This window comes from Mercenaria mercenaria, chromosome 8 (assembly GCF_021730395.1).
Source record: "Mercenaria mercenaria strain notata chromosome 8, MADL_Memer_1, whole genome shotgun sequence".
NCBI lineage: Eukaryota > Metazoa > Mollusca > Bivalvia > Venerida > Veneridae > Mercenaria > Mercenaria mercenaria.
This window is the reverse complement of record NC_069368.1, coordinates 29,197,722-29,269,810: the sequence shown is the minus strand read 5'-3', so window position 1 is coordinate 29,269,810 and position 72,089 is coordinate 29,197,722. Positions and strand designations below refer to the sequence as shown.

Genomic DNA, 72,089 nt, shown 5'->3' with positions numbered 1-72,089 from the left:
AGCATTTGCGAATAAAATTGCTACCTTTGTCTGTAAAACAGGCTGTCTTTAAGTGTTGGCTAGGCTGTGAAAATGTGATGTAACAATTACCAAATATATTGAATTAATTATATAAATATTTGAAACTTTATAGACGAGTCTGTTTAAAACATTTTGACGTTATGTGGTACACTTGTAGGGTGCCCCATTAAGTCTGTAGTTATTTTGACTCGATCGCTCTTTACACTGCTTACTCTGCAGTATCTAGTCCTATTTCAATATCTACAACGTCCGCTTCAGCAGTTTCAAGGTCTGCCATTTCGGAAAAATTTTCTTTATCCTGGCCTTGACCTTCATCATTTCCTGCCTCCATCATTTCATTATCTCCCTTGTTTTGGGACTTTGATTTTTCAAGGATCAGTTTCTTAGCTGCTGCAAGTTCATCTTCAAAATTAAACGGTTTTGACCAGTTTGATTTTTGTCTATCATCATCATAGTCATCGCTACTCTCATCACTCGATTCATCTTTTCTACTTTTTCTGTCACGGGTTTTTGCACTATTTTTGTTATCATGTTCTTTTACTGCTGCATCATTATTCTTTTGATCAGTTTCTTCTTTTACTTCCCCATCCTCCATAGCTTCTTCAGCGTTGGCTCCTTTGTGTGGTGTTGACTTTGAACTGGAATTTGAATTTGACCTTGACCTGGAGTGTGAATTTGACCTTGACCTGGATTCACTGCCCTTTTGATCATTGCCCTGCTTCTTAGCTTGCTGCCTTCTCCTTTTTGCTCTGTAAACAGTAATGTATTCTTTACAGACATATAAATATTAAGATCGTAAAATGTACCAACAATACAAATTTAGAATAAATGTACTGTTGTCTGTAGAATTTGATGAGAGATATATCTTTTACGCAAGTGGCATATTGCAGGAAGTATTAAACACATTTGTGTACAGGTTCCATGTACAATACATAAAAACATGGTCTTAAAAAATTTATGCATCTGACACACTTTTGAAAATTGTTGTTCTACACTTAGCATTGCTTAGTCTGGCCATTTTTGCATTTAACAATTATTTGCTTCTTCTGGGTTTTTTTCTCAGGCATATGCCCACTACCATCAACTGTATAAACCAAAAATAGTCAACTATTTTACTCCACTGCAAGTGACTAGCATTAACTTAACTTGGATCCATATCATATGATAATATATATAAACAAAACTATAAATATACTAAATGAACTGCCTGCATTGTAGCAACTTCAACGTTATTAGAGTCAAGTCCGTAAGAAATCAATTTCATCCTCTTTTAAGCATGTACATAACACTCCTTCATAGCAAAAAGAAACAACATGCAATATATGAACCCTATATCATTTGCAGTACTTTTGTCAATATCATATAATATTTTTGAAAGGACAGGGCACAGGTGTTATACAGAAATTTATTGATTCCAATCTGTATAAACTGCAAACCAATTAGATTGAAATAAACATGGAATGAACATGTAGCATATACTGAGAAACTGTTCAATTTCGTAGGCATGAAATTTCGTGTTTTTTGCCAACAAGTCTATTTCCTTGGGAAATGAATGGTGTACATTGTACTTAACCCTTTACCCGCTAATGAACTTGACTGTCTTTCAGTTTGGACAGTACCATAAACTGTTAAAAGGGGTGCATACCTAAAAGATTCTGACTAAATGGCGAACAGAGCAGATCATGATCAGACTGCACAAAATTTTAAAAAGTTTTTAATGAAATAAAGGGGGATTTCAAAATGTGGCTTTTTAATTAGTAATGCCGTATCTTTTTCAATAGTGGTCCGATCTTGAAAATTCTTTCAGCATTTTGAAAGGCTTGAGGATGGCTTTCATAAGAAAAGCATTCCTTGTCCTGTAAGAGCACAATATTTAAAGATGTATTTATATACTTTTAGCTGGAAAATATACTTAAATAAAAACTAATTCAGGTAAAGTAGAAATGTGTCCATGGGACACAGATGCCCCCACTACATGACAAAGGACACAAATTTTTTCCTAGGTCAGGGGCCATAACTCCTACACGACTGAATGAATCCAGACATGAAACCCCAGGTGCACAACTGCACATGCTGACCAACATTCCTGTAAATTTTGGTGACTCTAGGTCAAATACTTTTGGAGCTACGCGCCACACAACATTAAAATGACCAATTTTTAACTAAGTCAGGGGCCATAACTCCTACATGACTGAATGTATCCGGACGTGAAACCCTAGGTGCACAACTGCACATGCTGACCAACATTCCTGTAAACTTTGGTGACTCTAGGTCAAATACTTTTGGAGCTACCTGCGGCACAACATTAAAATGACCAATTCTTTACTAAGTCAGGGGCCATAACTCCTACATGACTGAATGAATCCAGACGTAAAACCCCAGGTGCATAACTGCACATGCTAACCAACATTCCTGTGAAGTTTTGTGACTCTAGGTCAAATACTTTTGGAGCTAGGCACGACACAACACTAAAATGACCAATTTTTACAAAGTCAGGGGCCATAACTCCTACAGGACTGAATGAATCCGGACGCGAAACCCCAGGTGCACAACTACACATGCTGCCCAACATTCCTGTAAAGTTTTGTGACTCTAGGTCCAATACTTTTGGAGCTAGGCACAACACACGGACAGACAAGGGCAAATCAATATGCCCCCCCCCCCCCTCCAAAAAAAACCAAATTTTTTGGAAGAGCAGAATGGGGCCAAAGTTTACCCTCCAAAAACATTAGAAGAGGGCTATGCTTGGTGCTTTTTCTTGTCTAGCTAAATCACCATTAACCCTTATCATGCTGAACATGATTGATTCTGCCTTTGCGACCAGTGTAGATAATGATCAGCCTGCACATCCGTGCAGTCAGATCAATATCTGCACTGTTTGCTATTCAGTCAGAATCCTTTTCTGGAAGCACCCCTTTTAATGGTGACTTGTAGTTACTGTCCAAATTGGAAGATGGACAAATTCATTATAGAAAATTAGCAAGGTAAGGGTTAAGACTTTAAAGTTTCGCTGTAGAGGTCAATTTACTTAGCAGAAAGAAACTGCATGGTGTTCTCAGGTGTGCCTTCTTTAGTTATTTCTTAATCACAGGATATACTGTATCACATCTGAAATAACATCAAGACTCAACAGATTTCAAAATACCTGATAGCTTTTTCAATGTTACCTGTAGACAGCTGAATACGATATTAAAGCTAGCTTTCAAGTAAATTCTTGGGCACCTGTGACTGAACAAGCTTTAATTCCATTACAGCCTCTTTAAATGCTCTATTCAAATGCCAAAGTAGGTTAATCGTATGACACTGCATTGTAAAAGAACATTCACAATACTGTAAAATCATTAAATTTCGTGGGCATGAAATTTCGTGGTTTTGGTCAAAACGGCAATTTCGTGGGGATATGAATTCGTGGATATCAACTTTTGAACATAAAAGGAATTTTGGGAATTTTACTTGTTCATTGGGATTAAATTTCGTGGATTAACTCAACCATGAAATCCACGAAAATTAGTCCCCCATGAATATTAATGATTTCACAGTTTGCCACTTACATGATGCAACATCATCGGGAAAATCAGACGTAATTTGTTTGTCACAGGTGTCTGTTTTCAGAGATTAATTTATTAAGAAAATATTACAGCCAGAAAGAAAACATCTGTCACAATATTGCATTACTTGTTCTTTAAATGTAGTTACAGATGTTAAACTGTACAATCCATTTCAAAACAATGAAGTCAAACATTACTTTTTTCGTTTTTCTTTTCTATGTTTCTGCATTTCCTCCACATCTTCAACAAAAATTAGTTTCCTCACATCTTTATTGAACTCTGGCTGTTGTTTCATCAGCGTGAGGTACACTCCTCCTGGAGTACGCCGTCTGCTCCCATCCTGAAACATTCAATATGATAAACTGATAAACATTTACTTATGTATCACCTTTGACAGAGCCCACCAGATCCCGACTGTAAATGCGACTACAGTTAAGCATGTATCGAGCAGCCAGCTGCTTAAGGCAGGTGCAGGGCTTCCATTAGGATTCAATTTCATGGAGTCAGGACTGCCTAACATTCAGATTTTGGAGTCCCTCTTAAATTTTCTTGGAGTCCTACGTAGTATCACTTTGTACAATGACCTTCAATATCATCATCATTACTATCATCATCATATCTAATTGGTTCAGAACAATGTGTAAAGTAATAGAATAAAAGGACCACTAGAATGATTAGAAAACATTTTATTTAACAAAAAATATTTTATTGTTTTATTATACGTATAGCAACAGTCAGCATTTTATTAAAATCAACAGACTTACTGTTGTTCAGCTACATAACGAAAATCCACTTTAAAAAACCTAAAGCACATTTTACTTGGAGTAGAATTATGTCAAATTACGTCATTCACCTGGCAATACTCAACCAGTTAACTTTCATCTCACATCAAAGAAAATCAATAAAGGAAAATTTTGCCGACACCTCCCTTTGAAGCCACGTGCTAGTGTCATCAAAATGTGTCAAAGATAGGAGAAAAAATTGAATGTTTTGTTGTTTTTTTCTCTAAAAAATACTGTAAAAATAGGATTTATCATTCACGAAAATCCAAAGTAAGTAGCAAATTTATTACCGATCGTCAAAAATGTTTTAATTTAAACTGGATGTGAAATGTCAATTGCTAGAAGAAAATAGTTACTTGCTGAGGTTTTTTCTGCTGAAATTATCGATATATTTTCCACAATTAGTTACTTTGTCTTCTGACTTCGGAGCTTGTTTCACCAACTTTATCCGAGCCGAATGCATGTAATGTTTTATTGTCGGCAATTAGCGCCTTCTAAACATGTCAACTGATCTGGATAACGGTTTACATTTACAGACAGTCTCTGTCAAACACGATGCTTTCACACTAGTCTCACACTTCAAACGCTGCAGGCAGTTTTTACGAGGCTGACAATCAAGAGCTATTAAACCGCTTTGATTAGTTTCGGGGCAGAGCTAATCACGTCATTCACGTGAAGTTACGTCACGGTGTATTGATTTTGTCGTCCTTTGAACATATCGGCAGTCCTTGGTACGCCTCTGACTTTGTGTATTGGCGTACGGATCATAATTTTTGGCGTATTTTACGCCGGGACGCCGCTTAATGGAAGCCCTGCAGGTGGCTGCTTAAAACAGTTTGAAATTAGGAAAATATGAGTAACCCGCTGCATATGAAACTAGAGCTATCACTAAAGGTGATGAATGTACCCCCTGCATGCACTGACACAGTACATTGCAATTTGACGCACACAAGATTGTATAATTATGTGGACTGTATGTATATAGACTGTATGTATACAGTATAGTAACAAAAAACAAAGTCCCATAACTATGCAGAATATTTATCTAAAAGAACGTAACATGCACCATGCACAACTACGGTTGGTACTGATCAATTGTGTGAAGTTTCATTAAATTGTGTGCAAGGGTTCGGAAGATTAGGCGCGCACAAGACTGCATATGCAGATTGTATGTACGTAGTATGTTAACAACAAACAAAGTCCCATAACTCTGCAATTTTTGTCGTTAAAATAACCTAACATGCGCCATGCACAATTACTGTTGTTACTGATCACTTGTGTGAAGTTTCATTAAATTGTGTCAAGGGGATGAGGAGAGATGGTGCGCACAAGATTGTGTCTATGTATATAGTTTAGTAACAAAAAACAAGTAACAAAAAACAAAGTCCCGTAACTCTGCAATTTTTTTTCCTGAAAGAACCTAACATGCCCCATGCACAACTACTGTTGTTACTGATCACTTGTGTGAAGTTTCATTAAATTGTGTCAAGTGGATGAGGAGAGATGGTGCGCACAAGATTGTGTCTATGTATATAGTATAGTAACAAAAAACAAAGTCCCATAACTCTGCAAGTTTTTTTTCTAAAAGAACCTAACAAGCCCCATGCACAACTACTGTTGTTACTGATCACTTGTGTGAAGTTTCATTAAATTGTGTCAAAGGGATGAGGAGAGATGGTGCGCACAAGATTGTGTCTACGGACGGACAGACAGATGGACGGACAACTTGTATACCCCCTTGACAACTTTGTTGTCAGGGGGAACAATAAAGGTAGCAGCCATATCTAGATCAAGTGGTCTCATTTTAAATTTGTAAACCTTAACATATGAAGAAATACTACCTACAATTAAACCACTTAATGGCTCTCCAAACACAATTTAGGTCATATGGCAACTTTTCATTCCACTGACCTTCAATAAGCCAGCTTGATGGCATCCTCACATGAAATAATTAATTCTCCAACAAGGTTTTGAACCCACAGCGGTCAGTGGCAAGTGATTCTAAGTCAATGACCTTAACCACTTAGCCATCTTCTTCAATTTTCAAAAGCTTTAGTGGTACATTACAACTAGGGTTAATCATTTGGTAATGCACTTTTCCTGGTAAACAAAATTGCTGAAGTTTCCATATATAAATGAGCCGCGCCATGAGAAAACCAACATAGTGGGTTTGCAACCAGCATGGATCCAGACCAGCCTGCGCATGTGCGCAGTCTGGTCAGGATCCATGCTGTTCGCTTTTAAAGCCTACTGAAATTGGAGAAACTGTTAGCGAACAGCATGGATCCTGACCAGACTGCACGGATGCACAGGCTGGTCTGGATCCATGCTGGTCGCAAACCCATTATGTTGGTTTTCTCATGGCGCGGCTCAAATGTATGTTGTGCTTTTATATGAAGCGGAAAGTATAAATCCTGGCATAATAGGCAAAGTATTAGTGCATCTTCAATTAGGTTTGTAGCCTCTGATTCTATTGCAACATAAAACTTTACAATATTCTTAACATTCAGTCTTTATAATAAGATTCTAATATGCTCGTCATTGTTAAAACTCTCTTACGCTACAATAACGTCACGTTAACGGGCGGTGACGTCAAAGTTTTTGTTGCGACCAAGAAAGAGCGCTTCTGTTTTAGATTAAGGACATGTTAGAATCGAAATAATTTATGGCAAAAGAGTGTGTTAACACTATTTAAGCACGATGGGCGGTTATATGTCGGGCGTAATAATTTCATGAGGGCACAGCCCTAGTAAAATTATTTGTACAATGTATAACGGCCGTAGTGTATATAAACGATTATTTCTTAAACAAAACCTTTTATGCAACATGTTTGAAATTCAGTTTCCCTGTTGTTATTTTTTTCATAATGCATTCTTGTTTAACTTACCAGCGTATACATGCCCCCTGATTCCTCTACATCTTTTGTGGCTTGCACAATTCTAATAGCAACCTCTTTCCCAAGATGAGTAACTACCCGTTCTGTAAAACAACATACAACAATAGAAAAATACTGTGAAGCAAATCAATTTTAATGTGTTTGCTACTGCACTTTGTTTTATGTGATTTTCTTGACTTATCCTCTATTTATATGAAACTGACAGGAACTTAAAAGTATTCAATATAAATGTGTGTTGGGGTTTGATATCATTTTCAACATTTTTTTCTGTTTTGCTAACGATGGTGTCTACTTGTAGCAGTGAGCACAACTTAATAGTGCTGCTTCACTGGAGTATCAAACCATAGACACCTGACCTGATATCCCACCAAGTCACATTTATATTGACACCCGTCCTGGAACTACACTCTTAACAGAGCACTAAGCAAGGAAGTTAAAGATATTTCTCATGTCTTTAGTAAAACGCCACTAGGTAGAACCCTGGAAAAGGTTGCTTTACCACAAGACTACCAAAGCAGTCAACATCAAAAAGAGATGCAGGCCAAATTGCAGCGGATATATTAAGCAATATCATTTGTCAAACTCGCACTCAGAAAAATCTTATTTGCTTTTGGATCAGACTCATTACCAGTTGTCTTCTGATCTGCCAACAGATGGACAACTGAACAGGACCAAAAGAATATATAATATGTGCCTGCTCTGACTGCCCTAAACCTTAGCAACTTACCTATAAGTTCTACTTTTGGTTCATGAAGAAATTCTGCTATTTTTTTTATTAGTTCTGAATCTTCCATATCTACAGACATATCAATTTCTCCTAGCCTAGTTGTTGTAACTTTCTTTACCCCCAATCTATCATGAACACCACTTCTTTGTTGTCTGTCATTACCACTATCAGCCTTCCGTTTTCTATTATTCGGTCGTCTTAAATTATGCCTTAAATCTCTACTGTCTTTAGATTTATCTAACGTATCTTCATAGCCAATTATACTCCGACTCGCTACAGGTCTGGATTCAGTAATCATTCTAGATTCAAGAATTTCAGTTTTATTGTCTGCACTGTGAGCCTCTGAATCATCCAAATCCCAACCTCGTCTTTTGTCCTGATACTTCTTTGTGAAGTCATAACTCTCTACATTTCTCTCATTATATAGAATTTCATCTGGTTTATCAACGGCAGCACTTTTGGAGAGCGTTTGAGTGAGATCCTGTTCTGTAAGTACAGAGCCCCATATGTTGTTACTTTTCTTCTTTTGTGCAGCTTGAGAATTTACAGAATCTGTTCTCACCTCTGGTAGGCTGGAAGACAGAACCATTGGACTACCTTTTTGTTTCCTGTTGAAAGAAATCATTACTGGTTTAAACAAGGGCTGTCCGTAAGACAGCCAATGATCGACCATTCAAACTGTTGTCCCAGAAACAGGAATATTACCCCAAATGTTAAAATGAGCCGTGCCATGGGAAAACCAGTATAGTGGCTTTGTGACCAGCGTAGATCCAGACCAGTCTGCGCACATGCGCAGTCTGGTCAGGATCCATGCTGTTCGCTAACGGTTTCTCAAATTGTAATAGGCTTTGAAAGCGAACAGCATGGATTCTGACCAGACTGCGCAGATGTGCAGGCTGGTCTGGATCCATGCTAGTCGCAAAGCCACAATGTTGGTTATCCCATGGCGCGGCTCAAATATAGTTATGACATTCATATCATTCCATAGGCAAAGTATATTTAGTATATTTATACTTCTTGGTTGAGCAACTAAGATAGAAAAGTCAAATTTCAAAAGTACTTCAAGTAAAAATCTAACCTGTTTGAAGCACTCACTTCAAACATAAACAGGAGCACTCACTTCAAACATGCATAAGTGTAATGAACAGCTGTTAAACTTTGGAACAAATCTGTTACTTGATCAAACTCTGATTAACCACATTTAAAAGTCCAGAAACTATTTTCAGTCACCAGGTCAATGTGACCTTGACCTTTGACCTCCTGAATCCTGTAAAGTTTGAGAGATATTGCTACAAGACTGTTACTTAATAATCCAGAAACAAAAATCTTGATGGACAGGTGGACAAACAATGCCATTCCATAATTCTTCCCAAGTTTTCAAAACAGGCATACAAAAAGACTAACAGTATAAATTTACAGTCTACAATTACCAGGCTATCAATCAATGGCCACCTGCATTCCAAGTCTTAAACTTAAATTTATGTGGCTTATGTGACCAGCAATAACAATATAAACAGAAACTTCAACATAACATATATCATCCTGTAAAAGATAAATGAGATTTTCTTATTTATTTTTGCAGATGACAAGTTTACCTGAAGTATTTTTCCTGTTTTTGTCTCCACAGAGGCGTGTCCTCTTCCCCTTCATCACTGTTTTCTGAACTGCTCTGTGTACCAGCTCTGTTAGATCTGTAGGATGGTCTATCACCACTCATCTTGTAGTCCTCAGAAGCAGACATTGTCACTTGTTTTACTGTTTTCTTCTGCACTAACAATACTGAAACAGTGCAAATAAAACTTTGCAATAGGTACGAGTTGGCCAGTTTAGAAAATGAATTACTGGTAAGGTAAGTTCTGGTTACCACAGCTTAATATTGTGCATGATTAATGTTAGTTTCATTTTTTGACAAAATGATAACTTTATGCACAGTTGTGAGCATATGGATAAAATCATAATGTGAATACCAACATTTTCAATATTTATGAATAGTTTAAATCCACAAAAGCCATAATACTGCATCTTTATTTACAAATTTACAGAAGACAGCGCGCTCAACTTTTTCAATGCTGGATAGTGAAACTGGGCGCACATCTGAGGAAGCTGGAGCTATCACTGGAGTGTTTAATGACTCCAATAAGAATGATGATATTGGACAATAGCTTGCATCTGACACTCTGTGTCAAAAGTATTAAGTAATAAGAGAGATAAAGAACATTACATAAGTATAACTCTAAGCAAAAAGGGGGATAAGTCCTGAAATATTGGTGCAAGAGTGATTTTTTTTTTGTGTCATATGATGTGGGTGATGATGTGGAATAACAACTTAAAGTTTGAATTAAATCTATTTAGAAATAACTTAGATATAGTGTAAATGCATCAAAATTAATCTCAAAGCCTAAGTAAAAGGGGGCATAATTCATGAAATTTTGATACCAGAGTTATGGCCCTTGTGTCATATGATGTGGGTGATAAGATGGAACAATAGTTTAAGTTTGAATCAAATCCATTTAGTAATAACTGAGATAGAGTGAAGGTGCATCAAAACTTTTAACTTGAAATTCTAAGTAAAAACGGGAAGGATAATTCATTAAATATTGGTGTGAGAGTTATGGATCTTGTGCCATATGATGCAGGTGATGATGAGGAATAACTATTTTAAGTTTGAAACAAATCCATCAAGTAATTACAGAGATAAAGTGAAAGTGCATCAAAACTTTAACTGAAGTGCGGACGCAGAGGATGCCAACACAGGGTCGAGTAGGACAGCTCTCCATACTTTGTATAGTCAAGCTAAAATTTATAATGTACTTTTGATGACTTGTATAGTGGGCTGAATACTTCAGACAGCAATACCCATATGAAATTTCTACATCTAAATTATCTCGAGCAACAGTTTGATTATGACTGGTAGGTGTCAGTGTATAATTTGTGCTACACAAGGCTCAGATCAATCACTGTCAATTGTCATACTCCTATGAACATGAAACCATGTTTAAAAGTAATCAAACTTTATCTCAGGTCTAGGAAAGCTATATATTTACAGAACATCTGTAAACTAGACGACGCTTTTGTAGAAAAGCTCATGTCTCCCCCAATGAATAGTCATATAGGCAAGAAGTCAATAGGGGACAGGAGCAAAAGTCAAAGAGACACTGATGGTTGGCTGCAATAAGGATCATCTACTTGGCATGTCCAATCATCGCACTAAGTTTCAACATTCTGGGCCTAGTGGTTCTGAATTGGAAATGGTTTTCCATGTTCAGGCCCCTGTGACCTTGAAATCAATAGGGGTCATCTATTCTGCATGTCCAGTCATCATATGAAATTTCAACATTCTGGGTCATGTGGTTCTCAAGTTATTGACTGGAAGTGGTTTTCAATGTTCAGGCCCCTGTGACCTTGACCTTTACCAGAGTGACCCTAAAATCAATAGGGGTCATCCACTCTGCATGACCAGTCGCCCTATTAAGTTTCAACATTCTGAGTCAAGTGGCTCTCAAGTTATTGATTGGAAATGGTTTTGCATGTTCAGGCCCCTGCAGCCTTGACCTTTATCAGAGTGACCATACCCCACACCCCCCCCCACAACCCAAATCAATAGTGGTCTTCTACTCTGCATGATCGATCATTCTATGAAGTTTCAACATTCTGGGTCAAGTGGTTCTAAGCTATTGATCGGAAATGGTTTTCCATGTTCAGGCCCCTGTGACCTTCAAATGATGGAGTGACACCAAAAACAATAGGGGTCGGCTTCTCCATAAGCCCTACCACCCTATGAAGTTTGAAGGTTCTAGGTCAAAAGATTCTCCAGTTTATATTGATCTGAAATGAAGTGTGACGGAGGGACGGACAGGGAAAAAACAATATGTCTCGCCCAGCGGGGGGAAACATAATTTACAGATAATCTATAAATTTACAGATTTTTCTACCTGTAAATTTACAGAATGATGAAATTACATTTATTCTCAAAACAACAGCTTGAAATTAATTGGTTTATTTACAGTATGCATAAATTAAGGTCATCTGCAAGTTTCAGCCATTTTTGTTGACTTTGAGTTTTTGGCATTTTCAGAAAAATCAAAGGCAAGAGAAATGACTGAAAGTTACATTTGACCTTTACTTACGCATACCATAAGTAAATCAATTAATTTCAAGCTGCGATTTTGAGTCTGCGACACTCATGAAAATATTACGTTATAGTATTAACTCTGTGAATTCCGGTGAAACATATTTTGATCTTACATTAAAACAAACAAATTTTCTGCATTTTATCCATTTTTAAATGTTTTTAACCAACTTATATCCAGTTTGTCCATGCAACGTCACATGCACCGCATCATGCCGTCAGGATATCTTTGTAGAAAAACTGTAAACAGTTCTATTACGTTTCCCGATTTCTTTTACATTTTATTATGATAATATGTAAATATGTATGATCCTGTTATCATTTTTATACATCTATACTTTTACTGAAGTACATTTTGCAAGGAATTTTCTATCATCTTTAATTCATATCCTTTTGTATTCAAGTGTAGTTCTACCAGTGAAAAATATTTTCACTTTTTGAAACAGTTTATTTCTCTGATAAATTTCAGCATTTCACTGTCTGAAAAGCATAAAAAAACACTTTCCAAGACCTGTTTATTGCAGGGATCACTTTTGGCAGATACTATTATGAGATTAATTCCCATTTGCCTTGAATCAATGAGATTTTTGACAAAATGAATGGGATTTTTTCTTTTTATAATGGGATTTTACATTGGCGGACAGCTTTTATTACACTGAAAAGCAAACATCTGTTTATTTGTTAGAACAATTATCTTGTAAATAAACAAAACAGTTCCTTTCAGAGACACCTTTAACAACTCTAAAATTCAGTGTCAGGAATTGCTGAATAGGTTGATGAAAGTTGTAACCAAGTCTTGGGTCCACATGCATTTTTCCCCTAATGATTTTACTTCAAAGCTGCTTTGTCAAAGTTGAAGTTCAGTTATGTTTTAATCTTTCTGGACTTTATACACTTCCATTAGGTCAAAACAATTTTAAAGTAAAACTTATTTATAACCCTACCCTCAACCATTTTGTTTGGAAATTCGGGCGTTCAGCGTTTTTTATGAAGGGATTTCACCGGGGGTTTCTCCACCATCTTGTTATTCTCATCGCTATTCATCCGCGCGAATGGAGGCAGAAAGTTTGGCCGTCCAAATGCTTAAATTTCTGTTTCAGTGGTATTTTGAAACATCGCGAAAACAGAATATTTTTGTCTGGTAGTCATAATCATCGGACGCTCTATGGAGATAAAAGCGAAATTCAAGCGCCTAAATGAACGTCATACGAAAATTAAGTAACGGCAAGACCGCATTGCAGCGAAAAGTTGCAATTTCGGCAAAAGATCTACGGCCACGCGGATGCGATTTTTAAGCGCATTTGAGCAAAATTTATGCGATTTTCACCAAAATAATGCGAGAATATCGCGAAATCGCGGCCAAAAATGATCCCTGTTATTGCACTGGTTGTAAGTGGGAAAATTCTGAAACATGTTGAAATTATAACAAAGCATGTTTCATGATAAAGAAATGTAATCAGTATTCTTAAAGGAAGTGGCTACTAACGAAGCGGTCCGGTAAACGGACCTCTAGACCATGAGTCTAAAGGTCCGGTTATCAATATACATGTACTAGTATTATATACTGTGTTACCAGTGTATTTATTTATCGGTAAAGTTTTGATAAGTTTTCATAAAGTTGCCCTTATTACATTTTTTGTAAACATTTTATATAATTAGCTCTAACTCGGGTTCAGGGCATATTGAATATGACATTTTAACATCCAATTTTAACAGCAATTTCCGGTAGTCACTGTTATTTACTCAAGCAATTAACCAAAGTCAAGAAATCATGAGCATAATCAATGTCTTAAATACTAAAGAAAACATTAAGTTTATTATCTTAATTCATCAGTCAAGAATCTGATTACTGCGTACAAATTGCTATTTATGTTTTGTATCGAATTTGCAATAGTATTTTTCCCGGAATAAAAGAATTATAAATACTTCTGTTTCCTGCCACTTACAACGTATTTAAAACAACAAGAACAAAATCGGGAGCAAACTTTTGAAGTACAGGGCTCACACTAGCCTCAAAAAAATAATAGCCAACTTTTTAACCTATGAAAAATTAATAGCCAAAATTGATGCGGATCTTTGCGTGCAATTTTTATAAAATCAAGAGGACCATGATGGTCCTTAATCGCTCACCTGTCCCCACACGACCCAGTTTTGAACTGAGTATGACGTCGTTTTTTCTATTATTTGACATAGTGACCTAGTTTTTGAGCTCATGTGACCCAGTTTTGAACCTGACCTAGATATCATCAAGATAAAAATTCTGACAAATTTTCATGAAGGATTTTTATTATTTGACCTACTGACCTAGTTATTGATGGCACGTGACCCAGTTTCGAATCTGACCTAGATATCATCAAGGTGAATATTCTGACCAATTTTCATGAAGATCCATTCAAAAGTATGGCCTCTAGAGAGGTCACAAGGTTTTTCTATTTTTAGACCTACTGACCTAGTTTTTGATCGCAGTTGACCCAGTTTTGAACCTGACCTAGATATCATCAAGATGAACATTCAGACCACCTTTCATACAGATCCCATGAAAAATATGGCCTCTAGAGAGGTCACAAGGTTTTTTTATTATTTGACCTACTGACCTAGTTATTGAAGGCATGTGACCCAGTTTCAAACTTGACCTAGATATCATCAAGGTGAACATTCTGACCAATTTTCATGAAGCTCCATTCGAAAGTATGGCCTCTAGAGAGGTCACAAGGTTTTTCTATTTTTAGACCTACTGACCTAGTTTTTGACCACAGTTGACCCAGTTTCGAACTTGACCTAGATATCATCAAGATGAACATTCAGACCAACTTTCATACAGATCCCTGAAAAATATGGCCTCTAGAGAGGTCACAAGGTTTTTTTATTATTTGACCTACTGACCTAGTTATTGAAGTCACGTGACCCAGTTTCGAACTTGACCTAGATATCATCAAGGTGAACATGCTGCTCGATCACAAAAGCTCACCTTGTCACTTTGTGACAGGTGAGCTAATAAAAATGATAAATTTTAACACATATATTTTCTTAATTGCTTTAAAAAGCAGTAGGTCCCTACAGTGGGTGTGGGAATCGGGGATTTAGGGAAGTTACCTCCAAATATTGGTGGTGGGGTCCCATTATAAATCAGGGTTTCCGCTGCTATTCACCAATTCCTTTTTTGGCGAAAATAAAATTAAATTGGTGAAAATAAATTTTCAGTTAACAATTTTAAATTTGCGTAAAAACATCTGTTTTATTACCGGATATCGTACCAAACAACACCGTTATAGTACAATAGAAACGTGCCGACTATCACCGATCAAGAATTATACACAGCCTGTCACGGATAATCTGATATTTAGCAATATACGATACACCAACGAAGACAATACACCATGTAGATACCGAATTACACCTCTGGGCATAATTTTAAACTTCGCTGAGTCACGAGAGTGTTCTTCTACGCAAGAACGATTATCAGTCAATCTGATTTGCCAAATTCAGACCCACCTACTATTACGAAAGCAAATGAAACGAAATATTTGCCGAGCGCCTCGTCTAAAGCCCCACCAATTTTCTTGATACTAAAGCGCAAGTTATTTTTAATATCAAGCCAATTCGCCGAAGTAATCGATAATAATGAAAGGTTGAAGATATTATAGATAAATTTGTGTGATAGTAAAATATTTCTGTTAAATAAATCTACGCGCTCGTAAATTTCAGTCTCGTATTTCAGCGCGTTCGTATAATTTCAGTCGAAGAATTGAGATACAAATGAACTAAAGCAGTTCATTTAGTTCTTTTACGTGCCCAACGTATAGCATTGATACACAGCCCCATCCAAGGGCATCAAAATAAAGAGCTACTTGTACCCTTAGGTGGTATTTTCGCGATACATTTTATGTAAGGAACGTTAAAGAAATTTAGATATATATATAACGAAATTTAAGCCTTTTTAAAAAGCTTTTCAGAAGTCATAAAATAAAATAAAACACACTGTTTTGAATAAATGACCTTAATATATAAATTTTGAAATAGAAAGTTAGAAATTAAAGAGCTAAATGTTCATGTTTTAGAAACATCTTAGTAGTGAAAAATGACCATTAAAGGGAGATAATTCAAAATTGGCAAACTATATATAGGGATAGTTTTATAGATTTGTTTTGAAAATGGTTGAGAAGATTAAAACCTATTTTTGATTCAATGTGATATTAGGATAGACTGGTTCAAGAGCAAATTGCATAGTTAAAGTATGAAATGAAAAAGAGATTGAAAAAAAAGGGTATATAATTTTGAACTGACTACTTATCTTTACATGATAAATCAATGTTGATGTGTATGCATCTGCTTGTTGAGTTATTTGTGGAATGTAGAAAATAAATTTAAACAAGAGGACCATGATGGTCCTGAATCGCTCACCTCTTCCCACATGACCCAGTTTTGAGTATGACGTCATTTTTCCTATTATTTGACATAGTGACCTAGTTTTTGAGCTCATACGACCCAGTTTTGAACTTGATCTAGATATTATCAAGATAAAAATTCTGACCAATTTTCATGAAGATCCATTGAAAAATATGGCCTCTAGAGAGGTCACAAGGTTTTTCAATTATTTGACCTATTGACCTAGTTTTCGAAGGTACGTGACCCTGTTTTGAATTTTACCTAGATATCATCAAGGTGAACATTCTCACTAATTTTCATGAAGATCTCATGAAAAATATGGCCTCTAGAGAGGTCACAAGGTTTTTCTATTTTTATACCTACTGGCCTAGTTTTTGACCGCACGTGACCCAGTTTCGAAACTGACCTAGATATCATCAAGGTGAACATTCAGATCAATTTTCATGAAGATCCATTGAAATATATGGCCTCTAGAGAGGTGAGAAGATTTTAATAATTTTAGACCTACTGACCTAGTTTTTGACCGCAGTTGACCCAGTTTCAAACTTGATCTAGATATCATCAAGATGAACATTCAGACCAACTTTCATACAGATCCCATGAAAAGTATGGCCTCTAGAGAGGTCACAAGGTTTTTTTATTATTTGACCTACTGACCTAGTTTTTGATGGCACATGACCCAGTTTCAAACTTGACCTAGATATCATCAAGGTGAACATTCTGACCAATTTTCATGAAGATCCTTTCAAGGGTATGGCCTCTAGAGAGGTCACAAGGTTTTTCTATTTCAAGACCTACTGACCTAGTTTTTGATCGCAGTTGACCCAGTTTCAAACTTGACATATATATCATCAAGATAAACATTCAGACCAACTTTCATACAGATCCCATGAAAAATATGGCCTCAAGAGAGGTCACGTTTTTTCATTATTTGACCTACTGACCTACTTTTTGAAGGCACTTGACCCACTTTCGAACTTGACTTAGATATCATCAAGATGAACATTCTGACGAATTTTTATGGAGATCCATTCACAAGAATGGTCTCTAGAGAGGTCACAAGGTTTTTCTATTTTTAGACCTACTGACCTAGTTTTTGACTGCTCATGACCGTGTTTCGAACTTGACCTAGATATCATCAAGATGAACATTCAGACCAACTTTCATACAGATCCCAAGAAAAATATGGCCTTTAGAGAGGTCACAAGGTTTTTCTATTATTTGACCTACTGACCTAGTTTTTGATGGCACGTGACCCACTTTCGAACTTGACCTAGATATCATCAAGATGAACATTCAGACCAACTTTCATACAGATCCCAAGAAAAATATGGCCTCTAGAGAGGTCACAAGGTTTTTCTATTATTAGACCTACTGACCTAGTTTTTGAAGGGAAGTTACCCAGTTTAGAATCTGACCTAGATATCATCAAGGTGAACGTTCTGACCAATTTTCATGAAGATCTCATGAAATATATGGCCTCTAGAGAGGTCACAAGGTTTTTCTATTTTTAGACTTACTGACCTAGTTTTTGACCGCACGTGACCCAGTTTCGAACTTGACCTAGATATCATCAAGATGAACATTCAGACCAACTTTCATACAGATCCCATGAAAAATATGGCCTTTAGAGAGGTCACAAGGTTTTTCTATTATCTGACCTACTGACCTAGTTTTTGAAGGGAAGTTACCCAGTTTAGAACCTGACCTAGATATCATCAAGGTGAACGTTCTGACCAATTTTCATGAAGATCTTGTGAAATATATGGCCTCTAGAGAGGTCACAAGGTTTTTCTATTTTTAGACCTACTGACCTAGTTTTTGACGGCACGTGACCCAGTTTCGAACTTGACTTTGCTATCATCAAGGTGAACATTCTGACCAATTTTCATGAAGATCTTGTGAAATATATGGCCTCTAGAGAGGTCACAAGGTTTTTCTATTTTTAGACCTACTGACCTAGTTTTTGATGGCACGTGACCCAGTTTCGAACTTGACCTAGATATCATCAAGATGAACATTCTGACCAACTTTCATAAAGATCCCACAAAAAATGTGACCTCTAGAGTGGTCACAAGCAAAAGTTTACGGACGGACGCACGCACGCAAGCACGGACGGACGACGGACACTGCGTGATCAAAAAAGCTCACCTTGTCACTATGTGACAGGTGAGCTAAAAACTGAACTAACTGAGTGATATTATATTCATTCTAATTTTTTCGATTGATCCTCTGCCACATGCTTTTTCTTTAAAAAATTTAAGTGGCGGAAAAAAAATTGTGCCCAGTGGAAACCCTGTAAATGTTTAAAATGCTATATTCTGATGGATTTTGAAGGCATTTACAGGACACATATTTAGTTTGTGTAAGGCAGCTGAAATGGCTGATACTGACTGGCATTATGGACTGGGCAATGGCTCAATTAACCCCAATGCACACACAATATGAACACAGTTGCACACAATGGAAAGTTTACCAAGTCTTTGAGCATGTCATTCATGTTTAGACTTTTTCTTTATACATATCAAGCGTTTTGATGATTCTTTTGACCATAACTGCACTTAAATTGCTCAAAAAGTACAAAACAATCAGGTCGCGAAAATACGTGAAATTTGGCATCTATGCACACTATCGAGTTACAGCTTTTTGTCAACAAGTTTTTGATGCTTTATTGAATAAATATGCAAATTTTTAAGTGTTTTAGAATGTTTTTACTTACACTAGTCTAATTACAGTATGCAAGCAAATTTATTTGTTGACTTTTTTTAATTTGCCCGTATCGCCAGCCATGTTTCTAAAAATAGAAACAGGACTGGGTTTCTCAATAGTTTTTTAATTAATGTGCAAAACAAACATTTATCAATTTATGCCAGAACTGCCTTGGTAATAAAAAAGACTATTAAAAATATTCTGTCCTGTAATATTTCAACAAATGCATGTTCTTTATAGATTCTGAAATTCGAAAAAAATATTCTTTTTTTTTTTGCTTCCAACAATTTCATTTCAGATTAAAAACACGTATAGTAACCTAGATCCTGATTAAAGATATTTTTTAAATCGTCGACAGTTAGGTCAGTTTATAATATGTTTTTAAAGATAATTAAATTAGCGGTAACTATAGATGGCAATTTAATTTTTCATCAGGAAACTGCCCATACAAATTGGTTTAATTGTCTTCTGCCGAGTTGAGGAAAATTTGCGTTGGTGTTTTAAAATGTTCCAAAAAAGTAGCCTGCCAGTTCAATCTGACTGATAGCTAAACATGCTAGATAAGTAAGATTAACTTCCGGTTATAACCGGTTTAATTGTCGTCTGCATCCTACCGCCTTAGGCAATGTTATAGGCAAAGCTGGCACGTGTTTGAAATACATGAGGTAATAAACAGTCCGCTCCATTGATTTTCTACACTAGCAGACCGCGGCATACTGTCTCACTTGGCATGATTATTTATACATGTGCAGCTATTAAATAAAACTAGAAAATGCTTTTGTAAAAAAGCGCATGTCTCCCCCAATGCAAAGTCCTATAGGCAAGAAGTCAATAGGGGTCAGGAGCAAAAGTCAAAGAGACACTGATGGTTGGCTGCAATAGGGATCATCTACTTGGCATGTCCAGTCATCCCACTAAATTTCAACACTCTTGGCCTAGTGGTTCTCAAGTCACTGTTCAGGCTCCTGTGACCTTGACCTTTGATCAAGTGACCTCAAAATAAATAGGGGTCATCTACTCTGCATGTCCAATCATCCTATTAAGTTTCAACATTGTAGGTCAAGTGGTTCTCAAGTTATTTCCAAAAACTGATTTTACATGAATAGGCCACTGTGACCTTGACCTTTGATAGACTGACCCCATAATCAATAGGGGTCATCTACTCTGCATGTTCAATCATCCTATTAAGTTTCAATATTCTGGGTCAAGTGGTTCTCAAGTTATTGATCAGAACTGGTTATCAATGTTCAGGCCTCTGTGACCTTGACCTTTAATGGAGTGACCCCAAAAACATTAGGGGTCATTTACTCTGCATGAACAATCATCCTATGAAGTTCAACATTCTGGGTCGAGAGGTTTTCAAGTTATTGATTGGAAATGGTTTTCCATGTTCAGGCCCCTGTGGCCTTGACTTTTAACAGAGTGACCCTAAAATCGTTAGGGGTCATCTACTCTGCATGACCAATCATCCTATGAAGTTTCAACATTCTGTGTCAAGTGCCACTGTGGTTCTCTAGTTATTGATCGGAAATGGTTTTCAATGTTCAGGCCCCTGTGACCTTGACCTTTGATGGAGTGACCCCAAAATCGATAGGGGTCATCTACTTTGCATGTACAATCATCCTATGAAGTTTCAACATTCTGGGTCAAGTGGTTCTCTAGTTATTGAACGGAAATGGTTTTCCATGTTCAGGCCCCTGTGACCTTGACCTTTGATGGAGTGACCCCAAAATCACTAGGCGTCATCTACTCTTCATGACCAATCATCCTATGAAGTTTCAACATTCTGTGTCAAGTGGTTCTCTAGTTATTGACCGGAAATGGTTTTCAATGTTCAGGCCCCTGTGACCTTGACCTTTGACGGAGTGACCCAAAATTAATAGGGGTCATCTACTATTCATGACCATTCAGCCTATGAAGTTTCAACATTCTGGGTCAAGTGGTTCTCTAGTTACTGATCGGAAATGGTTTTCAATGTTCAGGCCCCTGTGACCTTGACCTTTAATGGAGTGATCCCAAAATCATTAGGGGTCATCTACTCTTCATGGCCAATCATCCTATGAAGTTTCAACATTCTGGGTCAAATGGTTCTCTAGTTATTGATCGGAAATGGTTTTCAATGTTCAGGCCCCTGTGACCTTGACCTTTGACGGAGTGACCCCAAAAACAATAGGGGTCGTCTACTCCAGCAGCCCTACAACCCTATGAAGTTCGAAGGTTTTAGGTCAAATGGTTCTCCAGTTATTGCTCGGAAATGAAGTGTGACGTACGGATGGCCGGACGGACGGACGGACAGGGCAAAAACAATATGTCTCCTGGGGGAGACATAATAATCGTCAGTTCCTGTCGCCAAAATGAAAAAATATATGCCATTTAAAAAAAATAATCGCGAATTGGGATAATGGCAACTGACAGCGTGAGCCCTGAAATATATTCATATCCCGTTTCTAAAGATAAAATATATATAGTTTCCTCTTTGTAAATACCATGCTGTATTCATATTGATTACCAGACCTCTTGCCAGCTCTATACGGGTTGTCTAAAGGTCTGGTAACCGTATCTCTAGACTCCAGGTCTAGAGGTCCGGTTACCGGACCCCTAGCCACTGCCTTTCTTGGCTTTTGAAAAGATATTGGCCGACTGTTGACATGTGCATCTGAAGTTGAAAAGCTTTGCTAAACAAGCAGACAGAGCATTTGAGCTTTTTGGTCAGCAATTCAATATTCGTAAAAACGAACTGATTAACGGATATCTAACGTTTATAATTATTTACAGAGTCGCGAATTATCATTTCAAATGACTGAACTGTTATAACCAGCCCTTCAGAGACCCTTACTATATGAAATAAATATAAAATAAATTTGCACAAAAGAATTGAAAATGAATTTAAGGACTAATTCGCTGCTTTTTTTAAGGATAAATGCATTTATCCACTTGCAAATTCTTCTCAGCACGAGCTAGGGTGCTTGAATACTCTATCTACTATTCAGATAATATGTTCTGTAGTTAAAAAAGGAAACAGGCTGATTCGATGCTTGTGTTTCATGTAGTTCATGTAGAGTAGAAGCCCGGAACATCATTAGATGTTAAGCGTTGACGCTTCTTAGGCCCATTTGTATTTGTTTTCCCAATTTGGTACTAAATTATTTTAATTATAAATTATCTTTATATTTATTCTATTCCATTTAATTGTCATAATATTGGTATGTACATTCTGACATATATTATATTGCTACTATTTACAGTTAAAATTCCTTATAATGGTGTGTTCTTAAAAGGATAAAAAATCACAGTTAATTAGCACAGTCTATTCAATATATACTTGTGTATGTTCTATCAATTGCGTGTTTTGGCACAGTATCCATTGCTTGAATTAGACTGGCGTTACATTTATATAGTAGAAACAAGTTATTTTGGTGTTTGTTTTTGTTCATTTTTTTTTTTTTTTTTAAAAGAACATAATTTATCTTAACTGTCATAGAGTCTAGATTTTACAAATTAAGACCATAGCACCTATGCTTGGGTTCAGACTGGCCTGACATTTAAAAATATCAATCCATAAAATTTCTAAAAAGGAACATTGTTCCCTAGCACAGTCTTATCACCCTTTATGTCAATATACAAAATTTTTACTGATAGGGGCTGTAGCACTTAGCTATGAATTTTGACCGCCCAGACCAGTGCTTATTTAGTCTTGATTTGAAACTGTTGAGAGTTGGAGCTTCAATTGTACTGGAGGGGAGTGCATTCCATGTGTCAATTACTCTGTGACTGAAAGTATTTTTTCTTGTGTTAGAATTGGCTCTAGGTTTGAATAATTTCTGTGTGTTCCCCCTTGTATTAGTATTTGTTAGTTTATACATAATTTAATTTATTTTTTAGGTCGATTGTGAAGGAAGTTCTACAACTTATATTAATCACTCTCGACACCTCATTCCTGATGGAATCCATCGCCACGAGGGTATGAGAGAAGAGGCCAGTTTCTGCCCTTTTAATGCTGAGCGCCAAGCAAGGGAGCCACTGGTACCATTTTTTACGTCTTTGGTATGACGCGGCCGGGGATCGAACCCACGACCTCCCGCACTCGAAGCGGACGCTCTACCACTAGGCTATCGAGGCGGTTCTAACAGTTAACAAGTTTGTGGAAGTTTTATCTAATTCATTTCTAAGTTTGTACACTTCAATGACATCTGCTCTAGTTCTCCTATACTCTAGAGTTGGCATCCCTAGTTGGATTAACCTATCGCTGTACTCTAATCCTTGTAATTCATGAAGCATCCTTGTGGCTCTCCTCTGCACATTTTCTATGGCGACTGCATCTTTCTTGTATTTTGGGGTCCATATGACAGAAGCATACTCCAAATGTGGACGTACTAGTGATTTGTATAACTGTAAAAACATTTCTTTGTTCATATATGTAAAGTTTTTAATTATTAGTCCAAGATTTCTATTTGCGATGTTAACTTTGGTACTTATATGTTTACTAAAAGTGAGTTTATCATCAAATATAACCCCAAGGTCTTTTTCTTCAGTAATCTGGTTTATCTTGTTTATTTTGTTTTCATTATCTTTCATGTAGTATTCTGTCCTAGGTTTATTTCCTATGTGCATTGTTTTGCATTTTTTGATATTAAATATCATTTGCCACTTGTTTGCCCATTCACAGGCATCGAAAATATTATCTTGTAGCCTAACTTCATCATCATGTCCTCTTATGACCGAGTACAGTTTGGTATCATCAGCAAAGAGTTTTGATGCGCAACTTAGAGCATCTGGTAAGTCATTGATAAAGATTAGAAACAAAACTGGTCCTAATACACTACCCTGTGGGACTCCACTGGTGACATTTTGCCATGTTGAGGTGGCCCCATTGATTTTAACCCTCTGTAACCTATTGTTCAAGAAGTCCTCAATCCATTTGTAAATGCTACCCCTTATTCCTATACTCCAGATTTTCTTTAACAGTCTTTTATGTGGAACTTTATCAAAAGCAGCCTTGAAATCTAAGTAAATGATATCTATGTCATGGTTTTCATCAATTGCCGTAGTCCATTCTTCAATGCATTCGAGCAATTGTGTAGTACACGATCTGCCTTTTCTAAATCCATGTTGATAGTTTGAAATTATTTCATTATTTTCTAGATGTGTTACTATGGCATTTCTTATAATTTTCTCCATTATCCTACAGCATATAGATGTCACACTAATTGGTCTATAATTTTCAACATTATTTTTATTTCCACTCTTATGAATTGCTGTCACGTTTGCTTTTTTCCAGTCATTTGGAAGTTTGCCTTCATCAAGAGATTTTCTATACATTTTAGTCAGGATTTTACAGACTTCATCTTTGCATTCATATATGATTTTGGGGTGTATTTCATCTGGCCCTTGGGATTTTGTTGGGTTAATTTCTTGAATAGCTTTAAATGTGATTCTATCATTGATTTCTGTGTCATATATAACAACTTTTGATATTCTTTCTGTATCTGGTATAGGTTCTGTTTCAGTGGTGAACACTGTTGTGAAATGCCTATTGAATTCTTCTGCGATTTCTATGTCGTTATTAGTTTTGGTTCCATTAACTAGTATTCCATTTATTCCAGACATTGTTTTAGAGTTTGATCTTACATATTTCCAGAATCTTTTAGGATCTTTCTTAACATTGTCTGCTATGTTCTGTTCATATTTGTATTTTGACCTCCTAAGATGATATCCTACCCTATTCCTTGCTATTTTATAACTGTTGTATGTTAGATGATTTTTCCTGTATTTGTATTTCAGCCACTTACTTCTTTTTTCTCTGATGGCCTTTGCAGTTTCATTGTCAATATAAGGAATCCGGTGTCCTCGATTATTTGTCTTTTTTGGAACATGATTTTCGATACAATTGGTAAGTTTGTTTTCAAACAATTCCCAAGACATCTGAATCCCCACACTGTCAATAACTGTCCAATCTGTCGTTTTGATGTCCTCTTTTATGGCGGAGATGTTAGCTTTATTATAGTCAAATCTAGGTGTATTATTGGTCTTTATCTCCTTAAAGCAGATAAATTCAAAGATCAATGTCAAATGATCACTTTTCCCTACCCCTGGGTTATATATGATTTCTGTAACCATGTCTTCCTCATTTGTGAAGATCAAGTCTAAAATGGACGGTTCATTTCCTGAACGGTATCTAGTTGGCTCTTTCACGTGCTGATATAAAAACAAATCCTTAACCTTCTCTACAAATTCAGTTTCAGGATGATGTTCACTTGTACTTGTTGCAAGTAGATCCCAGTCAATGTTTTTGAAGTTAAAATCACCCATCACTAAGAGGTGGGAATAATTCAACGCACACATATGGTTTAGCATTTCATACATTTTGTCATGATTTATTCTGTCGCTATTTGGACTTTTATATATACAGCCAATCAAGAGCTTATCATTTCTATCAAGATCAATTTCTACCCATACAGATTCATTAAAAGTGTTAGATTTCTCAATCCTAATGGCACGAAGTTCTTGTTTTACATATATCACTGTTCCCCTTTTACCATTATCACCAAAAAATGCATCATATCCATTTATTTTGTATAATTCTTCCTGGGTACAGTCAATAATAGAGTTTTTTGGATATACCTCAGTTATTGCCAAAATATCACATCTCTTTTCAGACAAAATTGTTGTTAATTCTAGCTGTTTTTCTTTTGTGAGACAATCTGCATTAGTATAAAGGACACTTAACTTGCTCTTTACATAAAATTCCAATTCAATTTTTGAAGTGCGTTTATTCCCTTCATTACAATCAAATAAAACATTTTCATTCCTATTCACAGTTAAAACATTACTCAGTTTGACTGCAGTTTATGCACGGTACTGCTGTCAGTCACACATGCTTCAACTGGAGCTCCTAAGTTATACTGACCACTGGCATGGATCCCCCCTTGAATAGTTACATCATTGCTCTCAGGGTTATGACTTGTATTCATTATAGTTTCATCACTGAAAACATCTCGTACTTGTTGGCTGAATATGTTGGAAGATAACTCCATGGGACTATTACCTCCAGTAGGTGGTACTAACAGAAGGTTTGTTTCTACATTGTTTTCATTCCCTTCTAAGTTTCTCTCTCTTCGTTTTTTGCGGTCACTTCGTTGCTCCATTGTAAGGTCTTTAAAGATGACTACTTTTACGTATTTGCCCTCTGCTTTACTTGCGATGTTTGAAGAGTTATCTAGGAGTGCCTTTCTTTGCTTCCTGTCCTTTAAGATGACCTTAAGTACACGGGTTTTTTTGTTATCTTTTTTTCCAAGTCTGTATGACGTTTCTATCAGTAAATTGGATACACCTATTGCTTCAGCTATTTCTTTGAGGTTTTCTTCGTCATATTCCTTGTTTTCTTTCCCTAATTTTTTAGTACCTTCTACTAGGTTGAACACCACTATATTTAGTTCCCGCCTTCTTCTTTCATCTAGTTCCTTAGTTCTGGTGTCGACAATTTTATTTATTTTTTCCTCAATGTCATCCATTATTTCAGATTTCACTCCTTTCATCTCATCTCTGATTGTATCTTTAGCACCAAGCTCTATTCTTTTGACCTTTTCTTCTAGCATTGTTAATCTTGACTCCTGTTTTTCTCCTATGTATGTGAGTTTTTTATCTATATTTTCTAGTGTTGGCAAGGTCTGTTTGCAACTTTTACAATGAAAGTGATAGTCATCAAGCCCACCTCCATTAATGAGTTGTAATGCAGTCATACTCAATCCGGAGCATCTTGCGCAAAAATACAATTTACACCCATTACAGTCAATTTTGTTCTCATCCATAACTATGTCATTATCACACCTGGCACATGTTGTTTGTAATTTTTCTGGACTGGATAGGAATTTTCTCTTGGCATCATTTTCAAGTCTGTATTTCCATGATTCTCGTCCACTACTACTAAAGCCATGGCCCCTTATTGGTGTTGAGTGCGAATGTTGAGACTGGTTGTAATTTGCTGCCATAATTAAGGACTAAACTTTAATTGGAAGGCTAATTGAATTAAAAAATGTTTAAGGTTGATAGTTTTACTATTAGTATGTTAAACAGTATACAACCAATGGTACTGCAGTCAGTCACTCAATGGTTGTATCTATTTACATGCAGTATCTACAATTTTCATAAGCCACTTCAAAGCTACTATCCCCAATGGGTGTACACCGTCTTTTAAGAGGACAGGGCTTGGTGTATCAATGGTTTTCGTCACCCCGCTACCACGTTTCCTGTTTCTACGTCGCTGTTGAAAATCACAAACAAATCTTGGTGACTTTGTAATCTCCTTCTATGTGAGAGTCGGTAAAAAAAAACTCAGTCAGAGCATATGTTTTATATATTGAAGAATTCCAATAAAAGTTATGTTAGCTTATCTTAACAGGGGTTTTCTTGGCTTTTGATATACAAATACGCCCTAATACGGCGGCACGAAATACCCAAATCTACCCAAATCTTACCCAAATCTTCACTTCAACTTCAACTTTGTACTGCCATAAAATCAATACTGATTACGCTTGGCAGGCGCTTGTCAGGAGCAGTTATTAGTTTAAAGATATATTATGTGCATGGGGGTTAAAAGTATATATAGCATATACCTATATTGCAAAGATAAGAGATCTACAGATCTAAGGTTAAAAACAGTATACAACGGTCTACAGAGAGCATGAGTCGAGTCTACCAACAAAAATTGGTAGGCTCGAACTTGACTGGACATATATTGGAAGACTGTTCCATAGCCTGATGGTCCTTGGGAAGAAGGCTGTAGCATGGTAGTTGGTCTTGGAATGTGGGATTAGATAATTAAGATTTCTAGTAGGGAGCATGTGATGGTTATCGACTACTACAAGATTGGATCTTATTTTATAGAACATGATCAGGGAAGCATGGTTTCTACGTTGTTCGAGTGTTTTCCATTTGAGGGTATTGATCATGTCTGTGACACTATTGGTGTAACTGTAGTCATTTTTTACATAACGGGCAGCTGACCTTTGGACCATTTCTACTTTATTTATTAAATATTTCTGCCAAGGACACCAGACTGTAGAACAGTACTCAACCTGGGGGCGGACGTATGTTTTGTAAGCAGTTTCTTTGACCTGTGTGTTATTGGTTTTGACATTTCTTTTAATGAAGCGGAGGGTATTATTGGCCTTGGAGGTGATATTGTTAATGTGGGGGCCCAGTTAAGATCCTTGCTTATCGTAACACCTAAGTATTTGGACTGGTCTGCTGATTTAAGTAGGGTATTGTGTAACCTGTAAGGGAAAAGGATAGGTTTTCTCTTCCTATGTATCCTAAGGATCTCACACTTATCAGGATTGAACTCCATGGCCCAATCCTGTTCCCATAACTCTAACAATTGCAAGTCATGCTGTAAGCTTTCTGCTGAAGACTGAGATGAAATGGTAAGGTAGACGATAGTGTCATCAGCGAAAAGGCGGACCCTACTTTGGACACTATCGGGCAGGTCGTTTATGTATGCAAGAAAGAGGCAGGGGCCTAGGACTGAACCCTGGGGAACCCCTGAGAGGACGGGAAGCCTATCTGAGGACTTGCCTTCGACAAGAACTTGTTGTGACCTATTACTTAGAAATGATTTAATCCATGATGTGACCTTGTTATCTATACCTAAACGTTTAAGTTTGTGGACTAGCTTATGGTGGTCCACTTTATCGAAGGCTTTGCTGAAATCCATAACAATGACATCAGATTGCTGGCCTAGGTCTAGGGAATCAGCAATTTCTTGTGTGAAACCTATGAGTTGGGTCTCGCAGCTGTGTTTTGACCTGAAACCATGCTGCTTTGGGCTAAGGATGTTATAGGAGTCAAAGTAGGACATGATATTAGAGACTATGACATGTTCGAGGAGTTTGGACGCTATGCATGTAAGTGAGATTGGACGATAATTACTAGCCTTGGACTTTTCACCTTTTTTGTAGACGGGGGAGATAACCGCATGTCTCCATTCATCAGGGACACTGCCTGTGTCCAGAGACAGTTGAAATATGTAGGTGAGCATAGGGGCAACCTCACTGTGCAGTTCCTTCATTAACCTAGGGGAGATTTCGTCCGGGCCTGATGCCTTATTTGGGTTAAGACCAGCTAACAGTTTATCAACGCCCTGGACTGTGATATATATTGGTGTCATGGGTGGATGTAAAAGTTTAGATACTGCACTCTTTGCTATTTGTTTAAGGCTAAGGGGCTGGGGTTTTGAGAAGACAGACTCAAACTGTTTGTTCAGTATATTGGCCTTAGTAACTGGGTCAAAATGGATGACGCCATTACTAGTCAGAGGGGCGACACCATTATTTTCAGTTTTGTTATGTTTGATGAATGAATAAATTTTTTTCTTTTGACCTGTGTTTGAGCTGTCATTGAATATGACTGAAATCTACCCAAATCTTTCCCAAATCTACCCAAATCCTGATATGAATGATCAAATCTCCGTAGATTATGAATATTTATAATATATTTCAACATAAATATATCATTTTGATGTATTATAACGATAATTAACTAGAAAAATCGGCGTTGAATTGAAATCGCTCAATATTTGTAAATATCACAGTCAAGTATTCTTACATAGGTGCTGTACGTAGGAATAATTGACTGTGATATTTACAAATTTCCCCATTTGGAGATATGAATCTCTTAATTTCATTTACTTCAAAACTATGGAAAAAATGAAAATAAAATATATCTTTATCATGATTGATGAATTATATTAACGTTTTTTTTTTTTACAATCATTGTTTTGGATGATAAGCCCGACGAGAGGCAACATTCATTTTCAGGAGTTCAGGATTTAAATTTTCTGTAATTCAAGTCGTGAAACGTGATATTCTAAGCTATTTTAATACAAAACATACCATATATTGATGAACTTTGTGCGGTTACGTCGAATAAAAATGGCGGCATCCATCACGTTTTCGGTTGCAGCGCCTACGAGTTTAATCGGGAAAGGTGTTTTTGAATGAAGAGCAGTATTATTCTAAGGCCAAGAAATGGACAGGAAATATTAGTTTCCGCTTTTGTTTACATGGACCACAAAAGGGTCTGGAGTAGCCCTTCCGCAGACACAATATCCATCATGGAATGCACGTGATTCTTTCCCGCCAAAATGATATTTCATTAGAACGGACAGCAATAAACAGCAGACAACTATGTGCATATGAATAGTTTCTTGTTGTGTACGACGCTTTCTATAAGATAAGAAAACCGAAGGTAGGATTGGGTAGGGGGTCTGTAGGCATGCCCCACAGAAAAATAATGAAAATGCATGTATATTCGTGCAATCTTATGCATTCCGGATGTATTAACATGTCTTTTTTTTCTTTTTGGAGGAGGAGGGGTGGGGGTTGGTTGAAGGCACGGGCCAACAAAGCCTATATAGGGTACCACGCGAAAGTATATTATCAGATATGTATCGGTTATATTCTTGGTATTTAAAATGTGGTCGGAAAAAACATCAGCGACAAAGGATTTGTCAAGAAATATTGTTTAGTGTTTTGAAGCATTGCACAAATTTTAGTTAAATCTAGCACTTCTTTTATGAAATTCAACCTTCAACCGTATGTGATTCATTCAAAACAAACAATCTGAGAATGTGTTTATTTCTGTTACAGGGTTTGCTCTAACGAGTAACTTTATCTTGCATTTTAATTCCTTTTGCTGTGTGTTCTAGTATATATAGTACTATGGAACTACACTCTTGCTCGACAGACATGTATAACAAGAATTTCCATAAAATAAGTATAAGATTGATAGCAAAATGCCAAAATCTTACTCCACTAGAACATCTTTAATAGGGGTGTGTTGTCTCGGATAAAGAATGGGGAAAAAAAAGACTTATGTATATTGAATACATAGTCGATACAAAGCTAGTCGGAAAACCAAATCAACGTTCCCGAAAATATATTGACTTTCAAATAAAATATTTCGTCAGTATAGTGTTAATATATTTTGAGAAAAAAAGAAACACTGCTTTTTCAGTAAAAATAATGTTTCGCATAATTACACGAAATACAGCTAAATCATTTTCTCGTGCATAGTGGCATATATTAAATTTATGTCGGACATCCAATGAAATATGTGTATCTTTAGTTAGTTGGTATAGTGTTAATATATTTTGCGGAAAAATTAAACTTGTATCACTTGCAAGACGGTATTATTCTTATTAAAATGTGTTTTCTCTGTAGAGGTTGATGTGCAATTTTAAAACAGGCACGTGCAATTTCAGTTCCCTAATATTTAAACATGTCAGTTTCATATATGTATTAATCCTAACTTCACGTTTTAACTCGCAAAGAATCTTCAATTGCAAGAAATATATATTTAATTGTAATGAAAATGAACTCTCCCAGCTAACACACTACACATTTGTAAATATATTTCAGTTTTTCATAGTCTTAACATTCAATTATTTTCTAGGGTTTGCACTGACGGGTATAATAGAGTCAATAACATTAAAAATGCACCAAATTTTACCAATTTATACTATAATTATTTAATATTTAAAACAAAATAAAAATGATTTTAGAATAAAAACATAAATGCTTCGAACTTTTCAAAGAATCTGCCTTGAATCGGTCTTGTAGCTAATATCAATACATGACAAAGTTTATTATTTAACTGAAAAGCATGTGACATGTATTTTTTTCTTCAAAATAAACCCGAATGGACAAGATGATGACTCTTATTTTGGTCATTCACGTAAGCGAAGAATATTTCAGACATTGTTTCACCTTAGCTCTAGGATTCCAAGGCTAGTCACCACACTCACGGAACCAATGTAATAGGAGCGGAAAAATGTGCAGCCCGATGCACTAATCAATAGCATTAGTCCGTTTTAAATGTTTTATTTTCTTCCTAATGTTGTTTAATAAATATGCATGTGCAGCCCGATGCAGGACTCGAACCTGAGACCTTCTGCTTGCAAGTCAGATGCTCTACCAACTGAGCTAACCGGACAACCGACAGCATATACTAATTATATACATTGTATACACACTGCTACATTTTTAACTGTTCATGTAGTGACACTTAATTTAAGTATCAAGATGACTGTCTTTAAGATTTTAAAATCCTAAGACAGCTCTGCTTTACTTTTATATAAACTGAATATAATTTTTTAGTACCATCATTTATTTGTTGCTACAAAATCAATAGCATTAGTCCGTTTTAAATGTTTTATTTTCTTCCTAATGTTGTTTAATAAATATGCATGTGCAGTCATTATTTTATAAGAACCCTGGCCAATAAAAGATATCTTTAAAACATTTTATACACATATACAGATATGCAATATAAAAAGCGCTCAACCTAGGACTGGAAAATGAATTGGACATGTTAGTGTTAGATCCACAAGTAGCATGTTTGATTGGCATACTAATTTTGTGTAAATTGGCAAAGGAAAGAAGATTCAGTTATATATATTTTTTTCCTTTAGATAGATAGATAGATAGATAGATAGATAGAACATAGATAGAGTACATCTTGATCCCTAAACAACTACATCAGTAGCTACCAATATTACAGAACTTGTTAAATATATCAATAAGAAATAAGACCCAGTCAATTCAAGAACGGCCATATGTTTGTTGGCAATAACTATAAGCTCGAAGAAAACAAAACGAACAAGTGTATATACAGTTGAATAAAATTTAAGTTCATATGCTCGATTAAGAAATCACAACACATTTAAATTTGATTTTTTAAAAACCAAACGCAGAAATGGCTGACAATTTGGACGTTTTCGAGAATAGGCTAGAACTGTTAGAGACCAGGGTTTTTGGTGGTTCAAACAAAGATGCACACTATCCAAAGGTATCGTTTTTATATTCATTAAAGTGTAATCATTGTGTCTTACATAATAGCATCATATTTCAACATGTGAAAGTATGTATTCATTCGGACAAGTAATATTCGGACATTCTGAAGGAAAAAGTCATTTGGAACAACAAAATACGTGTATAATAACAGTACATGAACTAGTTTTTTTAATTAGAAATAATATAAAATAAGGCAAAGCCTCACAGGGACCTCAATGATAAGATTAATGTAGTTAATATATCTACTGGTTGGCGACCCAGATTTGAACAATTTTACAACCTTTTCAGCTGTCATATTTTCATTTTTAATGCAAGATCCATGAAATGTTACCTGAATCAAGTTCAGTTCTTCAGTATCACAAAATGTGATTTCTTTTTATCTAAAAAATTAACTGAACACGTAACTGCATTCATAAGGCCTGAAAGAGAGTCAGTGATTTTTTTGCACTTTTGGGAAAAGGTCCGGTACCGGATAAATTGGGAAAAATAGCGGGGTTTTTACTCAGATTGGGAATTTTTATAGTTAAATAATAACATCATTTAGAATGCTTCTTCCTTTAATTCCATGTAAATAGCATCAAACAAACTGTTTAAATGGTTAAATCATGGTGGATGTCAATGTAACTAAGTTTTCCTTCTGCAGTCATCAAAATGCAAACTTAATTTGGTCATTTGGGGAATTTTTGGATGATAATTGGGAAAAAAGATTGCATTTTTCATTTGGGAAAAGGTCCTTTTAGGGGTACTTTCAGGGTTCTCGGAAACGCCGAAATCGGCGTCCCTGTACGCATAATTGGTCCCGGTATACGCGTGTTTATTGCAGCTTGGGAGTCCCCGGACGCACGTTTCTGCAGTAAGACGCAATGAAAATTAATTGATTACGTAAACCTGCGAATACACAAGGTTTGACTCGAAAACAAAATATGTGGGCGGAGTTACTCGCTTGTCACCGATAGCCGCGTATAGCCAATCAGCGTTGCCAGTTTCCACTACACCGCGAGATAGCATGTGTATGATCAACTCGAATATACATGTGATTGTCGGCATGATTGCATAGGTGACAATTTCTAATTGTTTACGACGGATTACGTAGTATTTGAAGTAACTTCGATTGTTTTCTCACGTACTAATTACCAAGCAGTTTTCAAGATGTTTTTTTTTTTAGAAAATGTGATAATTACGCTTAATTATGAATGTCCAAGTAATTTTAAGATGCTGTCGATGTCGGTCTTAGTAACGTGATTATTTTTTTGCAAAATCGCTGATGTTACTGAAGTAGCATTTATCAATATGTTGATCATAGACATACTGTGCATTCTTAATGTATTTTAGACCGAATGTTTTAACGTTATGCTCTTAATAAGCATTAAAATATAAGAATAATTGTTCATATATTTTCTTTTCACTGTATGTTTATATACGTTTCCATTCTGAAATAAAAAGGTTAAGAAAAAGTTATCACGAGGCATTTTGTCCAACTTGATATTTTCACAAGGGGGATTTTGTCCATCTTGATAATTTCACAGGAGGATTTCGTCCAGGAAGACCAAAAACATCAGGGATGGGGGGGGGGGGGGGGGGGGGGTGTCCAACATTAATTTTTGACTACATTTTACTTATTTTACCTTTACCTTTTTATCTCATCTTAACAATATTTCGGTGAAGAATTGTGATTACAAAATGTCTGTCGGTCTACATTTAATCTGACAGTACAAATTAGAGGCCTGTGTTTTGACGAAAAGTCTAGTCAGTAGTTGGGACTGCAACTTTTTCAGCTTTGGGAGTCCCAGGACTGCAACTTGAAATTGCTAGTGAAAACCCTGTACTTTATAAAGAAGGAAAAAAATCTCTGAGTACATAAAATGAATGTTTTTAGCGTGTTGCAGGACCCAGAAATCGGACAGTAGGAAAGTCAATTCAAATTCTGCAGAAACCCTTTTCAAAAGTATTTCAACCAATATGGGAGGCTACCTCAGTGTAGTTTTAGCTTAAAACTGTGCGGGTTTACTCCCTTTGACCCTGCTTATTGAATTCATCTTTTCCATTTTTTTTTAAAAAACTTAAGAAATAAATAATGGTCATTATCTTCTGGAAAATTTTGTTTAAGCCTGGCACTATCTACCCATTTTGATCATTTCAAAACACTCGATTTTGTCTGCATTTAGCAGATTGTAGATGAGTACCCCTTGAATAATGCTAAGGCCGAGTGCCGAAATAAGCCTATACGCCACTATCCGGTTTCTGGGTCATCCGAAATAATGGGTCGCCAACCAGTACTGGTAAGGAACCAGTTTTCAGACAAAATTCTGTGTTTTTTGTTCATTATTTTCTTAGAGGTGACTATCTGCTATTGCACAGATGAAAATATCAACACTCAACCAAATGTCACATAATTTACTTTTCAATGGGGCTCCATTTAGGGGCGGCAGTAGGGGTGCAGGCATACCTTGATCTGTTGTCTTGTTGATGTTGAAGCCTATTACCTGTCTAGTTTATATGTTGTACTTGATATGATTGTGTTATGACATGAGTTATTGTGCATGCTGTGTTATGATTTTATCCTTTGTCATGTTTAAATATAGGAATCCAAACCCTCCAAGGTAAGTGTGCAGTGTAGCAAACTTAACTCCTTACATCTAGGTCTATAAAGTGCTTGTGTGGTGTCTTGGGAAATACTTTAACATTTATTTTAGTTGAAAGAAACCCCAATGTTGATTGACCTGAATTATTTTTTAGCATGGGCAAGGTGTATGCGATAGAAAACACCATGTTCAGATTACTGAGGCAAACATTTGTTTTATGCTAATAGACTGATTAATATATTAACTGTTTTTATTAATGTGATATATGTATAATAGTATCACTCATGGCATATCACAAGCTGTTAGTGTTATCGTTTTTTGTGTATCAATTTTCTCAAAACCCCAAAAAAAAATCATGATGAAAATTTTTTTTGTTGTACCGATGCTTCATTCCTTGTAGAATTTTTCTCAGTTCAGAGAATGTCATTTGACAAGAATTTTATGACATTATGCTCTTAGTAATAAAATGAAATAGAGCTCCTTTTTTTGTAAAGTCACAATATGTCTGATGTAATTGTCATTCACACGTGTATGTTTCTTGCAGTGCACTGAAATTAAAATCTGTTGCAATATGTGTATTTCAACTTAAATTGTCAGACACTGGTGCTTTTTTTTAAATTTTGTCTCCGTTTTGTGAAATATTATTCTGCATTCACTGCAAATGTCCTCTATATAATGTATATTAAATGTTTTTTCAATGTGTTGCTTTTTTCTGGCAATTTACATGTTTACATTAAATGTTCACAGGCTTGTACTTGATGATACTTTTAGACATTAAGGCAATATACATACAAAGTGTATTTCGACTTCTTGAGTCACCAACATTACCCAGTATATATAGTGGTGGTTATAGAAAAGTCATGTCTACTGCAGATGAAAACAGACACCCATACAGGCATTTTTAGGCCTAAAACTAATAATCACAATTAAGTTCAGACAGCCATTTTCAAGTAGGTATTAAACATTAACCATTTCAACCTAAAAAACGATTGAGTAATGTCCCATTATTTTGTGACAATTGATAGATACTGGTATTATTACTTTTTTTAGCCACCTGATTTTGAGACACATTTATAATGTTTAGATTACCTATTACCTAATATTAGATAATATTTATTCATCACTCCTTTTCATCATGTTCCATCATTTTTCTTTCATGATATTTTCAATATATATTGCTAAGTTGTGAAGCTTATCCAGCAAATGAGAGAAAAAATTAGTGTGATTATTAATGCTAAGCAAAAAGTTTCTTTTTCTTGACAAGGAAGAATTAGGTTTCTGGCTGTTCTGAAAACTTAATTACACATTCTGCATAAACTTGTTTGTAATCCCATGTCAGCTGGTATTCATAATCTTTATGGCATTCAGTTATGTTTGAGTGAGTTAAAAATATACACTGTAAAATGAATCCTAGGAGAAACTTTTCAAACTGTTCTGTATTTAGGGCAAATTTTAGACAAATCAGCTGACATTGGAACACAAAATCATTTTATACTTAATCCCTGGCTTGTCTTTTATTTCACTATTACCGTAACCTAGAAATTATGTAATTGTTTAGTCCTACACTAGATTGCTACCATCATGTACTAATATTTTCACTGTTGCTTATGTCTTGATCCATATTTCACATAAATTTGCCTCATATCAGGACATAGTTTACTCCGATGAATGTTGTTGAGAAAAGGAATAGTTCAAGAGGCAAAGTTTAGAATTGACAGAGTACAGGGCAAGCTTTTGTGAGTGACCTATGTCCGTCATACTCTGTTATTTCATCTAGAATGTTATGAATAACATTTTAATCATTAATAACAAATTATCTGTTATTAATGATTAAACTGTTAACATTCTAGACCTAATTCAAATGATTAGTATACTGGTGTGAAACTATGTATTCTGGTTCGTTCAGGTAAGTGATACAGGGCCTTTATGGCCCTCTTGTTAGGGCAAAGATTGTGAAATGTGGACCTGATCAGTACATTCCAAGGGAGATAATAATAGGAGATTTTCATTGTCGCGAAGTGAGGTCAGGAAATCAAAAAGTTTCGTGTACATTAAATTATAACTTTTGTCTAGGCAGTAAAAAATATTGTTCAGGAAATAGTACATGTATGATTCAGTTAATTCAGTCAATAGTAAATGCCTGTTTGTTTTATTCAGGCTCATTTAATAAAGTCAATTTATACTGTCAAATGGTTTTCTTCGGTTAATATTACATAATAGTAATTTTAGGATTTGCAGAACTTTTAAACAGTATCATGTATGTTATAAGATAAATTTAAATTTTAATAGCACTAATTTCAGAGTTAGGATTGTCTCAGTGTATGAATAAATAAATTAATTAATTAATTAAATTTAAATGTTATGCATATATTTTGCATTTATCTCCCTATATTAATGAAATGTACCATGATAGAAATCCTCTACCTTGCTTTATATACATTAAATACCTCTTGACATGCATTAAAAGTATATTCATTCACTGGCATTATTATATATCTTGCATTTTCAAAATGACATATATATATTACATTCAATACTTTAAGTTTAAGTATAATGCAGTAACTACTGTGAAATCATTTAATTTCATGGGCATTAAGTTCTGTGGTGGTGGGGATATGAATTCGCAGATTTTAACTATGAAAGGAAAACAGAATGTGCGGTAATTTTTTTTTATTTCTTCCTAGGGTTCAACAATACCTTGAAAATCATGAAAACTAGTCCCCAGAAATATTAACGATTTCACGGTATGAAGTTAATAGCTTAATAAGTTATAATCTATATTACCAATGAGTTACAGTCAAACTTTGTTCACATAAACTCTGATAATTAGAACACCACCCTTTGCAGGAAGTCAGCCTCAAATTACTGATTACTCAAACAAATTTTGCCAGTCCTGTTGGGTTCAAGCGGACAAGTTTGACTGTATGTCTAAACATTAATTATTAGTTTTGATACTGACTGGCGAAACTAAGCATGAAAAATGCTGGAGATGGGGATGGGTGTGGGGGAAGATGCATTAACCAAGTCCTTATATTATTTATAAGGATTAGTATATCCAACTTAATTATTGATTAGTATCACTTACTTTTAGTTTAATGTAACATGAACAGTTGAGAGTGTAAGGAGAATCATAAACAATGGGTGCAATCTTGTGTGTTTTAATTGTTTTTAATTTAAATCATTTATTATTAAAAATATTCCTTAGTTTTTGCTTTAGATTTTGTTATCTAGATAGGTAAAAGGATTATTTTGTAAGTAAAGGTCTTTATATAGTGATGTCCTGGGTTTATTTAAACTTTTATATTATTTTTTTTATATTTATTTTGGAAAATGAGGCCATTTTAAAGGTGGAGGCACTTAATTTTCACTAAAACTAACTTTTTTAGTGTGGAGTGGAAATGTTTTTAATATCACAAAACATGTTAGTTTCATGTTGAACATGTTGAACAACCGTATTAATATTATACTGTTACTGTTTATATCCTATGTCAGAGATACAGTTGAATGAAAGCATTGAAGAAGGCAGGCAAGCAAAATATCTACCTCTTGTTTAATTGTGTCTTGCTATTTCTCCATGTCAGATTTAATTTTTGAATCATGCTTTGTGTAAATGACAATGTCTGAATTTTTTTTCTCAATTTTTAACAAAAAAACCCGTAGATATTTGTTTTTGAAGTCTGCATGAGTTCTAGTTATCTAAATTTTAAATAGTTTTATCATATAGACCGTACAGTGAGAGTGAAGTCTATTTCAGTGTACCGACGTCCTGGCCAATGTACAGACAAACCTGACAAAGGCGGTTGCAGGGAAGAAGAAGATCAACAGAATATTTGATAGATGTAAGTATTCCATACTTGTTCTGTGGTGAAAATACGCTCACTCTGGTATTAGCTGTTCGAACACCCAGGCTCACTCCAGCAGTTCAATGTGGTTCGCAAACATTGTTCTTTTATTTGCCATGTTTGAATTGCTATTAGAATTCTTGAGCAATCTTTGTTTTCTGTATCAATACTTGCATTAGCAGCTAATGCCATATTATGACTGCAACCTTCCCAGAGCCAGTTGGATGAGTCAGGAAGAAGTTGATTCTAGATTTATGTCACATCACTTGAAAATTTCAAATCAGAAATATAAATTCTTTGTATTTCTTACTATTAGTAAAATTAACATTTACCTTGGTGGCAGTAAGTGGCTTTTGCCTTTGTAACCATTGTAGACCAAGATCAGCCTGCACATCTGTACAGGTTGATCATGTCTTCAGTTGGTAATTTTTCAGTGAACATCCCTTTGAATAATAAGTGGTACTGCCCAAATTGAATGACGGACTAGTCCATTTCAGAAATTTAGCAGGATAAAGGTTAAGTAAAATCTCCAAAAGCATTGAGCATAGTAAACACAGCCAGACCCACACATAGCAATGCAGACCACCCATGAACAGAATCTTGCCATGAAAAGATATTACAGACAGAATAAACTATTTCACTCGAAAGTACGTTGTCATGCTGTAACTGGTATACTAGTAATCTTCATTGTGAAATTACCAGATATCTTTCACAGAAAGTCATAAATGTGTATATTTTAGTGCCAGAGCTGAAGGAATGCTTGGATCCAGCTAGAGCAGATGAGATGACTTTGTCAGAAGCTGCCAAAACTGAAATTATACTTGCAGGTGAGGTAGCATAAGCATTAGGGAAAGTTATTAGTGTCAGTGCAAGAACAGGTTATTGCTTCACTGCAACATCATTTATTACTGTCAGTTCAAGAACAGGTTATATCCATCAGCGCAAAAACTGGTTATTTCTATCAGTGCAAGAACAGCTTATATCCGTCAGCGCAAGAACTGGTTATTTCTGTCAGTGCAAGAACAGGTTATATCCGTCAGCGCAAGTACTGGTTATTTCTGTCAGTGCAAGAACAGGTTATATCCATCAGCGCAAGAACTGGTTGTTTCCATCAGTGCAAGAACAGGTTATATCCCTCAGCGCAAGAACTGGTTATTTCTGTCAGTGCAAGAACAGGTTATATCAGTCGGCGCAAGAAAGAACTGTTCTGTTAAAGTATGACTGATTTCAGCTTGTTCAGTCACAATTTAACTAATTGTTCTGATAAAAATAACTGATTGTTCTATTACAGTGAATCTGGGTATTGTGTTTTACTTTGTCAATGTAGCTGCTTTTTTTAGCCCACCATCATCAGATGGTGGGCTATTAAAATCACTCTGCGTCCGTGGTCCGTCCGTCCGTCATTCCGTCCGTCCGTCAGTCCGTCCGTCCGTCCGTTAACAATTTCTCGTTATCGCATCTCCTCAGAAACTACTGGGGGGATTTTGACCAAACTTTGTCAGAATGATGTATTGGTACCCTAGTTGTGTCCCCCTGAAAATCAGACTGGTTCAACAATTTATGAGTGAGTTATGGCCCTTTGTTTATTTCTATAATTTATATAGATTTATATAGGGAAAAACTTTGAAAACCTTCTTGTCCAAAACCACAGAGCCTAGGGCTTTGATATTTGGTATGAAGCATCATCTAGTGGTCCTCTACCAAGATGATTCAAATTATTTCTCTGGGGTCAAATATGGCCCCGCCCTGGGGGTCACATGGTTTATAATGACTTATATACGGAAAAACTTTGAATAACCTCTTGTCCAAAACCACAGGGCCTAGGGCTTTGATATTTTGTATGTGACATCATCTAGTGGTCTTCAACTAAGATTATTCAAATTATACCCCTAGGGTCAACTATGGCCCCGCCCTGGGGGTCATATGGTTTACATAGACTTATATAGGGAAAAACTTCTTGTCCAAACCACAAAGCCTAGGGCTTTGATACTTGTAATGTAGCATCATCTAGTGGTTCTCTACCAAGTTTGTTCAAATTATCCTCCTAGGGTTAAATATGGCCCCGCCCCGGGGGTCACATGGTTCATATAGACTTATACAGGGAAAAGCTTTTAAAATGTTCTTGTCAGTAACTACAACATTCAAACTTGGACCACATGTATATTTTTGAGTGGCAAGATGAACCTTGACATGAGATGACCTTGATTTTGACCTAGTGACCTACTTTCACATTTCTGTAGCTACAGCCTTCAAATTTGGACCACATGCATAATTTTGTGCACTGGAAAAAACTTTGACCTTTATTTTGACCTAGTGACCTACTTTCACATTTTTGAAGGTACAGGCATCAAATTTTGACCATATGCATAGTTTCGTGTTTCAAAATGAAATTTGACATTGATTTTGACCTAGTGACCTACTTTCACATTTCTCAAGCTACAGCCTTCAGATTTGGACTACGTGCATAGTTTTGTGTACCGAAAAAAACTTTGACCTTGACATTGACCTAGTGACCTACTTCCACATTTTTGAATGTACAGGCTTCAGATTTGAACCACATGCATAGTTTTGTATTCTGAAATAAGATTTGACCTTGATTTTGACCTAGTGACCTACTTTTACATTTCTCAAGCTACATCCTTCAAATTTGGACCACTTGCATAGTTTTGTGTACTGAAATGACCTTTGACCTTTACATTGACCTAGTGACCTACTTTCACATTTTTAAGGTACAGGCTTCAAATTTGGACCACATGCATAGTTTTGTATTCCGAAATAAAATTTGACCTTGATTTTGACCTAGTGACCTACTTTTACATTTCTCAAGCTACAGCCTTCAAATTTGGACCACATGCATAGTTTTATGTACCGAAACAAACTTTGACCTTTACATTGACCTAGTGACCTACTTTCACATTTTTAAAGGTACAGGCTTCAAATTTGGACCACATGCATAGTTTTGTATTCCGAAGTAAAATTTGACCTGGATTTTGACCTAGTGACCTACTTTTACATTTCTCAAGCTACAGTCTTCAAATTTGGACCACTTGCATAGTTTTATGTACCGAAATGAACTTTGACCTTAAGATTGACCTAGTGACCTACTTCCACTTTTCTGTAGCTACAGGCTTCAAATTTTAACCACATGCATAGTTTTGTGTACTGAAACAAACTTTGACCTTGACATTGACCTAGTGACCTACTTTCACATTTTTGAATGTACAGGCTTCAAATTTGGACCACATGCATAGATTTGTGTTGTGTACGGAAATGAAATTTGACCTTGAGCTAGTCAATAAGTCTTGAAATTTGGAACACTCAAAAATGGCACATTGGTGGGCGCCAAGATCACTCTGTGATCTCTTGTTTACACAAAGTAACAGCTTGATCTGTCACTATGTCAGTGTTGTTGTTTGATAATATAACTGCTCTGTTACCTGGTATCCAATTGTAACCACATGTAAGGTTATTCTATTATAATGTCATGTTCTGTAACAATGCAACCAGTTGTAACAGCTTGTTCTGTTACCATGTAAGTGTCATTCTGTTATAATGTAATGCGCTGTAACAATGCAACCAGTTGTAACAGCTTGTTCTGTTACCATGTAAGTGTTATTCTATTATAATGTAATGCTCTGTAACAATGCAACCAGTTGTATCAGCTTGTTCTGTTACCATGTAAGTGTTATTCTATTAAAATGTAATGCTCTGTAACAATGCAACCAGTTGTATCAGCTTGTTCTGTTACCATGTAAGTGTTATAATGTATTACGCTCTGTAACAATGTAACCAGTTGTAACAGCTTGTTCTGTTACCATGTAAGTGTTATTCTGTTATAATGTATTACGCTCTGTAACAATGCAACCAGTTGTAACAGCTTGTTCTTTTACCATGTAAGTGTTATTCTGTTATAATGTTATGCGCTGTAACAATGCAACCAGTTGTAACAGTGCAACCAGTTGTAACAGCTTGTTCTGTTACCATGTAAGTGTTATTCTATTAAAATGTAATGCGCTGTAACAATGCAACCAGTTATAACAGCTTGTTCTGTTACCATGTAAGTGTTATTCTATTAAAATGTATTGCGCTGTAACAATGCAACCAGTTGTAACAGCTTGTTCTGTTACCATGTAAGTGTTATTCTGTTAAAATGTAATGCTCTGTAACAATGCAACCAGTTGTAACAGCTTGTTCTGTTACCATGTTAGTGTTATTCTGTTAAAATGTAATGCTCTGTAACAATGCAACCAGTTGTAACAGCTTGTTCTGTTACCATGTTAGTGTTATTCTATTACAATGTAATGTGCTGTAACAATGCAACCAGTTGTAACAGCTTGTTCTGTTACCATGTAAGTGTTATTCTATTAAAATGTAATGCGCTGTAACAATGCAACCAGTTATAACAGCTTGTTCTGTTACCATGTAAGTGTTATTCTATTAAAATGTATTGCGCTGTAACAATGCAACCAGTTGTAACAGCTTGTTCTGTTACCATGTAAGTGTTATTCTGTTAAAATGTAATGCTCTGTAACAATGCAACCAGTTGTAACAGCTTGTTCTGTTACCATGTTAGTGTTATTCTATTATAATGTAATGCACTGTAACAATGCAACCAGTTGTAACAGCTTGATCTGTTACCATGTAAGTGTTATTCTGTTATAATGTAATGCTCTGTATCAATGCAACCAGTTGTATCAGCCTATTTTGTTGCTATCTGAGTTTTATTAGCTCGACTTTTCGAAGAAAATGTAGAGCTATTGTACTCGCCCTGGTGTCGGCATCACCCTCGCCGTTGGTTTAAGTTTTTAATAAAGTCAAATATCTCTGTTACTGTTAAAGCTTTTGACTTGAAACTCTAAGTAGTTATTTACTATCAAAATCTACACCAGGAGACACAATTCCCATAACTCTTATTTGAATTTTGACAGAATTATGCCCCTTGTTAACTTAGAATTTTTGGTTAAAGTTTTTGATAAAGTCAAATGTCTCTGTTACTATCAAAGCTTTTGACTTGAAACTTTAAATACTTGTTTACATTCAAAGTCTACACCAGGAGAAACAATCCCCATAACTCTGATTTGAATTTTGACAGAATTATGTCCCTTTTTAACTTAATTTTTTGTTAAAATTTTTGATAAAGTCAAATATCTCTTTTACTATTAAAGCTTTTGACTTGAAACTCAATATGGTTATTTACAATCAAAGTCTACACCAAGAGACACAATTCGCATAATTCTGATTTGAATTTTGACAGAGTTATTTCCCTTTTTAACTTGGATTTTATTTTACTGGCAAAGCTTTAATTCAGAGTCAAGCACTGAGAAGAGTCGAGTGCGCTGTCTCATGGACAGCTCTTGTTGTGTTATAATGTAACTGCTCTGTTACCAAGTAGCCCATAGTAACAGCTTGTTCTGTTGCCATGTAAGTGTTATTCTGTTATAATGTAACTGCTTGGTTACCATGTATTTAAATGTTCAGGTATTTTCTGTTGTCATGCTAGCGTTATTCTGTTAAGATGTAACTTCTTGTGTTACCATATAACCCATTATAATGGCTTGTTCTGTTACAGAGGAAGATTTCCTGTTACAGCAGTCAGCACGACTAGAGACATTGCAACAACTACAGGATACACTGGATAGTGAACACATTAAAGGTTTGCTATATGTGATCAAAGATCGTAAATTAATATGTTAGTTTATTTGCGAAAAATGGCATGTAGGTAGCTAATCCTTGCTTGGCACTCTGCATTAAGAGGATAGTTCTATGACTGGCCAGACCAGTGTTCGTATATTGTTACTTGATGGGTATCATGTGAAAGGGATTTTTTTATCAAGAGGGGAAGGGGCCCAGGCCTGTGGTTTGGGAGAAATAGTGGCTCAGTACCTGGGCAAAGAGGAATAAAAAACGTGATGTAAAGTCAGTTTTTAGGAAAATTTTCTGAGGGGAAGGGGTCTGTTAATGGCCCCTATTACAGAAGGGGAAAAAACCCTGTTTTAAGTGTCTATGGTGTGATACTCCAGAGAGGAAGTACTATATAAAGTTTGGCATTGTGATCACTGCTACAAATAGACACCATCATTTATATTACTGGAAAATTGTTGAAAAAGATGCTTAACAGGAACGTGCATACTTTGTGTTAGTGTGCAAAAGTAGACATGCAATTTTGCTGGTTACATTCCAAAGTGAACACGCGATTTTACTGTATCATGGCAGAATATGAAAAACAGAGTTGTATAGGTTATTACATCTGTATAGAGTAATATGCATGAGTTCTTCTTTTAGTTCTGCTTTAATGTTAAGGGACTATGTCACCTTTAAGAACTGTATACATGTATATGGAATATTTTGTCCTGTTTACTGAAGTTCCTATAGACAGAGGTTTTAAAAGAAACTGCCGTTAAATTGAAAGCTTGTTGTGAAGTTGTAAATATTTATTCATAAAATGAGCCACACCATGAGAAAACCAATATAGTGCATTTGCAACCAGCATGGATCCAGACCAACCTGCACATCCACACAGCCAGATGCTCAGGCTGGTCTGGATCCATGCTGGTCACAAATGCACTATGTTGGTTTTCTCATGGTGCGGCTCAAATGGAGAATAGAATGATACAAAAAAATCTGTATTTTCTGTAATTTGTTTCATAATCCATTTCAGCTGTTCCAAGCCTGACAGGTAAACTTCAAGATCTGAGCCAGTTAACGATTAAACAACAAGACGAGGCTGGCAAACTGTCTGAGGAAATAGAGAGCCTGCTATCCACTTATAATGCTATTGTATCCTTTCTAGCTAATCCTTTCATATTTGGTTAGATTGTAAATTGTCAGAGGTGCTTGCTTTTGCCTGAAACAATGCCTTACTGGTGACGTGCACTAAACAGTCAGTTTCTTCAAGTGGCCAGTAAGCTACATTCTCAAATTGACATCTTGTTCTAATGTTGACTTGTCTGAAACAGCATCCTGCCGTAAGCAACCAGAATTTGTAACTTTCTTGACTAGCTGTTTAATACAGGTTTAACTGTACATAAATATTGTTCCTTGACCTGCACTTACAGATAACACTTTTGTCAAAGCAGTTCGTAAAATGGGATGAAACTGTCACAAAAATTGAACAGGCAAAGAGTTCACAGAAAGTTTTGGACTGATAAAGAAATTGATGACATTATTTATTATGTAGAAAAGGAAATGGTAATTAATTTATTTTGGAAATTGGTAGGCTTGTATCAAGTGAAGTGACGGAGTTACTTTTCCAGGCTGACAGACAGAGTTACTTTTCAAGGCTGGCATAAACAATATCCTTTAGACCATATATATGGAGGTGATACTTTTGCTTTTCTTCTGAATTCCCTTTTTGTTGAAAACAAAAATTGAAATGCAAGTTGGCAGATTATGTCAGCTATGTGCAAATTGCAAATTTTGTTAAAAGGTGTTGGGGTGTATCCTCTGATTTCCTCATTTTTAGTCAATGAGCAATCACGTCCATGACATCATTCAATGAAACAACTGTAATTTTGGGCAATTACAGAACATTTTGGGGACCAGTTATAAGTTACAATGTTCCAGTTTTTACCAACATGCATTTTCCTGTAATACAAATTCTCGGTGTATTAAAGGAGCCAACCTCAGTATTAATGTAAGATCTTATTACAAAATGTATGAATAATTTTGGATGACTAGATCATTACTTTTGAGTAGGGATGTCAATATTTCTATAATTGAGCCGTGCCATGAGAAAACCAACGTAGTGCATTTTCTACCAGGATGGGTCCAGACTAGCCTGCGCATCTGCCCAGTCCAGTCAGGATCCCTGCTGTTTGCTTTCAAAGCCTATGGTAATTAGAGAAACCATTAGCGAACAGCATGGATCCTGGCTGGTCCAACTAATTTGGAAATATTGAGATAATTTTTTCATATGGGCAATATCCCCACTCGCGTCAAACACTCGAAAGACCAAAATAGTTGAAGCAATTTCGGATGAAATTTTCATCGCTGCCGACCCTTTACATGCTACAGCTTTAAATGCCGATTATTTCACGAATTGGCCATAAATTAGAAAAATACTTAATGTATCGAAATGGGATTCAAGTCCTCATTAATTGTGTAAAAATTATCAAATAATATCCAGAATTACAAATTTTCTGGTGATTAAACCTGTGTATGTACTACACATGATTAACGTTTACCACGTGTCTACACACCAATATGCGCAAGCGGTAAAACCAATAAGTTTATATGACTGTGTATTGTGATTTATCCTCCATTATTTTGGTCCTTCAAAGTTTTGACGTTTAGTTTGCCCGTCACAAATATAAAACAATCTGAACGTCGGATCATTTTGATTAGGATCCTGGCCAGACTGCGCGGATGCGCAGGCTGGTCTGGATCCATGCTGGTCGCAAATGCACTATGTTGGTTTTCTCATGGCGTGGCTCAGTTATCTATTAAGTTTATTGAATAAAATATTTTTGTAGATTGGTGGTGGTCACAGTATACAATCTGAAATTATAAATTTTTCTAAAATTTTAAAGAAAAATTTGATAGATATTTTAGTGATTTTACTTACTGATAATCAAACATTTTAATGGTTACCCGTTGGCATCCCAAGTTTTGAAAAAAAACTAAAAGAAAGGAGTTCTTCTGGATTTTTTATATGGCTGTTTTAAAATTGTCCATGGTTAAAGAACTATTTGCCCTTTGTACTTTTTTTTTCAAGGAAACTTTGAAGCTTATACAGTCATGTTTTATTTTAAGAAGTATAATTTAAGTTGGTACAATAATCAATAATGTTGAATTTTTACCAAGAAGTATTTAGATTCAATTTTGTCTGAACCACAGTCATTTTTGAAGTTCGTGATTACGAGCCTGGATTACAAAAAAAAATTACTCTCTTCCCGTGTTTTAATTTTTTAAAAGAATTATGTTTCATCTGTTTGGATTAAAGAATAAAGTGCTTATGTAAAATTTGTTCTAATTTGATTTATATTAAAAGTACCTGAATGACATATTGGATTAATCTTGTATGTGTTGTTTTTTGAGTATATATAGGTATTTACTTTTAAATGTGCAATAAACTTTACAGCTGATTTGCTATATTTGTTTTTTTTCCTTAAGGTAGTGGACCTGTAGTAATACTGTGATTGCCGTGCTATTATGTATTGTTTGTATCCCGATGTTCTACTAGGGCATTCTTAGGTGGTCACATGCACATGGATTTTCATACCCTGCAGAAAACACATAGAAAATATGTAATCAAACAGAAATTGCCAGTTGTCATTACAGGTCCACTACCTTAATATGAATTTTACCAGTCAATACCCTCTCTTAGATGTGTATGAAATATTCAGATTACAGAAGCTTTACCTTTAAATTTTCCTTGAACTACCTGATGGAATTCAAACAAAATTTGGCAGGAGCATGATCTTGTCATAGAAATTCAAAGTTATATAACTGATGGCATGCCCAGGACCTCTTGCCTCAGTAGGTAAATCGTCAATTAAAGGCACATCTGGTAGTTTCTTTTTAATGGGCAGAGTTTCATGAATACTGAAACTACAAAAAGTGCCAGATATCAACAATTAAAATGATAATTTTGATATCTTAACAGAAAAGGGAGATGACTCACTTGAAAAGTTTGAAAAATATGATATTAAAATTAAGAATTGTTCATATTGTGGTTGTTAGTAGCAATTCAAAATTTGAACAAATTTTGACATGTATCATCATTGCATAAAGGAATTGTATTTTGATATTAGAAATATACCTTGGTTTACATGCAAAATTGAGAAAAAACAGATTTTTTTTTCGGAAAACCTTATTATCTCCCTTTTACAAAAATACTGGTATTCATGAATTTTTCCACTTGAAGGTTCAAGCAAATTGGTTTCTAGTTGTTATTTTCTCTGAAAATGCCTAGTCTCGCATATTTATGGTAGTGCTTTATGATATGGACAGAAAATTGAACACATTGTCAATAAATATTTTCATTTTTGATTATAGCATTTTTTTTGCCCGAATATTTGAAATTTTTCAAATAAAAATGCTTTTGTAATCACCCTTTTGCATGTAAGAAGGTTTCTCAGGAACTACAAGGCCAAATGCTTTCAAACTTCACACATGCCTGAGGCATCATGAGATGACCTCCGAGGACAAGTTGCATAACTCTAGCTTTTGCTTCTAAAAATCATGTCCCTTTTTAATTCAGAAGCATGTTTCTCAGAAATTACATGACCAAAATTAATGTTTTCTGATTCTCCACATGTCTTAAATGGCATCATGATATGATTTCATGTGGACAGTTTCATAACTCAGACAATGCTTATATTTTGGCAAAGTTGAGCCCCTTTTTCAGCTTAAAAAAATTTGGCTGAATCTTTTGCAGGTGAGCTTATATCACCACGTATTTAATGCTGAGTACATGTACACATTTCATACAGTTTTATGAGCATTCCAAGCCTTGAGAATTATTTTTGAAAATCCTACAAGAGAGTTAAAAGACCAGTCTTGGATTGATAATGAAATGGGCAGAAAAGATAGCGTGCATGGTGATTATAGACCTTGTTGAACCAGAGCCTTGTTTGATGTGGCCATCTCCCTGACAAAAACAAAATGTTTGTTAGAAAAAAGGTTGCAGAAAGAGGAAATATTTGTAAATAATGAATTGTATGCACATAAGAGAACTACTGTATTTAATAATTATGTATGCAATTGTTATGGTTTAAACATACTGCATTTTTAGCCCACCTTCTAATCACTCTGCGTCGTGGTCCGTCGTCCTTCTGTCCATCTGTCCGTTAACAACTTCCCGTTATCGCATCTCCTCAGAAACTACTGGGGGGATTTTGACCAAACTTTGTCAGAATGATGTATTGGCAGCCTAGTCGTGTCCCTCCGAAAATCAGACTGGTTCAACAATTTTTAGCTCGACTATACGAAGTATAAGGAGAGCTATCCTACTCAACCCAGCGTTGGCGTCGGCGTCTTTCCGCGTCCCCACCTTGGTTAAAGTTTTGGTGCACTTTCTCTTTTTTAGCTCATCTGATTTTTTGAAAAAAAATGATGAGTTATTGTCATCACTTGAGCGGTTGTCGGCGTCGGCGTCGGCGTTGCCTGGTTAAGTTTTATGTTTAGGTCACCTTTTCTCCTAAACTATCAAAGCTATTGCTTTGAAACTTGGAATAGTTGTTCACCATCATAAGCTGACCCTGTATAGCAAGAAACATAACTCCATCTTGCTTTTTGCAAGATTTATGGCCCCTTTTGTACTTAGAAAATATCAGATTTCTTGGTTAAGTTTTATGTTTAGGTCAACTTTTCTCCTAAACTATCAAAGCTATTGCTTTGAAACTTGGAATACTTGTTCACCATCATAAGCAGACCCTGTACATCAAGAAACATAACTCCATCTTGCTTTTTGCAAGATTTATGGCCCCTTTTGGACTTAGAAAATCAGTTTTCTTGGTTAAGTTTTATGTTTAGGTCAGCTTTTATCCTAAACTATCAAAGCTATTGCTTTAAAACTTGCAACACTTGTTCACCATCATAAGTTGACCCTGTACAGCAAGAAACATAACTCCATCCTGCTTTTTGCAAGATTTATGGCCCCTTTTGGACTTAGAAAATATCAGATTTCTTGGTTAAGTTTTATGTTTATGTCAACTTTTTCTCTTAAACTATCAAAGCTATTGCTTTGAAACTTGCAACACTTGTTGACCATCATAAGCTGACCCTGTACAGCAAGCAACATAACTCCATCCTGCTTTTTGCAATAATTATTGCCCTTTTTGGACTTAGAAAATAATTTTCTTGGTTGAGTATTATGTTTAAGTCAACTTTTCTCATAAACTATCAAAGCTATTGCTTTAAAACTTGCAACAGTTTTTCACCATCATAAGTGGACACTGAACATCAAGAAACATAACTCTAACCTGCTTTTGGCAAGAATGATGGCCCTTTTTAGACTTAGAAAATCATGGGTAGGACAATATTTCTATTACACAAAAAAAATCAGATGAGCGTCAGCACCCGCAAGGCGGTGCTCTTGTTCAACTTATCTCTGTAATTACTTGATGGATTTAATTCAAACTTGAAATACTTATTCCTCATCATCATCCACATCATCTGACATAAGGGCCATAACTCTGGCACCAATATTTCATGAATTATCCCCCCTTTTCACTTAGATTTTCAGGTTAAAGTTTTGATGCACTTTCACTCTATCTCTGTTATTACTGAATGGATTTGATTCAAACTTAAAACAGTTGTTCATCATCATCACCCACATCATATTACACAAGGTGCATAAATCTGGCACCATTTTTTTATGAATTATTCCCCCTTTTTACTTAGAATTTCAGGTTAATGTTTTGGTGCACTTTCCCTCTACCTCTGTTATTACTGAATGGATTTGATTCAAACTTAAAATAGTTGTTCAGCATCATCACCCACATCATATGACACAAGATGCCTAACTCTGGCACAGTTTTTCATGAACTATTTCCCTTTTTACTTTAATAGAATTTCAGGTTAAAGTTTTGATGCACTTTCACTCTATCTCTGTTATTACTGAATGGATCTGATTCAAACTTAAACAGTTGTTCAACATCATTACTCTTATCATATGACACAAGGTGCATAACTCTGGGACCAATTTTTCATGAATTATTTCCCCTTTTTACTTAGAATTTTAGGTTAAAGTTTTGATGCACTTTCACTCTGTCTCTGTTATTACTGAATGGATTTGATTCAAACTTAAAACAGTTGTTCAACATCATCACCCACACCATATGATGCAAGGTGCATAACTCTGGCACCAATTTTTCATTAATTATTCCCCCTTTTTACATAGAATTTTAGGTTAAAGTTTTGATGCACTTTCACTCTGTCTCTGTTATTACTGAATGGATTTGATTCAAACTTAAAATAGTTGTTCATCATCATCACCCACACTATATGACACAAGCTGCATAACTTTGGCACCAATATTTAATGAATTATGCCCCTTTTTGCTTAGGATATACAGTCGAATATCGTTACCTCGATATCGGTTAGCTCGATACTCCGGTTAGCACGATGTGTTTTAGTCGGTCCCGATTTTTCTCTATATATCTTAATGTTATTATTTATCATTACCTCGATATTATTAGCTCGATATTTTGTTTAGCTCGATGAGATTTCTCAGTCCCTTCAACTTACCTGTACTGTTTTTACACCTGGTTTTGTCGATATCACAGCTTGTCAAAAGATATCCATGTTTTTTGTAAGGTGTGAAAATCAACCTATTGTCCGGCGATGTATTAATTATAATAAGGTTAGTTTGAGTGTTTTTTGTTTGTTATTTAATGTTAAATCTAATTAATAGCAATTAATTTGGATGAACTATTTTTCTGTTTGACGGAGTAAAAATCTGCCATTTACGATTGAGTAACAAGATGCGCATATAAGTGGAAAATTGTTGTAATTGATGCATAGTCGATATGACTACTCAACCAGAAACATTACCGCTGCATTCAGACTTGTTTAGGGAAGGACCCGGCAACCAACCCGGGGGATACCTAGCAACTCTATCGACCATGTTGTTAATTGGGAAGGACCGCGTAACCAACCGAATTAAGATGTTTTATTAGTAAATAAATTTAAGATCGTATTTTCGTTTTATATTATTTTTCTCCCCTTTTTCAAACCCACTGAAAGAAGCATGGGATAGAATGACAATATAGACATCCCACACAGAATTCCAGATAGCCGATATCGTTACGTTGAACTTCCGATACGTCGATGCAATTTTTGAAGTCCCTTGAATATCGAGGTAACGGTATTTGACTGTAGTTATATAGTGTTTTGATACATTTTATCGTTACTTCTCTTATTACTTTAAGTTGATATTTTTGACACAGACTCGAGTATAATTGGGCAATATCTTCATCCACAATTGGAGTCATTATAAACACTCCAGTGACAGCTCTAGTTTCCTCAGATGTGCCCAGTTCCACTATCCAGCATCGAAATAGTCGAGCGCGCTGTCTCCTGTGACAGCTCTTGTTTAGTGAGTTATGGCCCTTTGTTTATTTTTCATAATTTACATAGATTTATATAGGGAAAAACTTTGAAAATCTTCTTTTCCAAAACCACAGAGCCTAGGGCTTTAATATTTGGTATGTAGCATCATCTACAAAGATTGTTCAAACTTTTTCCCTGGGGTCAAATATGGCCCTGCCCCAGGGGTCACATGGTTATATAGACTTATATAGGGAAAAACTTTGAAAAACTTATTGTCCAAAACAACAGGGCCTAGGGCTTTGATATTTTGTATGTTACATCATCTAATGGTCTTCTACTAAGATTGTTCAAATTATTCCCCTATGGTCAAGTATGGCCCCGCCCTGGGGGTCACATGGTTTACATAGACTTGTATAGTGAAAACTTTGAAAATGTTCTTGTCCAAACTATTAGGCCTACGGCTTTGATATTTGTAATGTAGCATCATCTAGTGGTTCTCTACCAAGTTTGTTCAAATTATCTCCCTAGGGTCAAATACGGCCCCGCCCGGGGTCACATGGTTCATATAGACTTATATTGGGAAAAACTTTTACAACCTTCTTGTCCATATGTAACCTACAACATTCAAATTTAGATCACATGTATAGTTTTGAGTGGCAAGATGAATCTTGACATGAGTTGACCTTGATCTTTACCTAGTGACCTACTTTCACATTTTTGTAGCTACAGCCTTCATATTTGGACCACATGCATAGGTTTGTGTACTGAATTGAACTTTGGCCTTAAGATTGACCTAGTGACCTACTTTCACATTTTTGAAGGTACAGGCTTCAGATTTGGACCAAATGCATAGGTTTGTGTCCTGAAATGAAATTTGACCTAGTGACCTACTTTCACATTTTTGAAGGTGCAGGCTTCAAATTTTGACCACATACAAAGTTTTGTGTTCTGAAATGAAATTTGACATTGAGATTGACCTAGTGACCTACTTTCACATTTCTAATGCTACAAGCTTCAAATTTGGACCACATGCATAGTTTTGTGTTCTGAATTGATATTTGACATTGATTTTACCTAGTACCTACTTTCAACTCAATTTAAGCTATAGCCTTCAAATTTGAAGCTCATGCATGCATAGTTTTGTTTACCGAAATGGATTTTGACCTTGAATTTGATCTAGTGACCTACTTTCACATTTCTGAAGCTACAGCTTTCAAATTTTGGACCACATGTACAGTGTTGTGTACTGAAATGAAATTTTACCTTGATTTTGACTTTGAGCTAGTCTTGAAATTTGGTACGTTCAAGAATGGCTCAATGGTGGGCGCCAAGATGTTAAAGGGAGATCATTAAAAAGTAAGATGTGAAGAGTACACTGCACTTTCACTCAATGACATCTGTCATCATGTTAAATTTTGACAAACTCCTTTAAAATAGTTTTGAAATTATGGCCTGATCAAAAGCTTTGTAGCCAGATCCCAAAAAGCGGGATAATTAAAAAAGTAAGCAAGGTAGAGTTATGGTTATCATAGTTGTGATAGCATCCCCAGTATAGAATGAACATATTTCAATTCATTCTGTAATGATTGGGAACAATTATAGGTTTATGCCTTGTGGATTTTGTACACTGAACTTCCTCCCGATAGGTCTCTGTCATATTTGTGTAGCTTGTAATAATTCTGGAATTATGCACTGGAAAAACATATTACAAACAGAAAGATGAATGGACAGATGGAGGAACTATGATTAAAATTGATAATATAAATCTAAGTGTTGATAACAATCAGAAATTGGTGTTAGTCACTTTTACAGCAATTTGATGGTGAATGATGGCCTGATCCCTAGAGTTTGAGGAAACAAATACTGTCTAATTATGTCTAAAACTGTGTTTTATTATAACCTGCAGAGACCTCTGCTTTAAGCGTTATTAGACATAGTGATATCATGGATATGATTTCATTTTGTAAAGCCTATAGACCATGTCGTCATGCCTCTTAGATAGGACAACAGAAACGACATAACGTCGAATGTTAAACATTGATCACATGATCAGAAAATGGCGGCGCCCTTGGGTTCAGCACTGACGAAAATCGGGACAAGATTTTGCTGCCGACTGCGACGATTTAAGACACTTAGCAGCATTCAATGTATCCCAAGTTCGAGTATTTCACATTTATGCATCGATAGGCATTACTGTCTGCAACATTCAACACCAGATTTTATCAAAAACCAGAGAAATTTCTCATCATTACACAAGGATAGAAAATGCTGGAAATGTGGTAGTCCTACCGACGAAGAAAAAGAACTGTTCTTTTGTAACTGTGGTGTTGTACAGAGTGTTCCAGAAGATCTTACATATTTTAAAGTAATGAACTGTGAAGAGAAGTTTGATATAGACACAAACAGTCTTTCTAGGTTGTACAAAGATCTTCAAAGAAAGCTTCACCCTGATAAATACAGCCAACGTTCTAAAGTAAGTATAATAATATTGAGTGAAATAAAGATCAAGGGTTATAAAACATAGAACATGTTAATCCATTACAGTTGAACTTTTATGTACCAGACATTCCAAATACTGGAAAATTCTGAAAAACAAATGGTTTTCTTGGTCCTATTTTTTGCCTTCTTTTTCCTATCAAACATCATAATAATATGAATTTAGGTGCTACCTAGAAGGCAGAGCTCCCTTAAAAAATCACCAATACCCCTTGAAAATTAAAGGAGTGCTGCTGGAATTATCTGGAATTATGGATCTGTTTTAGGAAGTTTATGTTAATTCTTTTAGATCTATTAAAATTTGAAGAATTGATGATAATTCATGATTTCTGAATGAATGTCTTAGAATGCATTAAGATTAAACCTTGACATGCGAAAACTCTACAAATATGCTATATACGAACTAAAGAAAGTTGCGGTTCTTTTTAGAAGGAAGAATGTTTCCAACTTTAAGGCAAAATACTGCTATGATAGACATCTGGTATGGGGGAATGAAAATCATTTACATGTACAAAGCTTGTTTAAAACCCAAAAGACTAGCCATCTTTAAAAGTTAGTGATGAGAATTTTACCCAGAGAAAATCACTGTTTGTCGAAATTCTCGAAAACTCCGGTTTTATTTACTGAACTGCTAAGTTAACAGTCTACGATATTTTTATTGTTAATTTTTTAGCACTACTAGTATAGAATAGGAATGGTAGTAGGGGCCTTTTTGATGTTTATTGATAATTCATAGCCAATAGTTTTTTCCTAGTAATAAACTCTGGTCAGTGATTTTTAAGCTTGTGGATGAAACACATGTGAACGGGGAGAAGAGCATTTTGTGCTTTTCACAGTTCAATGCCTGTAAATTTTGTTCCAAAAACCATTTTTTTTTTTTTTAGAAAGAAAGTTTTATCTAGATCTACTCTACTGACTACTGTACAGACAGTACATTAGAACCTGACATCACTAACAAAACACTTGTTAAATTTCACATGAATGACTTTATTTTTTACAATACTTCCAAAACCCATAATAAATAAAAAAAAGAAAAAAAACTGAAATAAAAAAGAAATTAAAAAAAAAACGCTTCTGGTGAGGATCGGACACCCGACCTTTGGTCTACAACGCGACCTCGCTAACCACTACACCACTGTGAAAATATGACGCCATTAACACAAATATAAGTATATATAATAATTTACAATTATAGCTCTTTGATTAAATGCAGTGACCATTTGTTTGATACCGTGATCAGACATAGCCTTTTGAAATAAACCATCCGTCGGATTCTAAATAAAAGAAGTGGATCCCCGTCGAAATGATTTGGATCCAGTCAGAAACGTTTGGAAACCAGTCGAAAATGTTTAATACACTGCAGTCGGCTGTCTGCAAACATTAAAGGATGTGCCGCGCGAGCTCTGATTGCGTCACGCGCTAATTACGGACCGATTATCAAAGTGACAATCAGAGCGATTGACATGTTTATTGATTATCTGAAGGTGCGACCAACAATTTCCTGCTTGGCAGGTGATCGTGTCTTGAGATATCAGACCGAAATTTATACTTTTCTCCATTTTTACGGGACCAATTTTTTTCGTTTTTTCACTTCACGAATCAGTCTGAAAAGTCAAAAATAGGTCCAAAACCGACAAACCGGCAAATTTCCGAAGCCCTGATAATAAATTTCAGTTATGGCAGCGTGACGAAAATCGTTTCGCATTGAAAATATTGTATTTTACCATTTTTTCTTCGTAGAAAATGTATTTAGCACTAAATTATTATTATCAGGTGCTCATTTACATTTTTATCCAACGTTTAAAGCAGTAAGCCAAACGCTTTTGTCAACCGTAAACAGCAAGCGTCTATTGACGTCTTACTGATTAATTACTATGAGCATTGCGTACTGGAAGAAACCCGAAGGTGAACAACACCGATTCCAAAAAACTTACCACGAATTTTCAACTCGATAGTATTTATTCTATACACATTTTTATTCATTTTCTTTTTCACACGTCTAAACGTAATGTGACGCTGTCGGCGCCGCTTTGTGGTGCCGGTAGCTCTGCTGTTATTTCATATTGTAGTTCATTAGAAGTACATGTTTTGTTTTGAAATTACTTTGCCAGTCTTAATTTAAGTTTGGAGAAGGTTTGATTTTGCAATAGGTCAAAAAGTTCCACAAAAGGTATGACCACAAACCCATTAAATGATGACATTTTACAAAAGTCCATCATTGTCATCATTAACAGACACCCTGGAAATGTAGAATTGAACTATTGCTGGAGGTAAAAATTATATGAGCCGTGCCATGAGAAAACCAACATAGTGGCTATGCGACCAGCATGGATCCATGCTGTTCGCTTTCAAAGCCTATTGGAATTAGAGAAACTGTTTGCGAACAGCATGGATCCTGACCAGACTGTGCGGATGCGCAGGCTGGTCTGGATCCATTCTGGTCGCAAACCCTCTATGTTGGTTTTCTCATGGCATGGCTCATATGCATTTTGTTCTTGTACAAATGCTTCTCTGCACTTCCAAACACCTGACACTTCTAAAAACAAGACTTTTCTTCTGTATCTGTGGGTATGTGGTCTTTGAAAGTTATCCTATATCTTATAAACTTAGACTGCCTATTAATAGCTTTTAAAAGGTAAAAATTGACTGTCAAACAGAGAATTTTTTAACTTTTTGAACTTTTAACAAAATGACTTTCAAAAAAGATGTGTAACTTAAAGTACATTTTGCAACATGCCAACATGAGTTGTCTCTCTTGAATAGGGTTTTTACTTGGTATTTCTTTAACATTGTGATTGTTGATTTAACAACATATGACTAGTGTAACATCTGAAACTTGTGTTTGCAATGACTGTTTGGGTTAAACAGAAAGATTCTGATCCTGTTTCGGATTTGCACTGTTGTACATATTGTGAGAACCTGGAACAAAATAAATCCCAGATGGAGTTTGAAATCAGGTGCCACTGTACAACAGATTACAGAGTATAGACAGGATACAACAGAGTGCAAAGTACTGATAAGATCTCTTTATGGACATGTACATAAAAATATAATACAGAACTATTTTCATGAAATTAAAACTTAAAAAAAAAAATAAAACTTGAATTTGCTACAGAATTGAAGGTTAATTACTGGTGAAGCATACTCATCTGCTCTTGCCCTGTTGCAGTTTAGTAGTTTCTGTTTCTGAAAAGATTTATCTGGGCTTTTTTTTTTTTCACACACTTAACTGTAATGCGAGACTGTCAACTATTTTCATTCTAAGTTTAGTCCATCCATAACATTAAAACACGAGTAAAATACCTATTTGTGTTATGTTATAAAGTTGAAAACCGAAAATACATGTCTCCGCAGAAAAAGCTGTTTTAGCCAAAACAATAAAATTTCATGCCCACAAAATTAAAATTTTTGAGTGCATTAATTGGTTCAGAAAAGTATTTGGCTATGAACGAAGAGGTCACATGATTGAACCAGAAAACAGGACAATGAAATGTTCTCTGTGGCAATTTGAACAAAGAAAATACATCTGATTGTTCTCTGCCCTCTATTTCTTGTATGGAAAGTTGTCAGTACAGACATTAACAAATCCAGAAATGTTAATTTATTTAAGCTTGATTGTGATGAAAGCTTAAAGTTTATTTGAACCACTTTCGAGGCCATTTTCTGGTAAAAACAATATTAGTGTCATGGGAAGGCGTGGTTGTGAACCCAGTGGGGCTCAGACCAGGTAAATGCTGGGGCTGAGCGGCCGACAACTTAACAATTAGCCCATATGCTAATTACTAGTGTAACAGCAAACAAACAAAACAAAATATTTGAGTTACTGTTATGCTTTATTTTTCAATTTCAGGAGGAGCTAGCATTAGCCGAGCAACAGTCTGCCTTTGTCAACAGAGCATATAATACACTACTCAAACCCCTAACTAGGGGTCAGTACCTGCTGGAAATTCATGGTGACCCAATTGACGAGTCCACTAGTGCAGTAAATCCCAATTTCCTCATGGAGATTATGGAGTTTAATGAAGACATTGCTGAAGCTGTTGGAAATAAAGACGCTGTGGGACAACTTGATAATATAAATAGTTCAAGAATGGAAAAATGTGTAGAAGAGGTTTCAAAGGCATTTGCAGCTGATGATGTGCCCAAGGCTAAAGAATGTTTGATTAAGTTGAAATATTTTACCAACATTGATGACAAAATTAAGGATATATTTAGAAAACATATGGATCAATAAGTTGTAATCTCAGTATTATATTTTATATCAAAATCCTTACTTCTCTATCATATTTTGTTTACAGTAACTGTGAAATCATTAGCATAAGTGTGGCACCAATTTTCATGGATTTTGCAGTTGTGTCAACCCACAAGTTTAACCCTTTCCATGCTAAATGTCTATTTATAATGAACTTGTCCATCTTTCGGTTTTGGAAAGTACCATTAACTGTTAAAAAGGGTGCTTACCAAAAAGATAATGACTGAATGGCAAATAGTGCAGATCTTGATCAGACTGCATGGTGGTACAGGCCAATCATGATCTACACTGGTTGCAAACTTTTTTAAGACAGAATCAATCCTGTCCGGCATGATAAGGGTTAAATCTCAATAAACAAGTAAAACTCCCATTCACTTCATGTTAAAAAGTTGATATCCACAAAGGCAAATTCCAGCAAAACATTCGTTTTGGCCTGAAACCATGAAATTGTATGCCCACAATATTCAAATGATTTCACAGTATATTATACCTCCTACCTCGGTTTTGTTTGAGATTCCGGTGAGTTTAGTTTAAGTGCTTATTAGATTAAAAAAGTTGCAAATCTTACGTTGCAGAAGTTTTATGTTTTTTTCTGGGTTGTGATTTGTTGAATTCAATTCTTATTGTTACCTGATAATGTTCTAGTTTTGTTGAAAGTAACACATGTGTAAACTTAGTTCCTTTCGAAAGAGAATGATAGACCAAACTACAGACCTTTAATTAAGGACTTCCATGTTAAGCAGGGATTTCATTAATCATTGAGGTAAAAGATGGAAGTTGTAAAGTAAAGGGTGGTTCAGGGGGCCCATCCATTTAGAAGTTAATTTGCTACTGGGCTTAAGACTACTATAATAGAAGGAAATTCTCATCCCAACGCCATGTTGAAACCCCTGATAACTAACTGCTTGGCTGGAAGAATATAAATATAATGACTAGTCAAATTATTGAAAAATTGTTAAATTGTTGAATTCTATCTGGCAAGTGTTCTAGTCCCATTTGTCTTCTATGTTTAAGTCACTTTGCCCATTTTTATTTCAGATAATTTTCATTATTTTTATTTCATTTTTGTTTAATTTTTATCAAGACAGGCAATTTTTAAGAAAAATAGTTTTGAAACAAGTGTACATATGGTTTGATTTATTACTAACAAGATATGTTTAAGATCCCATTTCCGCTTTACAATCAGTTGTGTATGAAAGATTTTAAAAAGAGGGACTTAAACTTTTGGCAATTTATTAAGATATCTTGACAAATACACAATGTCACGCTTTTTACTTTGAGCATTCTTTAATAGATTTTCATTCTTAAGTCTAATTCTTAAGTCTGTGAAATTTTAACCCTTACCCTGCTAAATTTCTATAATGGACAGGTCCATCTTTCAATTTGGACAGTACCACTTATTATTCAAAGGGGTTTTCACTGAAAATTTACTGACTGAATAGCGAACAGTGCAGACCATGATCAGACTGCACGGATGTGCAGGCTGATCTTGGTCTGCACTGGTCGCAAAGGCAGAATCATCTGCCACCAGCAGGCTAAGGGTTAAAACCTTTATTTTCAAAAACCAACACAAAATCAGTGAAAATGAATAAAGGACTGCAGTGTTTTTTTTGCAATTTTTTGTACAATTTTGAAATACAGATTACAAATTCTTGGTAAAAAGTCTTAGCTTTAATCCTAGAAAGGTGATTGTAAAGCAAACCAGAGTTTCAGTCATTAATTTTTGTTTGATTGGTTTCTGAAAATAATTTAGGAACTTTAAAACTTCCTAGACCTAAGAAAAGATGTCTATTAAAGAATGCTCAAAGTAAAAAAAACTTGTGTATTTTTCATGAGAAAAATTACATTCTGGTAAAATATTATCTTGCTGTTAAAGCAACACTTTTTATGACAAAACTTTTTCTTCCAGAAATTGGAAAAAAATGTGAAGTTGGCCAGTGGTTCAAACTTATAATGATGTTTTTTTTTTTCAATATATCCATATAAGATATTACCAAAGATATTGTGAAGAAGGGAGAAAATTATTTGTAACTGTTTTGAAAACAATGGAGAAAATCAACCTTCTTCCTGCAATATCTAACACTTACTTAGTCAGGTAATATTAACTTGTATACTATACAAAAGATGATGTTGAAAATTTTCAACTTAGCTATGAGTGAGTAGCTTTAATGATATAAAAAGATTGCTGAAGCATGTAGTCTTTATACATTTATGTGAAAGTAAAAGTTATAAAAAAGTGATGTGATATAGAGTTATCTTTATCTAAAGGTATTCTTTGGTGTGATGCAATGCAAATAATTAAAGATTCTCAGAAGTTTGTTTTTTTCCACACATTTGAATTAATTGTTAAGAAATTCTTTTGAAGCTGAATTCAGTATTATTTGATCTTAACTACTTTTTGATACATGCATGTTTAGTTTTTCCCCCCTATCATTAATTCTATGCCTTGTTATATTAACTTTGTTTATGTTATGATAAGTGAAATACCATTAAAATGGGGCAAAAATGAGGACAATTACATGTTGTAAATGAAATACAAGAATAAAGCAATTTCAGATAAAATCTTGCAGTAACAATAGGTCTCCCATCCTGTTGTAAATTGTTTTCGTTAATTGTTTGAAAATATTTGAAGATGTTTAAAGAGGCACAGTCTCACTTATATTTGAAGAAGATGTTTTAAGGGGCATGGTCTCCTACAGAATTTGTGAAATACATTTTTAGGACATGGCCTCATACAAATACTTGAAGAAAGTGTATAAAAGGGGCACAGTTCAACTTCAAGTCTGAAGAAGATGTGTAAAGGGACATCCACAAAGATGCAGATTACAATAACATTTTATTCATAAAGTCAGTAGCGTATTGAAAATAATAAATCTGTATATTTGAAGTTAATATTTTATGAATATGAGAAAAATAAGTCTCTCTTTTTACTGCATGTCTCATTATGCAATTGATAGATGCACTACATGTTTGACAGACTAAAAAAGTGCTTTGTAAATACTGTCTTAAGAATGTAATTAGCTCACCTGTCACGAAGTGACAAGGTGAGCTTTTGTGATCGCGCAGCGTCCGTCGTCCGTCCGTGCGTAAACTTTTCCTTGTGACATCTCTAGAGGTCACACTTTTCATGGGATCTTTATGAAAATGGGTCAGAATGTTCATCTTGGTAAATTCTAGTTCAAGTTCGAAACTGGGTCACGTGCCGCCAAAAAGTAGGTCAGTAGGTCTAAAAATAGAAAAACCTTGTGACCTCTCTAGAGGCCATAATTTTCAATGGATCTTCATGAAAATTAGTCAGATTGTTCACCTTGATGATTTCTAGGTCAAGTTGGAAACTGGGTCACGTGCCTTCAAAAACTAGGTCAGTAGGTCTAAAAATAGAAAAACCTTGTGACCTCTCTAGAGGCCATATATTTCAAAGGATCTTCATGAAAATTGGTCAGAGCGTTCACCTTGATGATATCTAGGTTAAGTTCGAATCTGGGTCACGTGCCATCAAAAACTAGGTCAGTAGGTCAAATAATAGAAAAACCTTTTGACCTCTCTAAAGGCCATATTTTTCATGGGATCTGTATGAAAGTTGGTCTGAATGTTCATCTTGATGATATCTAGGTCAAGTTCGAAACTGAGTCACGTGCGGTCAAAAACTAGGTCAGTAGTTCTAAAAATAGTAAAACCTTTTGACCTCTCTAGAGGCCATATATTTCGTGAGATCTTCATGAAAATTGGTCAGAATGTTCACCTTGATGATATCTAGGTCAAGTTCGAAACTGGGTCACATGCCATCAAAAACTAGGTCAGTAGGTCAAATAATAGAAAAACCTTGTGACCTCGTAAGAGGCCATATTTTTCATGGGATCTGTAAGAAAATTGGTCTGAATGTTCATCTTGATGATTTCTAGGTCGAGTTCAAAAATGGGTCACGTGCCTTCAAAAACTAGGTCAGTAAGTCAAATAATAGAAAAACCTTGAGACCTCTCTAAAGGCCATATTTTTCATGGGATCTGTATGAAAGTTGGTCTGAATGTTCATCTTGATGATATCTAGATCAAGTTCGAAACAGGGTCATGTGCGGTCAAAAACTAGGTCAGTAGGTCTAAAAATAGAAAAACCTTGTGACCTCTCTAGAGGCCATACTTGTGAATGGATCTTCATGAAATTTGGTCAGAATGTTCACCTTGATGATATCTAGGCCAAGTTTGAAACTGGGTCACGTGCCTTAAAAAACTAGGTCAGTAGGTCAAATAATAAAAAAACCTTGTGACCTCTCTAGAGGCCATACTTTTCATGGGATCTGTATGAAAGTTGGTCTGAATGTTCATCTTGATGATATCTAGGTCAAGTTTGAAACTGGGTCAACTGAGGTCAAAAACTAGGTCAGTAGGTCTAAAATTATTAAAATCTTTTGACTTCTCTAGAGGCCATATTTTTCAATGGATCTTCCTGAAAATTGATCTGAATGTTCACCTTGATGATATCTAGGTCAGTTACGAAACTGGGTCACGTGCGGTCAAAAACTAGGCCAGTAGGTATAAAAATAGAAAAACCTTCTGACCTCTCTAGAGGCCATATTTTTCATGAGATCTTCATAAAAATTAGTGAGAATGTTCACCTTGATGATATCTAGGTAAAATTCAAAACAGGGTCACGTACCTTCGAAAACTAGGTCAATAGGTCAAATAATAGAAAAACCTTGTGACCTCTCTAGAGACCATATTTTTCAATGGATCTTCATGAAAATTGGTCAGAATTTTTATCTTGATAATGTCTAGGTCAAGTTCAAAACTGGGTCACATGAGCTCAAAAACTAGGTCACTATGTCAAATAATAGAAAAAACGACATCATACTCAAAACTGGGTCATGTGGGAAGAGGTGAGCGATTCAGGACCATCATGGTCCTCTTGTTTTCAATTAAGGTAAACCTGCTTGCTAAATTTCGAAATCTAGGGCATTATTTTGAAATAGAGCCAGAGTTTTCTCACTTCAGTTTCCACTAAACAAACATGGGCTTGTAATGTGTGGGTGTGTGTGAGTACTCTATTGTATTTCAGATGAGTCATCTTCCTTCACTATGGGTATCTCAAAATTTTCCACTGCAGCCTGTCATTTTAATTGTTGATAAAGGACATTTAAATAATGTTTTAGCACTCAGGAAAATCAAGAAAATCTGTCTTTTAGAAAGAAACTACCGGATGTGCATTTAAAAGACTATTTACACACCCCCCATCCCCTGTTATAAACAAGACAGAATACAATTATTGAACAGTTTGCCAGTCAGCAGTCAAAACTATTGCCCGTAGTGAAAACTAAAAAAAAACTGATGGCAAATAGTTCTGGCTATAGACCAGCAAGACATTCAGTATGTGTTTAATTACATTACACCAGAAGTATAACTCATATGTCTATGCCACTGGTCATTATAGCGATTGAATTGTCCGTTCGTCAGTACATATGAACAAGATTGCCTATAGCCCATATTAATGACCTGATTTAGTTTATACTCACACTCAATAATCCTTGCGGCAAGATCTATGAACTGACTTACATGTATGTATTTAGATGACCTTGACCTTCATCTTGTCCTGCCAACCAGATTGGCTACAGCCCACATTAATGATTGAGATCATACTCACACTCAACAATCTTTGTGGCAAGACCTACATATATATATGACCTTGACCTTCATATGACTTTTACTGTCAAACTTAAAACCATAATGAATAACATTTATGGACCTACACCCCACATGCATGCCCCAGTTTAGTTCATACTCGCTCTCAACAAACCGTGTGGCAAGACCTACAAACTGACCTATGTATAGATGACTTGACTTCATATGACCTTTATCTTTAAACTTACAGCTTCAAAAAGCAACATCATTGAACATTTTGGGGTGGGGGCACGATTTTGCATTTTGAAAACACAGCTCATGTTTTCTTCTAGACATTAAAAAAATTATATATATAATGTTGAGCTGTAGGTCCCTTAATAGTAAAAACTACAAATCAAGGATTTATGTAGCTCAACTATCTGAAGTAAAAAGAGAGCTACATGCCCTACTCTCCCCTGCAGATGCATCTGTGTCCACACCTTGGTTAAAGTTTTGATGCACTTTCACATTTTTATTTCTTAAAGGATTAGCTTCAAGCTTAAAAACTGTAATTCCTTGTCATTACCCAGGGGACCTTGGCTGAGTGGTTAAGGATGCTGACTAAGAACCACTTGCCCCTCAACGATATGTGTTTGAGCATTGCTAAGGTTGTTGCATATTTCTTGTGAGGAAGCCATACAGCTGGCTTATGGAAGGTTTGTGGTTCTACCCTGGTGCCTGGTCGTGATGAAATAATGCTTGGAGGGCACCTGGAGTCTTTTTCCACCATCAAAAGCTAGAAAGCGGCCATATGACCTATAATTGTGTCGGTGTGACATTTAATCGAACAGAAATCATCGCACCAATATTTCATTTGATTAAAACTTTAAACTGTTATGTTGTTCCAACTTATCACTCACATCACATGACTCAAGGGCAATGACATTAATGCCAATATTCCATTAATTATGCCCCTTGTTACATAATTATGTACTTAAAATTTCAGGTTTATTCTGATGCACTTTCAGTATGCCTTTTTTAGCTCACCCGAACTTAAGGTTCATGATGAGCTATTAGTATGGGGTGAACGGTCCGGCATCCGTCAAACGTTAAGCATCTTAATAATGTCTCCCACAGGAGACATATTGTTTTTGCCCTGTCCGTCCGCCCATATGTACGTCACACTTCATTTCCGAGCAATAACTGGACAATCGTTTGACCTAGAACCTTCAAACTTCATAGGGTTGTAGGGCAGCTGGAGTAGACGACCCCTATTGTTTTTGGGGTCACTCCATCAAAGGTCAAGGTCACAGGGGCCTGAACATTGAAAACCATTTCCGATCAATAACTAGAGAACCACTTGACCCAGAATGTTGAAACTTCATAGGATGATTGGTCATGAAGAGTAGATGACCCCTATTGATTATGGGGTCACTCCGTCAAAGATCAAGGTCACAGGGGCCTGAACATTGAAAACCATTTCCGATCAATAACTAGAGAACCACTTGACTCAGAATGTTGAAACTTCATAGGATGATTGGTCATGAAGAGTAGATGTCCCCTATTGATTTTGGGGTCACTCCGTCAAAGGTCAAGGTCACTGGGGCCTGAACATTGAAAACCATTTCCAATCAATAACTAGAGAACCACTTGACCCAGAATGTTGAAACTTGATAGGATGATTGGTCATAAAGAGTAGACAACCCCTATTGTTTTTGGGGTCACTCCGTCAAAGGTCAAGGTCACAGGGGCCTGAACATTGAAAACCATTTCTGATCAATAACTAGAGAACCACTTGACCCAGAATGTTGAAACTTCATAGGATGATGTACATGCAAAGTAGATGACCCCTATCGATTTTGGGGTCACTCCATTTAAGGTCAAGGTCACAAGGGCCTGAACATTGAAAACCATTTCCGGTCAGTAACTTGAGAACCACTTGACCCAGAATGTTGAAACTTAATAACATGATTGGTCATAAAGAGTAGATGACCCCTAACGATTTTGGGGTCACTCAGTGAAAGGTCAAGGTCACAGGGGCCCGAACATTGAGAACCATTTCCGGTCAGTAACTTGAGAACCACTTGACCCAGAATGATGAAATTCGTAGGATGATTGGTCATGCAGAGTAGATGAACCCTAACGATTTTAGGGTCACTCTGTTAAAGGTCAAGGCCACAGGGGCCTGAACATGGAAAACCATTTCCAATCAATAACTTGATAACCTCTCGACCCAGAATGTTGAAACTTCATAGGATGATTGTTCATGCAGAGTAAATTACCCTTATTGTTTTTGGGGTCACTCCGTTAAAGGTCAAGGTCACAGGGGCCTGAACATTGATAACCAGTTCCGATCAATAACTTAAGAACCACTTGACCCAGAATGTTGAAACTTCGTAGGATGATTGAACATGCGGAGTAGATGACCCCTATTGATTTTGGGGTCAGCCTAATAAAGGTCAAGGTCACAGTGGCCTGTTCATGTAAAATCATTTTTTGGAAATAACTTGAGAACCACTTGACCTAGAATGTTGAAACTTAATAGGATGATTGGACATGCAGAGTAGATGACCCCTATTTATTTTGAGGTCACTTGATCAAAGGTCAAGGTCACAGGAGCCTGAACAGTGACTTGAGAACCACTAGGCCACTAGTGTTGAAATTTAGCGGGATGACTGGACATGCCAAGTAGCTGATCCCTATTGCAGCCAACCATCAGTGTCTCTTTGACTTTCGCTCCTGACCCCTATTGACTTCATGCCTATAGGACTTTGCATTGGGGGAGACATGCGCTTTTTTACAAAAGCATTTTCTAGTTCTCCTTTGAAACTACTGGTCAGAATAACACCAAATTTGGTCTGTAGCATCCTGGTGAGGTCCTCTATCAAGTTTATACAAATGGGGGCACTTGGCCCCTTTTAGGGGTTGCTAGAGCTAAAAATAGAAAAACCTTTAAAATACTTCTTCTCATGAACTGATGGTCTGTAGCATTATTATAAGATCCTCTCCAAAGTTTGTTCGAATGGGGGCACTTGGGCCCTGTAAGGGGTCACTAGAGCTAAAATTAAAAAAACCTTGAAACAACTTTTTCTCATGAACAGCTTCATGGATCTTCATAAAACTTGGTCTGTAGCATCATTATAAGGTCCTCTCCCAATTTTGTTCAGATGCGGGTTTAGGGGCCACTAGAGCTAAAAATAGAAAAAAACCTTTAAACAACTTCTCATAAACTACTAGATGGATCTTCATCAAACTTGGTCTGTAGCATCGTTATAAAGTCCTCTCCAAAATTTGTTCAAATGTGGGCACTTGGCTCCTTTTAGAGGCCGCTAGAGCTAATAATAGAAATACTTTTTAAACAACTTCGTATTATGAACTGCTTGATTGATCTTGATCAGACTTGGTTTTTAGCATCATTATAAGGTCCTCTATCAAATTTGTTCAAATATGGGTACTTGGGCCCCTTTTAGGTGTCTGCAAGAGCTAAAAAAAAAAAAAAAACTTTAAACGATTTCTTCTCATGGATCTTCATTAAACTTGGTCTGTGGCATCATTGTATGGTCCACTCCCAAGTTTTTTCAAATAGGGGCACTTGGCCCCTGTTAGGGGCTGCTAGAGCTAAAAATAGAAAACCTTTTAAACAACTTCTTATAAATCATGAACCACTTGATGGATCTTCATCAAACTTGGTATGTAGCATAATTATATGGTCCTTTCGCAAGTTTGTTCAAATGGGGTCACTTGACCCCTTTTAGGGGATGCTAGTGCTAAAAAAGAAATACCTTTAAAAGTCTTTTATATTTTTTTTTTTTAATTTAATACTTTGTCACAAGCAAGATCTAATTTGGTCAAGGTATACCTCAGGTGAGCGACTTAGGCCCTCTTGTATTATTTAATGGATTTGATTGTTACTTTAAATAGTTGTTCCACATCATTGATCTCATGATATGACTCAAGGTCCAGAACTCTAGCACAAATATTTTATAAATTATACCCCTTTTTCCTTGAATAAATTTAAGCAAGGTCTTTCAAAATTATGTTGAAAGAAATCAACCTACTAGTAAACCAGAATATACTGAAACAGTTGTTAGGAATTTATAAGCTTTTCGCAAAATGTTTTAGAAATGTCCTTACACATGATTAATCACTGGAGTTACTGCCCTTGGATAACTTTATGAACATGTAGTGACTTCTGTTTACGTATTCTCCTTATGCTATTTCATTTTTTTGTTGTTTTGGGTTTAACGCCGTTTTTCCACAGTATTTCAGTTATGTAACGGCGGGCAGTTAACCTAACCAGTGTTCCTGGATTCTGTACCAGTACATACCGGTTCTCCGCAAGTAACTGCCAACTTCCCCACATGAATCAGGGGTGGAGGACGAATGATTTCAGATACTGTCTTTTATCAAATCTTCACGGAGAACATACGCCTCGCCCAGGGCTCGAACTCGAGATCCGTAGATCTGTGCTCTCCCTACTGAGCTAAACGGGCGGGCTTTGTATGCTATTTCATCATTGTCCGTGTGCTTATGTAGTCCACACCAGCAGCTAGCCGGAGAATGCCGAAATCGCATTTTGCTGAATACGGAAATAGCCGAACTTCATTACGAACACTGCGTTGAAGACAATGGCGCACAGCTGGTAACTACAGTGGCATATAGATGTACTTTTCCAACTTTTATGCAATCACATCTGTTTGCGGAAACTAATTTCCTACATTTGAAGAAAAGATGCGGACGCTGTCACCAGTATGTGATGCCTAACTTTGCAAAATGCTGTGATGTAATAAGTCAATATTCATTCAACTCTTAGCAATACCAAGGGGTACTATCCTTGCCCATTAAGAATATTTGCATTGTTTATTATTTTGCCTATAGATGATATTCGAACTGATATATGTTAGAAACTAGACTAGCCACTAGACTGATAATAACTATATTTCTATATTTTCCCTTTTTTGACAAATTCAATTTCATAGAGACAAAAGCCAGTCTATTTTAGAGATTTTCACACAGGACTGATGTTGAAATTATGATATTGGACATAGGATATAGACTGGCTCAGTTCACTACATTCAATCATAAAAATGTAAAAAGATATGTCATAGTCTAGGAGCTAGTCTAGTTAGAAACCCGCACGCTTTCAATAATTTACGTCACTTAAGTGCATGCTTAACCTTTAAACCTTTTGCTGGTGGCAAATGATTCTGCCTTTGCGACAAGTGCAGACCAAGATCAGCCTGCACATCTGTGCTGTCTGATCATGGTCTGCACTGTCCGCTATTCAGTCAGTAAATTTTCAGTGAACACCCCTTCGAATAATAAATGGTAGTGCCCAAATTGAATGATGGACCAGTCCATTTTAAACATTTAGCAGGGTAAAGGTTAATACAAAATAAAATCCCCTGATAATTTGCCTTCAAATTTAAACGTGGTTGAGTATGTTAGACTTCATAAACTAAAAAAAAGAAAGAAAAAGAAATCATCGGTAGTAAGTTTTATGTACTTAAATCATGTCATAAAAATCATTATTTCAAAATACAAGGTTACAGCACAGTTTGTTTTTTACATGAAGTAGACAGAATGCGCTAGTTTTTGGCCTTTGCTTCAAATATATATAAACGGGGGTTTACTTCGTTTCTGCAGGTGTTACGAGTTGATAATAGATCTGGAACACGAGATTAGTTATTTTAGATAGGCCTACTGTTTTATAGATCTGTGATAACAGATCTTTCCCCTGAAAAAATCTTTGATTTCTGACAAAATGAATGAGAAATTTTTATTTTTTTTATAAACTTGCACTTGCCCTCAAAATTAGACTAACCACTAGACTGATAATAAAGAATCTGTCACCAAATTTCAACTTTTGACATTTTTCTTTTATTTCATGTGATAGTGACAAATGCAAATCTATTTTAGAGATTTTTTCGGAGAACTGATTGTAATATATTTTTGTATTTTGACGACTCTATTTTTTGCATTTGCTGGTACAATGGTCAACAGAAATGGAAGCTCACGCATAAAATTCAAGGTATACCTTAATTGTTACTGTTAAAGGGACTAATTTATACATTTTAAGCGAAATATACTGGAACCTAAACTGTGTTTTAGATTTCGTCTGTAAGGCCAGAGTTATGCCCCTTGACTTAGTCAAGTTATATGCATTAGGGGTATAATTTGTGTCCCATGCATCTCAAAGCGTAATTGACCTAGAGTCAATTCTGTTGTAGCTTGTGAAGCTGTGCATCTGGTTTTCTCTGATGGTAGCACCCGCTGCCCCGTC

The 72,089-nt window shown here is 35.8% G+C and overlaps 3 protein-coding genes across 6 annotated transcripts in view; 2 read left to right on the top strand and 1 right to left on the bottom strand.

Annotated features, from left to right (window-relative positions):
* LOC123566680 (phosphorylated adapter RNA export protein-like) overlaps positions 1-22,188 on the bottom strand; it is a 26,313-nt gene extending 4,125 nt beyond the window's left edge. Inside the window, exons 1-6 of one of the 3 annotated variants that reach the window (XM_045360984.2) lie at positions 22,133-22,188; positions 9,570-9,753; positions 7,975-8,582; positions 7,239-7,330; positions 3,767-3,909; positions 1-770 (exon numbers count right to left, since the gene is read on the bottom strand). The exon at positions 1-770 is cut by the window's left edge and continues 4,125 nt beyond it. In XM_045360984.2, coding sequence (XP_045216919.2) covers positions 230-770; positions 3,767-3,909; positions 7,239-7,330; positions 7,975-8,582; positions 9,570-9,715 — 1,530 coding nt within the window. In that variant the 5' untranslated portion in view covers positions 9,716-9,753; positions 22,133-22,188 and the 3' untranslated portion in view covers positions 1-229. Of the gene's footprint in view, positions 771-3,766; positions 3,910-7,238; positions 7,331-7,974; positions 8,583-9,569; positions 9,754-12,274; positions 12,534-22,034 lie in introns of those variants that run through there. The other 2 variants (XM_045360985.2, XM_053549639.1) reach the window with 2 other exon arrangements.
* Positions 22,189-32,913: 10,725 nt separating this feature from the next.
* On the top strand, positions 32,914-48,555 carry LOC123566679 (dynactin subunit 3-like). Of its 2 annotated transcripts, XM_045360982.2 has the most exons (7): positions 32,924-33,043; positions 35,631-35,648; positions 39,385-39,469; positions 40,213-40,299; positions 45,042-45,125; positions 46,131-46,249; positions 46,528-48,555. In XM_045360982.2, exons 1-7 carry the CDS (start codon positions 32,951-32,953, stop codon positions 46,615-46,617), a joined length of 576 nt encoding a protein of 191 aa, XP_045216917.1. In that variant the 5' UTR covers positions 32,924-32,950; the 3' UTR covers positions 46,618-48,555. The 2 variants fall into 2 exon arrangements, with proteins under 2 accessions (XP_045216918.1, XP_045216917.1); XM_045360983.2 differs by lacking the exon at positions 35,631-35,648 and having other exon boundaries at positions 32,914-33,043.
* Positions 48,556-55,504: 6,949 nt separating this feature from the next.
* LOC123566678 (iron-sulfur cluster co-chaperone protein HscB-like) lies at positions 55,505-62,531 on the top strand. The gene is made up of 2 exons (XM_045360981.2): positions 55,505-55,940; positions 59,814-62,531. The coding sequence occupies exons 1-2, from the start codon at positions 55,524-55,526 to the stop codon at positions 60,195-60,197; spliced, it is 801 nt and encodes a 266-aa protein (XP_045216916.2). The 5' UTR covers positions 55,505-55,523; the 3' UTR covers positions 60,198-62,531.
* Positions 62,532-72,089: the final 9,558 nt, after the last annotated feature.

Bases quoted from the DNA above. Each gene is read 5' to 3' on its own strand.
- LOC123566678 (XM_045360981.2), top strand. From the start codon at position 55,524: ATGGCGGCGCCCTTGGGTTCAGCACTGACGAAAATCGGGACAAGATTT. The intron at 55,941-59,813 runs GTAAGTATAATA...TTTCAATTTCAG, and splicing joins AATACAGCCAACGTTCTAAA to GAGGAGCTAGCATTAGCCGA.
- LOC123566679 (XM_045360982.2), top strand. From the start codon at position 32,951: ATGGCTGACAATTTGGACGTTTTCGAGAATAGGCTAGAACTGTTAGAG. The intron at 40,300-45,041 runs GTGAGGTAGCAT...GTTCTGTTACAG, and splicing joins AACTGAAATTATACTTGCAG to AGGAAGATTTCCTGTTACAG. The intron at 45,126-46,130 runs GTTTGCTATATG...AATCCATTTCAG, and splicing joins GGATAGTGAACACATTAAAG to CTGTTCCAAGCCTGACAGGT.